We start from the raw sequence: 72089 nt of genomic DNA on the forward strand, positions 1-72089 counted from the left end.
TCTCTGATATTGACTGGTTCTCTGAAGGCGTTAATGGGAATTTGTTGGCCAGTATGGAGCACGGGGCTATTCTCTTCGCTATTATTTGTCACCAAATGTGGAAATGGAGGAATGAAGAGTTATTTGCTGAGAAGATTGTCTTTATTCCTGACCTCCGGTTTTACTTCTCGAAAAAACTCTCTGTTATTACAAAGAGTTTTGAAGGAGAGCCCCTGGTTCACCCCTCCCCGGTTAAAGAGGTCTAGTTAGTTGGTTGGAGGAAGCCCATGGAAGGGGTTGTCAAGTTGAATACGGATGGCTCCTGCCTTAGTAATGGCAGAATTGCTGCTGGTGGAGTTCTTCGGGATGCTGGTGGCGCCTGGCTGGCTGGGTTTACCCATAACTTAGGTACGGGCTCCTCCTTTACTGCAGAGCTCTGGGGGATCTTGTCTGGCATTAAACTCGCCATTCGCATGGGTGTTAAAAGACTTTCGGTGGAATCTGACAATTTGGAGGCTATCAAGTTCGGATAGACAGGCTGTTTGTCTAAAGAGTCAGAATCTCATTAAAGCCATCTTGAGGCTTCGTCCTGCCTTCGATTCTCTTACCTTCTCCCATATTTATAGGGAGCAAAACCGTGGCGGATCGCTTGGCAGCTGCTGGGCATGGGGGGATGTTAGGTGTTTCTACCCTTTCCGTTCCTCCTTCTTTTCTGTTACATTCTCTTCTTGAGGATAGGATTGGGGTCAGTCTTCCTAGACTGATCCCGGGTTAGGTTTTTGTTTGTTTGTTTTTTTTCTTCCCTTCTTACCAAAAAAAAAATTAAAATTTATATAAAAACTAAAAAAAAAACTCTTAATATAAAAATGGGGTAATGGAAGGTACCAAAATGCTTATAAATGAGAAAAAAAGTACTTTTCTGCTGCTGTTCAAGTTTGGCATCTTTTTCTTTGTGGTTGTTTGAATAGAGCGCATAGAATTGAATTCAACTCTTTAATCCAAAAGCTTGCGTTTGTTTATCCTCGTATTTTGGGCAGCATTTTGATCACCACCGTATCTCTACACTTGGTGTATATTAGATGGTGGATTTTTGGTGGGATACCACTAAACAATATGATCTTAATTTGACTTTCAAACTTTGATTCATTTTTTTATTTATTTTCAATTTTATTTCTTTATTTTCTATATTCTTAGTGTTTCTAATTTAGATGTAGAATAACTATGTGATGATAGATTAATTTGTTCTTGCTCTGATATTGAAGAATTGAAGAATATTAAAGCAAGAATTAATGAATTTGTCATCTCATAGTCATTGTATATCCAAATACGAAACACTAGGAATAAGGAAAATATAGAAATGAAAGTGAAAAAAAGTAAAGAAATGAATTAAAGTTTGAGGGTTAAATCAATATCATATTGTTTAGTATTATCCCACTAAAATCTACCATCTAAACTCCAAAATCCATGTGCAGGGGTAGAGTGGTAATCAAAAAGCTGCCGGAAGCAATGGAAATAAATAAACGTGAGATTTTGGATGAAAGTGTTGAATTGAATTCCAAGTGGTCTATTCAAATAGTCACGCAAGGAAGAGAAGCCAAACTTGAATAGTTTGAGGCTGCAACCGAAGATATCATGCACTAAGCGATTGTTTTTTCTTGCTTATGAGCATTTTCGATAATAGTGGTTGAGAGCTGAAGAATTCTCTATGGCAATATTTGAACTTTTTAAAAAAGTATGTATTTCATTGTAAACTTCAAAAAATGTAGCTTTTGGTTAGGTTTATATAGCAGTAATGTTAAGCAATTTTTTATGGAAATTGTAATATTTGCACTAAGAGATAAAAAAAATTTATCTCAAGAGTTGTTCTTTCTCTTATTTTTTTGAAAAATTCACAACTGCCATAAGCGGCAATGTAGTTTAGATTTTTTTGAAATTTTATTTATTTTTCAGCTTGTATTTTATAATAAGAGAATTCAATGTGTGTGGACATAATATTTAGAAATCATATTAAAAATAAGAAACCCAGAATTTTAAATCATAAAAAGGAAAATTTAAAAATTCTATTAAGTATAAATATTTCACATTTCAAAAAAATATAAATCTTTGATATAATTAAGTGTTATTATGTGGAAATAGGAATTTCCATAAATAAGTATTTTTTAGTAAGAATTAATATCTTTTTTTCATAAAAATAATAATCATGTTTTATCCTTATCCAAAATTGTAATACAATAGCCATCAATTTATTAAATTTAAGAATGAAAGCTTTAATAGTCGTTATATATTATCTATGACGTCAAAGGGACGGGTCAACGCATTTGTACTAAGTATTGTTGAATGTTGGTGGAATATGCATCTGAATTCTTATGACAGAGTAGTTAGGGATAGTTTTTTTAGAGCGAGCAATGTATTGGTTTTGTTAACTGTTTCATATTCTTTTTCATTCTTTAATATGATTCGAGCTTGGGTCTTGTGGTAGCCGATGAGGTGTCAATTTCTCTATTGCAGACTTTGGCAACTAAAACTTGTACATGATGTATATAGATTTTGCAATTTTTTTGCAATTCCAATAGGGTATTAATAGGTAAGGTATAAAATACTTTTAACATTTACCGTCAGGAATAATTTTATCCCTAACATTGGCAACCAATAACAATTTTATTCCTAACGTTGTTAAGTTAGTCAATTTCAAACATTAATAAATCAAATTGTCCTCTCAGTAATGAATCTTGTCATCTAAACTTCACATGCAAATCATTTTATCATTCATTAGTACAGACCATAAACATATGATTAGACGTGAAAAAAATTTAAAAATATACTGTCTATTGTATAATTTGGAGAAAAAGAATTCAAAATATTTTATCGAATTTATAAATATTAATCTTCAATTCTATTATTAAATCACAGAAAAAATGAAATCTTTTTTTAAACCAATTAATATGGAATTGGTTTAGAATAAACAACAAAATATATATGTTTTATATTAATGTTTGAAATTGACCTAATATCATTTTAAATGTTAGGGATAAAATTGATTATAGCTATAAATGTTACAAATATTTTTACACTTTATCTCTAAATTTAAGGTATTAACAAAAAGCAACATTCATGATGGAATATTCTACTAATGTAACAAATCGGAAGAAGCATCTCTGCTCCCTTTAGCAACAACCTTATATGTTATTTCTAAAAAAATATAGCTAAGAAACGGTAATGGAAACAGAAACAACACAACAACACTGGTGACAAAGAGTTTATATGCAACATAGGTTACCATGATCAATGTTGTGCTTTATATTTTATTACAGGTTAAAAGCCACGGTCACTGAAGAAGGTATTTACACCGATTGTCACTAGTCATTTTTTAGAGGATGAAGTCACTACAGTGAAGGAAATTAAGGCTAAGGTATAGCAGCGGAAATATAAAAATTTTAGCCTACTTCCTTTTAACCATAGGATCCGTTAATCGTTATTTCATATAAATAGGGATAAGAAAAAACACCTTTCGATGATCAATCTACCGTTGCAAATGAAGTGCCCACAACTTCAAAGGAGATGTAAACTCTTTACCAATCTGCCCCTATCCGAAACAGACCTTCCAGACCTCCGAACGACAATCCCTTCGGTGGAAACGTGGAAGAATATGTCTAGAAGCTACTGTCCAAAAATCACGACGATCCGACGGTTCAATCTCCGAGAATCCTCGAAATAGTGAACTGACCTGATGTAGGCGAAGAAAAACGAATTTCTCCATTTTGATTGTTTTTCCTTCTTTCGTGAACACGGTGAGATTAAGTTAGAATCAACCCTTATGAGATGCAACCAAAATAGATTGCCTCTAACAAACCAACACAAGATCAAAGAGAAAGAGGGATGAATAAGATTAATCAATCGATGGAATGCCGTATGAATTCTTGTTCACGAACTTGGGAATAGAATTCTTTTCTCGCTCTAAAATAGCAATTTCGAAAATCACTTATAGGAGAGGGATAGGCTTAGCCGAAATTCATTAAGGGAAGGGGTATATATATTAGCTTGTATCTAAACCCTAGTTAGATAGGAATAGGTTACTTAATAGGAATCCAATTCGGAAAAGGATTCCTAATTATTATCTCAATATATATCTAATATATTTAGGATAATAATAAATAACCTAATTGGATAATAATAGGAGAATATTAATCTAATTAAAACTCCTAATTAAATTATCTCTTAATTAATTTAATTCATAATCCTAATCTAATTAGGATTAATGGAATAAAATTAATTCCTTACTAATACATATAAATTTCGGCCCCCCTCCTAGTATTTGGGTCTTACTGGGCTTAATTGGGCTTCCATCTATTAATCATATCCATCTCTCTTTTGGTTCCAAGTCTTATGTGTGATCCATTAGGTCCTTACTACTTCTGGCCGTATGCAACCTATTAAATTAATTTCTTCAAGAATTATATTTAATCCCTTGCATAACGGAATGATGTACAGAGTATGTTATTGGCAAGTCTGTAATCATTCCCCCAGAGTCCGTTAAAAAGACAGGTTGATTCTGTCGTTAACCCTTCCGTATTAGTTACGGTATAATACGATCATTTATCAACTACATCCTTGAACTGAATCTTATGACTATGGGTAATGTCAAGTCACATATAGCGAGACGTTCGTTTTACTTGTTATTGGCCGAGTCAACTCAAAAAGATAGGTTAAGTGAAATCCGAATTTCTACTCTTAAGCTATCACCTTGCAAGGGTTTAGAGTCGAGTCTTCCACAAGCGATCCTTGGATGTATCTCCCATTAATCGGGAGTGATAAATGCTCAATCAAATGTATAACTACCCTGAAATTACTTCCTGTGACACCCAACCTTTACAGTTCACACCCCAGAGTCATCTCTGTTAAGGATCGTGGGACCACAGGATCAAAGTCTCACATTCAGTAATTCAGGATGACCAATTAACATTCCTTTGAGTCTGAGAATTAGTTATACCTATTAATACCAATGAGATGAACAGTTGACAAGGATGAATCTACCCATCCTGTTATCTCAAGTCGGATCCCCAATCCTAATGAACAACGTTTCACCGGATCTATGTAACTGTCCAGATATCTATATATGTGAAGCTTGTGAGATCAGCTTTCTGTCGGACAGAAGACATTGTTACATACAAGTCTCAACTGTGATATATCAATCCTAAATATATCACTTAACTTGGGGTGGTTTTAAGTTTATTAGTTTATTATAAAGTTTTGTCTCACTTCATGCTTGTATGAACACTTTATAATCATTTTAAACAAACTTACGGATTTCCTTTTATTAGACTTTATTTAGTGCTTAAAAGGGATTGCCTTTATATAGTTATAAAACATATATCTCATTAAAACAAATGATATAAAGAACAATTCATTTACAGTAAGTTTGTATCCTGCAATAATTGACTATAGGACACAAAACCCCAACATACTCCCACTTGGACTAAAGCCAATTGTTTCTAAAACTTATCCCAATAGAAGTTAAATGACGATCATGTACTTTCTGGGTTAAAGGCTTTGTTAACGGATCTGCAACGTTGTCCTCTGTAGGTACTCTTTCTATTCTCACATCTTCTCTAGCCACAATCTCTCTAATGATGTGGTATCGCTTTAAGTAGTGCTTGGATGCATTATGAGACCGTGGTTCCTTTGCTTGCGCAATGGCTCCTTTGTTATCACAGTACAGAGTAATGGGATTGACAATGTCAGGCAGCACACCTAGTTCTGTAATGAACTTTCTAATCCAAACCGCTTCCTTTGCTGCTTCCGCAGCAGCGATGTACTCTGACTCGGTCGTACAGAAAGCTACGCTTCCCTGCTTGGAACTTTTCCAACTGACCGCGCCCCCATTTAGGATAAACAGGTATCCTGATTGGGATTTAAAATCATTCTCATCTGTGAGATGACTAGCGTCTGAAAATCCTTGTATTTTCAGATCTCCTTCTCCGTACACTAGAAACATATCTTTAGTTCTTCTCAAGTACTTAAGAATGTTCTTGACGGCAATCCAGTGCTCATCTCCCGAATTCCCTTGGTAATGACTCGTTACAGATAACGCGAACGCAACGTCGGGTCTAGTGCATAGCATAGCATACATAATCGAACCGATCGCGCTGGCGTACGGGACTACAGCCATGCGTCGTTTGTCATCATCAGTTTTAGGACATTGATGATTGTTTAACTTTACTCCATGTACCATGGGTAAGTTACCTCGTTTCGATTCAAGCATGCTAAACCGATTTAGCACCTTTTCAATGTATGTAGCCTGTGAAAGACCAAGCAGTCTACGTGATCTATCCCTGTAGATCTTTATACCAAGTATATAGGCTGCTTCACCGAGGTCTTTCATTGAGAAGTTACCGGATAACCATACTTTTACCGACTGTAATAGAGCAATGTCATTTCCCATTAACAGTATATCATCCACATATAGTATGAGAAATGCTATAGAGCTCCCACTTGCTTTCTTGTAAATGCAAGCTTCTTCGCAATTTTGTTCGAAACCAAATTGTTTTATGGTTTCGTCAAAACGCTTGTTCCAGCTTCTAGATGCTTGCTTGAGTCCATAAATGGATCTCTGAAGTTTGCAAACTTTATTTGCATCCTTTGATATGAAACCTTCAGGTTGCATCATGTATACATCCTCAAGCAGGTTTCCGTTTAGGAAATCTGTTTTCACATCCATTTGCCAAATCTCATAATCAAAGTGAGCGGCAATTGCAAGCATGATTCTGATTGATTTGGACATAGCAACGGGAGAGAAGGTTTCGTCATAATCAACACCTTGTTTTTGACGATATCCTTTCGCTACCAACCTAGCCTTGTAGGTGCTAACCTTTCCATCCATGTCAGTCTTCCATTTGAAGATCCATCTGCACCCTATGGGTTTTATCCCTTCGGGTGGATCAACCAAAGTCCAAACTTGGTTAGTATACATGGAATCCATTTCAGAATCCATGGCTTCAAGCCATGCTTTAGAATCTGGACTAGTAAGAGCCTCTTCGTAGTTTTCGGGTTCGTCGTCTAACACGGGAACCTCGTCATCATCTCCCACTAGAAAACCATATCTAACTGGGAGTTCATGAACTCTTCGTGATCTACGAATAGGTGCCACTGGAGTCTCATCTAATGGGACTTCTTCGGGTACCTCGACCGCCTCCGTTGTTTCAGTTGGTGTTTCTTCCTCTTGAACTTCATCGAGTTCAATCACGCTTCCCTTTTGTGTTTCTTCGAGAAACTCTTTCTCTAAGAAGGTTGCGTGTTTGGATACGATCACTTTCTGATCATCTGGATGATAGAAGTAATATCCCATAGTTTCCTTAGGGTATCCAATGAAGAAACATTTATCAGATTTAGAATCTAATTTGTTGGACGCAACGCGTTTGACATATGCTGAACAACCCCATACTCTCATGAAAGAGAACACGAGTTTCCTACCAACGAACAATTCATATGGTGTGGAACTAGCGGATTTAGTTGGTACTCGATTCAGGGTGAAGAGGGCAGTTTCTAAGGCATAGCCCCAGAACGTCTTTGGAAGTAAGGCCATGCTCATCATGGATCGTACCATATCTAATAGGGTACGGTTTCTCCTCTCGGATACACCATTGTGTTGTGGTGTATAGGGAGGTGTCCATTGTGAGCATATCCCACATTCAGTTAGATAATTCAGAAAATCATCAGAAAGATATTCGCCACCTCGATCAGATCGAAGTGTTTTTATTTTCTTTGCTAATTGATTTTCCACTTCATTCTTGAAGCATTTGAACTTGTCAAAAGCTTCTGATTTGTGCCTCATCAAGTAGATATAACCATAGCGAGTATGGTCATCTATGAAGCTAATGAAGTATCTGAATCCTCCTCTTGCTTGGACTGACATAGGGCCACATACATCTGAATGAATGAGTCCTAGAGTGTCTGATACACGCTCACCTTTATTGCTAAAGGGTGTCTTTGTCATTTTACCTTTTAAACATGATTCGCATGTTTCCAATGATTCAGAATCGATTGGATCTATAAGCCCATCTGAATGTAGCTTTAGCATGCGTCTCTTGTTTATATGGCCTAAACGACAATGCCACAAGTAAGTTGAATTATCTAGCTTATGTCTTTTGGTATCAATTGCAAAAACAGGAGTTTTATCATCTAACACATAAATCCCATTTTGTGATATTCCTGAAAAATAAAAGATCGAATCTTTATAAAAATTGCAACTATTGTTCTTTATTGAAATATGAAAACCGTCGTCAACGAGACGGCTAATAGAAATAATGTTACGAGACATCTCAGGAACGTATAAACAATTCCTTAATTCTATTACAAGCCCAGAGGGCAAAAGTAAAACATAATCTCCAATTGCGAGGGCGGCAACTCTTGCTCCATTTCCCACTCGCAAGTTTATGCTTCCTTTCTTTAGTTCCTTAGTCTGTTTTAGCTCCTGCATATTTGTACAAATATGTGATCCACATCCGGTATCAAGTACCTAAGATTCAGACAATGAAACCGTATTTATTTCAATATAGAACATACCAGATGAAGAAGCACCGCCTTTTCCCTTCTTGAGGGTGGCTAGATACTCCTTGCAGTTTCTCTTCCAATGCCCGTCTTTACCACAGAAGTGGCACTCTCCTTTGGGCTCTTTAACTTCCTTTCCCTTGGACACATCTTTCTTACCTTTCTTGGGATGTTTAGAATTGGGAAATTTCCCTTTTCTTTTCCTCGATCCCTCGATTACAAGAGCCGGTATGGCCTTGTCTTTCTTCATATTGGGCTCAACTGATTTGAGCATGTTTGCAAGCTCTTCAAGAGAGGTTTGCAAGTCATTCATTTGGTAGTTCATGATGAACTGTGAATAACTCTCTGGGAGGGACTGAAGAACCAAGTCGGTACTTAATTCGTTGTCCATCACAAATCCAATACTAGAAAGTTTGGTAATATAGCCTATCATCTTGACACAATATGTCATGACAGATGTGCCCTCTTGCATCCTGCAACGATATAACGGTTTTGATATCTCGTAGCGTTCGCACCTGGTTTGTTTCCCAAACAATTCCTTTAGGTGCATGATGATGGAATAGGCATTCATCTCCTCATGTTGCCTTTGTAATTCCGATGTCATCGATGCAAGTATGATGCAAGCGGCATGATCATCATCAGCCTTGTGCTTCTGATAAGCATTAATTTCCTCGATGGGAGCATCATCTTCAGGGACAGAGGGTATCGATGTATCAAGTACATACCCAATTTTCTCGAACTTCAAAACAATTTTGAGGTTACGAAACCAGTCGGTGAAGTTTGAACCATTCAATTTGTTATCGGTAAGGGTGTTTTGCAGATTGGTTTTAGTCATGATTTTAAGAGTGTGTGTTTAAACAAAACCCGAGAGTGAGAAAGAGTAAACGTATGTCATTCATTTGTTTTAAAGTTTAACAATCTAAAATTATAGGCCTTTTAATTTATTTCAGATTGCTCCCACTATTTTGCCAAATTAATAACCCTCCATATTAATTCGAAGAATTTCACAAATCCTTTAGTGAGCTAGGATCCTAACTCCTGAGATTTCGCCTTGAGTTTACTCAACAAGCTAGTCTCATTCATTAGGTAGATTCATATAATCAATCACATCTCTAATGTGATTCCTAGGTTATTAGGTTACTAACCACATTAGTAACTAATATGCTATTCATATTAATCCCAACCGTTTTGCCCATTAGTTTATGACAACATGAGTTTACTCATCCAATTATCATAATCTAATTCAAGTATTACCCCATATTCATGAAAAATAATTTTCGATAATTCAGGTGTTACCATAAGACCCTGAGCTTGAGTTTACTCAACAACCCAAAGGCCCCCAGTACTGCCGGCTGAATTATAATATTAGGGAGGGGCAACCGATTTTAATAACTTACTTATTTACTTAACTTTTTAATGAGGGATTTTATTTAAGTCTCATAATCTAACTTAGTCTTGATTTGCTTTAGCATACATCAGACATACATACATTCATATACATTGGCGTTATGGACATATCATCTAAATTATTCCGTCTAGCCAGAGACGGAATAAAAGGCCAAACCTAAGGAAATACTAACTATTACATATTTCTCTTTAGGTCATCCGTCTTCTCCTTGGCGCCTTGAAATTACATATTAATTTCTATACTACTATAAGAAAACTTCAATTGAATTGAAGGGAATCAGATAAGAGGAGAAATTACAATAGATAGTAGAAAGGCAGGACGCGCATGCCCTATTTCAAAAATACCAAAAGACTAAAAGAGGGTCCAAATATGTCCATAACTCCAAACATGCATAGACTCAATTAAATAAATTTAATTGGTTGATTACATAACCGACTTATGTAATATTTAGGTTAATCACATTAACTCGTCAAATTAACTTTCATCCAATTTTACTTCTAATCGTTTTGTATCTTTATATTAATCCTTAGATTAATATAACCATATAAAACGTTGATTATGCTCGTCCCATTTATTTTGATTTTAATTCATTTAACACTTTGATTTACATATTGGTAAAAACAAACATTTAAACGAATTATTCATTCGATAATCAAAACAGAAAACTATTAATTTCTGAAAACATTCTAAAACAATTTTAAAACGGTTTTCAGAAATAGAATAATCTACAATAGATTTCCGTTTTATCATTTAGAATTAATAAAACTAATTTTATCAATATAACTATAAAACTAATAGATTTTGTTATAATGATTATCAACTGAAATAATTAGGAACATAAGCATAATCAGTTTTAATTAACAATTAATCAAAACTTTATTTATCTTTAGAATTAATCAATCAATACTATTTGTCAATTAATCCTAACCATAAATATTTATTCAATCCTATTGAAAACTTCTATATTTTCATATATGAAATAACGGATTTAACGATGGCTCTGATACCACCGAAGGAAATTAAGGTTAAGGTATAGCAGCGGAAATATAAAATTTTTAGCCTACTTCCTTTTAACCATAGGATCCGTTAATCGTTATTTCATATAAAGAGGGATAAGAAGAAATACCTTTCGATGATCAATCTACCGTTGCAAACGAAGTGCCCACAACTTCAAAGGAGATGTAAACTGTTTACCAATCTGCCCCTATCCGAAACAGACCTTCCAGACCTCCGAACGACAATCCCTTCGGTGGAAACGTGGAAGAATATGTCTAGAAGCTACTGTCCAAATATCGCGACGATCCGACGGTTCAATCTCCGGGAATTCTCGAAATAGTGAACTGACCTGATGTAGGCGAAGAAAAACGAATTTCTCCATTTTGATTGTTTTTCCTTCTTTCGTGAACACGGTGAGATTAAGTTAGAATCAACCCTTATGAGATGCAACCAAAATAGATTGCCTCTAACAAACCAACACAAGATCAAAGAGAAAGAGGGATGAATAAGATTAATCAATCGATGGAATGCCGTATGAATTCTTGTTCACGAACTTGGGAATAGAATTCTTTTCTCGCTCTAAAATAGCAATTTCGAAAATCACTTATAGGGGAGGGATAGGCTTAGCCGAAATTCATTAAGGGAAGGGGTATATATATTAGCTTGTATCTAAACCCTAGTTAGATAGGAATAGGTTACTTAATAGGAATCAAATTCGGAAAAGGATTCCTAATTATTATCTCACTATATATCTAATATATTTAGGATAATAATAAATAACCTAATTGGATAATAATAGGAGAATATTAATCTAATTAAAACTTCTAATTAAATTATCTCTTAATTAATTTAATTCATAATCCTAATCTAATTAGGATTAATGGAATAAAATTAATTCCTTACTAATACATATAAATTTCGGCCCCCTTCCTAGTATTTGGGCCTTACTGGGCTTAATTGGGCTTCCATCTATTAATCATATCCATCTCTCTTTTGGTTCCAAGTCTTATGTGTGATCCATTAGGTCCTTACTACTTCTGGCCGTATGCAACCTATTAAATTAATTTCTTCAAGAATTATATTTAATCCCTTGCATAACGGAATGATGTACAGAGTATGTTATTGGCAAGTCCGTAATCATTCCCCCAGAGTCCGTTAAGAAGACATGTTGATTCTGTCGTTAACCCTTCCGTATTAGTTACGGTATAATACGATCCTTTATCAACTACATCCTTGAACTGAATCTTATGACTATGGGTAATGTCAAGTCACATATAGCGAGACGCTCGTTTTACTTGTTATTGGCCGAGTCAACTCAAAAAGATAGGTTAAGTGAAATCCGAATTTCTACTCTTAAGCTATCACCTTGCAAGGGTTTAGAGTCGAGTCTTCCACAAGCGATCCTTGGATGTATCTCCCATTAATCGGGAGTGATAAATGCTCAATCCAATGTATAACTACCCTGAAATTATTTCCTGTGACACCAAACCTTTGCAGTTCACACCCCAGAGTCATCTCTGTTAAGGATCGTGGGACCACAGGATCAAAGTCTCACATTCAGTAATTCAGGATGATCAATTAACATTCCTTTGAGTCTGAGAATTAGTTATACCTATTAATACCAATGAGATGAACAGTTGACAAGGATGAATCTACCCATCCTGTTATCTCAAGTCGGATCCCCAATCCTAATGAACAACGTTTCACCGGATCTATGTAACTGTCCAGATATCTATATATGTGAAGCTTGTGAGATCAGCTTTCTGTCGGACAGAAGACATTGTTACATACAAGTCTCAACTGTGATATATCAATCCTAAATATATCACTTGACTTGGGGTGGTTTTAAGTTTATTAGTTTATTATAAAGTTTTGTCTCACTTCATGCTTGTATGAACACTTTATAATCACTTTAAACAAACTTACGGATTTCCTTTTATTAGACTTTATTTAGTGCTTAAAAGGGATTGCCTTTATATAGTTATAAAACATATATCTCATTAAAACAAATGATATAAAGAACAATTCATTTACAATAAGTTTGTATCCTGCAACAATTGACTATAGGACACAAAACCCCAACATACAGTAGTGCATATTTGTCAATAAAGTCATTAAGCCAGATCTAGCAATTTGCTCCAGCAAAAAATTGGTGTCAGCAGCACGTTAGAAATTGTGGTAGCCATGTGTCATCCACGTGGCAATATAATTTGAAAAGTGAGTTTTTTTTATTAAGTTTTGGGATTGGTGCTTGAGTTTTTACATATTACACTAATAAGTCATTTTATTTAAAAAATACATTAAAGTCCCTCACTTTTTCAAAATTAACTATTTAATCCTTTCACATATAACTTTGTTAGTCAAAAGTTAAGTTTTATACAAAATGTCAAGTTTAGTAATCTATCATAGGTTATTTCAATGTTTTACGATTTTTGATAAACTTGTTATTTTGTATAAAATTTAGGGAAAATTACAAAAATAAATCTTGTGGTTTGACCCATTTTCGAACTGCACCCATGTGGTTTAAAAGTTTGCAAAGTGGTACCATGTACTTCATTCCGTTAGCAAACACATACCAAATTGACTAACGGTGTTAAAAGTCAAAGGGAAAAGAGTTAATTTGGTCCTTATATTTATTTATTTTTATAAATTGACCCCTTTATTATCTAATTATCACAAACAAACTCCAAAATAAAAAATAAAAATCAAATATACCATTTTCTTCATCTCTCTTTAATTTTTTTTCCTTCTTTCTCTCTCCTCTTTCTCTTAATTTCTCTCTCTAAAATAAAGCTACCACATGTGCGATCATCCAGATAAAGTCAAACAATACAAAGCTGGATTAACAATACAAACTCTCATTAAGATTTTGGATGTCTGCAAGAGAAGGATTAGCATTATACATATGCTGTTTATTTAGGCATTTTTTTTTCAGGATTAAAAATCATCCTGAGACCATAGTTTTTGTTATTTTACATTATTCTTTTGGGTACTCATTGAATTCCTAATCTTTTATTTTGATACAAGATCATTGAGTTATTGGTCTTATATTTACACTAAGCAAAAAAGACATAATGAAATTTGATTCGCAAAGCATCATGAACTACCACGATATATTACTGAAAGCTTTGAAAATTACATAATGAAAACTAGCCGGATAATTTACTGAACTATCAAGATGACTAGTTGCTTAACTCTACTTACATGTGGCCAAACGTGCATATGTATAATAACAGCATATGTATAATGCTAATCCTTCTCTCGCAGATCATCCAGAGTTTTCAAAGCTGGAGAAGCTTGGTCTGTAAGCCTGATCAACAGCATCCATTTTTGCTTAGGATAACGAATAAGAAACGGGATGGGAAGAAAATGACGAGTACTGAGAAAACACGGAGAAGTCAAACAATAATGACCTTTTCCATTCTCAATCCAACTATTATCTATTGTAAACGATTATGATAGCTTTATTTTAGACAGTGAAATTAAGAGAGAGATGAGAGAGAAAGAAGGAAAAAAAAAATTAAAGAGAGATGAAGAAGATGATATATTTGATTTTTATTTTTTATTTTGGGATTTGTTTGTAATAATTAGATAATAAGGGAGTTAATTTATAAAAATAAATAAATATAAGGACCAAATTAACTCTTTTCCCTTTTACTTTTAACACCGTTAGTCAATTTGGTATGTGTTTGCTAACGGAATGAAGTACATGGTACCACTTTGCAAACTTTTAAACCACATGAGTGCAGTTCGAAAATGGGCCAAACCACAAGGTTTATTTTTGTACTTTTCCCTAAAATTTAACTTTTGATTGACAATATTCAGGATGGAAGTTCTAATTATTTGATTTTGAAAAAGTTAGGAATCGTATAACGTATTTTTCTAAATAAAGTGAATGGTTAATTTAATATGTAGAAACTCGAAAAGTAATAAAGTTACTATAATCGGATCCACCTTTTTACTTCACCGAGAAGTGATATCAGAATCCAAATTTAACAGACATCATTATCCATGTAAAATAAAAAGCTTTACATAGCTTTTAACTTTTATTTTTCCACGTGGCAACCACATAGACGCCCTTTCAAATTGGATTCTAACGCGTCACCGAGGAGGTTTCCATGTCAACTTTCTGGTGGAGCAAGTCGTCGGTAGTGGCGAGTACAGAATTGCTCTGCAAGGGTCAAATTTACACTAACTACATTTTTTTTGTTCCAAGTTTTTTTTACCAATCTAATTTTATATTTGTCTAAGCCAGATTTTTTTAGTGGATACTTTTGAGAGCCATCTTGCATTCCAAACCTTCATTTCGGATTCAGCTTTGTTGACATAAATGTAATATTTTAGTGACTTTATCGTCCAAAAACGAATTTAAACCATTGGAATATTTTAAAAGTTAGGATGTCAATCAACTTTTTTGGACAAGTTCGAAGGCAAATGATTTAAAATTTTAAAGATGATAAAATTTTAAAAAAATAAATGTGCTTTCATTTTTTTTTATCAAACTAGTAACTGTAAATATTTTTTTATCTAAACGAGGTTTGAGGTTTTTGTTTTGCTAAAAATAAGGATTGTTTATTTTAACACTATAAAAATAATGAACATTAACGATTTCAAAATAAAAAATTCCAATAAATAAAGTTGTTTAATATCATATTTAATCAAATTTTTTTATTTTTCAAAATTATTATTTTCGATACTTTTTCTTTAGACATTCATTTTTTCTCTCCTCATTAAGACTTTAAATTTTTCAATTTGGAGACGGTCAATAATCATCATTTTAATTTGGGATAAGGTACCAATATAGGCCTAAAGTTTTTGGAAAAGTACCAATTTAGGCTCAACGTTCAAAATAGCACGGATATAAGCTTAACGTTTACAACATAATATCAATTTAGGCTTAACGTTTACAATATAGCATCAATTTAGGCCCCACGTACAAAATAACACCAATATAGGCTTAACGTTTACAAAATAATACGAATTTAAGCTTAACGTTTACAAAATATATCAAATTTAAGATAAACGTCATAATTAAATTAATCATATTATATTCTTTTCCTATTAACTTTATATGTTATCTTTTTATTTAGTTGTATTTTTTATTTATTATAATACAATTAATTAGTATTCTTGCCCATTAAAACCTTAAATTTGCTCATGGAATATATGCAAACTAAAAGTAATTGAATATCCACAATATTTTAAATACTAGTTAAAATAATATTGATACATGTTAGTGTTCGAAATATTGTGGATATTAAATTACTTTTAGTTTGCATGTATTACATGAGCGATGAGATTTAGTAGTCATGGAATCATTGATGAAAAACGAATATAAGATCTTAATGGGCAAGAATACTAATCAATTGTATTATAATAAATAAAAAGATAGAACTAAATAAAAAGATAATATATAAAGTTAATAGGAAAAGAATATAATATGATTAATTTAATTACGACGTTTAGCTTAAATTGTATATATTTTGTAAACGTTAAGCTTAAATTCATATTATTTTATAAACGTTAAGCCTATATTGGTGCTATTTTGTACGTGAGGCCTAAATTGATGCTATATTGTGAACGTTAAGCCTAAATTAGTATTATGTTGTAAACGTTTAGTCTATATTAGTGTTATTTTGAACGTTGAGCCTAAATTGATACTTCTCCAAAAATCTTAGACCTATTTTAATACCTCGTCCGTTTTAATTTTAAGTTCTTAATTTTTAGAAAAACGTACAAACGTCATGTCGTTTAGAAGAGGAAAAAGGAAAGTGACGAAGCTCTCAGTCTTCTATTCATCTTCCTCTTTGAAACCCTCCGAAGAATGCAAAGAGTCGATCCTTTTGCTTCATTAGAACAACTCTGTCATGTATCTTCCTCTCAAGAAGAACAATTGAGTAACTCCAGGTTCGCCGGTGAACCAGAGGATGAATTCTTTTCCGACTACGATCCCGGCGGTATTGCCGTTGCCTCCACCGGAATCGAGATGATTTCCCTTCCGGATTCTCCCAACGAGAAGGAATATGACGTTTTCCATACCCCAGCGGAAGAGTTCTCTCTCTCTTTCTCTCAGGAGCAGCAACAGAAGAATGTTGCCGTCGACCCGGCGGTTGAGGCGGTTGCAGGCGATGGAACTATGGATGATTCGAGAGCAGTCGATTTGGGGAAGAATACGGATTTAGGATTTTCTGCAGAGGTGGAGGTAACAGAGAGGATTGCGATCGATTCAGGCGCAAAATCATCCCCTGGTAGGAATCGACTTAATCATAACAAGGTAATTCACTTTGAATCTATGAATTTTAGGGTTAAAGAGGGAGAAGTAAATGCAATTGATAGTTATGGCAAAACTCCAGCTAATAAATTGAAAATCATGGACAAAAATTTGGATAGGAATTCTCCAGAACCTTGTTTAGCCTCTAATGCTGCGAAAACCTTAGAAAGAGTAGTCAAATCTATTGAGAAATTGAAATCCCCATCTAAAAATTCAAAGAAATTGGATCAAAATGTGGTGTCGGATAGTTCAAGGAATATCCCTGGCACTAGAACATCGAATTTCTTACAAACTGCTAAGAAGTTGAGCATAGAGGGGGCAAGTCTACGCAACTGCTTAAATTCACGTCAAAATCATCAAAATGAAAATGTTAATGCCCTGGATAAGGAATTCCAGGGAGATGGATCTGCAAAGAGAAAGCTAGATGAGACATTAGAATCAGAAATAGAAGAGAATGTAGCAGTTTCAGGAGTTAATTTAGATAGCATTTATGATATGGACAAGCTCAGAAATGTCCGTCCTTCTAGTGAGAATTCGTTCAGAAATGTTCGTCCTTGTAGCGAGAATTCATCTGGGAAGCGTAAAAGTTTCGGAGGAAAGCGTGTACTGCCAGTGTCATTGTTGGGAAACATTAGCAATGCACAAGAACAAGTAGTGTCAAAAAAAGAGATTACAGTATTAGATGTGCTAAGAGAGCTTGCTAAGGAGCATACCTTTGATCATAGTCTTGCAAAATTGAGTGCCTTAGAGGCTGCCAAGAGGGGTGGCATGAATTTTCCTTAGATGTTGACAACGGAAGTCGAAGTTTTTTTTGGTTACAAAAAGTTTTGAGGTAGGAGGGGTATCTCCAACCAGGGTCGGGAAAAGCCTCAAGGTGAAAGGACTTGTATATATGGGGACCCTGAAAGCGGAAATCGAACCCAAATGGAAGTGTCACAAGAGTCGCTTTCTTATCCACTCTCTAAGTAACAGAGAGGAAAATGGTACACGGGGATCAAATGCTGAATTTAGCAATTTGTTACCTAAGCTCAATCTTACTCATCCTTACTTAGAGCATCCCTAACAGAGCTCGGCAAATCCCTGTTCCATCAAACTCAACGATTCAAACAGCGAGGACCCAACTCCAATGCAGTGACATGGTTGGCTAATTTTTTGGCGAGACTTGTGACGCTCGTTTCTTTTGCCGAGCTCTGGAGGCAACCAGTTCCATCATCGGTGCTTCTCCAAATTGGAGAAGGAGTCGATGGAGCTTGGACACAGCAGCTCGAAATTGAAAAGGTTTGTTCTTTTTCCTGGATTTGCACTCTATTTTTGGGATTTGGTTTGTTTTTCTTGGATTTGAAACTATTATGCTGGGTCCTCAAGTTGTTTTTGTATCAAGTTTGCTAGATGGTTCAGAATATGAAATGGGTTGAAATTTCTTTGATTGTTCGATCTTATATTATTTGCTTTGCCTTGCTTTTCATTGAAGTAAAAATGAGTTTGGAATTTATGGTAGGATGGGTATCTCCAACCGGGGGTTCGGGAAAGCCTCAAGGTGAAAGGGCTTGTCTATTACTTTATCTATGTGGACCCCAATGATGACAGCGGAAAGCGAAAATCGATCCCAAATGGAAGTGTCACAAGAGTCGCTTTCTTATCCACCTAGGAAGTAAGTGGAAGATGAGAAAGAGAGCAAATTGGTACAGGGGGATCAAAAGCTGAATTTAGCAATTTGTTACTTTGGCTCAATCAAACTCATCCTTACTTAGAGCATATCCAACAGAGCTCGGTAAATCCCTGTTCTATCAAATTTAGCGATTCAAATAGCGACGATCCAACTCCATTACAGTGACATGGTTGTCTAATTTCTTTTTCCGAGCTCTGAAGGCAACCAGCGCTCCTCAACCGGTTCAATCGTGGATGAGGTCCAAATTGGAGAAGCAGTTGTCACAGCGTGGATACAGCAGCTCGAAATTGATAAGGTTTGGGTTCTTTTCCTGGATTTGTTTTCTTGGATTTCAAACTACTATGCTGAATTTTCAAATGTGTCCACAAAGTTGTTTTGTATCGAGTTTGCTTGACGGTTCAGAATATGAAATGGGTTCAATTTCTTTGATTGTTTGATCTTATATTATTTGCTCTGTCTTGCTTTTCAATTGAAGTAAAAATGAATTTGGAAGATGCGTTTCCTCGTTGATGAAGTTGAATAATTTTGGTGTTAGCAATGAGATGGCAATTTCATGTTATGTGTCAAATCGTGCTTCTGCAATTTTCTGACTTCTCTGGAAATTTTCTTTGCTGGTTTTCAAAGGGAAGTACAACATGAATTGAAAAGAAAATATATAATTTAAGGAAATATCATCATAAATACTGATTTTTCGTAAAAAAAAAAAGTATATATTCTAGTTCCAAAACAAATTAAACATATTTAATGGTCAATGGATTATTGGTTTGGTTTATATGTGCTAATTAGATGCTAAATTGAGTGTGACTCTGCTGAAGTTGATATAGAATACTTCTGGATGCTAATTTAGTTTTCTATTCCCTATGATTTTTATGGAATAAATATTGGCAAAAAGGATTATTAGGCGCTTGATCTTTCATTTTTTCGTTCATTAAGCTCTTGATCTTTTATTTGGATACATTAAGTCCCTGATCATTTATTTTTAGTCTCATTAAGCCCTTGATGACCAAATTGGTAAGTTATGAACATCTAATTCTGTTAAAAATACGTTATTAACTTCATATGTATTTAAAATTATTAATTTTCTTTTACAGTTTTTCTATAGACACGTTACACATCTAAAACTGCTTTCAAATAGTGAAAAAATACAAATTTCGAATGCAGATACAATGAGTAAAAGTCTGTTAACCGAATTTTATATTCAAAATTACTTTTTTTGGTCATCAAAGGTTCAATGAGATAAGAAAAATAAATGATGAGGTTTAATGTATCCAAATAAAAAATCAAGGGTTTAATGAACCAAAAAATGAAATATCAGGGTCTAATGATGCTTTTTGCCATTAATATTTAATTGAATTTAAGACATCAAACTTGTGGAATTCTGTTTTTCGTGGAACTTCTATGCTTATATGATTATGGGATAAGTTACCAAAATAGCCTTAAGGTTTCTGGGGAAGAGCCAATTTAGTCCTCACGTACAAAATAGCTCCATTTCAGTCCTACATTTGCTAAATAACACAACCAAAGCCTCCTGACACGAATTCGTGAAGGTCAAGACTTAAGAGACGAAATGGGATATTTGGTATCTTTGCTGATTAATTTCTGTTATTCTTTATATTTGTTTGCCTTTCCTTTCCGGTTGTTTGGTTATTTCCCTAAAGGCTCATATAAGCTAGGGTAGCCAATTGTTACAAGTTTGTTAGGGTTTTGGACTGTAGTGCCATATGTATACCCTAACAAACTTGTAACAATTAGCTACTCTTTAGGAAATAACGAAACAACCGGAAAGGAAAGGCAAACAAATATAAGGAATAACCGAAATTAATCCGCAAAAAATACCAAATATCCCATTTGGTCCCTTAAGTCTTAACCTTCACGCGTTCGTGACAATAATGTCAGAATTAAGAATTTTGAATTTTGACAGTAGAAGATTAGGGTAGGAATAGAATTAAGGGGTAAAGAAGAATAGCTAGGTTGTAAAAAACGCTAGGTGCTAGTTGGGCGGATAGGGCCCTCGAGGATTAGTCGGAGATTAATCGGATTTGTATTTTTTATTTATTAATCAATATATTATTATATAAATACAATTTAATATGTATTATACTATCTAAAAATAATAATATAAAATTATTTAATATAGAAAAATATGTATATTTATAATATATATCTTTAAAATTGTGCAATTATCAACATTTCAACAACAATATCATTGAAACAACTTAAAAGTGAATTATAATAAAGAAAAAAATAAAGTCACAATTAAAAATGTTTTTGTTCATTGTCGTTTAGGCGGTACCTAGACGGTTTAGGCGGTGTCGAGGCGGTCTAGGCAGAGCCTAAGCGGTTGAAAATCGCCTAGGAGTCAATAGAACGCCTAGAGAGACTAATCATAGAAAACCGGGGCGGATTCTCCATTTCGAGCGCCTAGGCGTATGAGAATTTAGGAAGAAGATAGAAATGATTTCATTAATTCATTTGATACTTTTCCTAGTGATATCATACATCTCACACTACAGTCCAAAACCCCAACAAACTTGTAACAATTAGCTACTTTCGCTCATAGGAGCTTTTAGGGAAATAACCAAACAACTATAGAAAGGGAAGATAAACAAATATAAGGAATAATGGAAATTAATCAGCAAAAGATACCAAATATCTCATTTGGTCCTTTAAGTCTTAACCTTTACGCATTCATGATAGTATCCCTCATTTCTTTATTGGCTCTGCCTTGCTTTTCAATTGAAGTAAAAATGAGTTTGGAAATTGTGTTTCCTCATTGATGAAGTTGAATAATTTTGGTGTTAGTAATGAGATGACAATTTCGTGTTTTGTGTCAAAATTGTGTTATCTTATATATATATATATATTCTATTTGGTTATATATTATATAAATGTTAGGAAAATGATTTTCGTGTCAATCGTTAAATAATGTTTTCGTGTCAGAAATTGTCATATAGACCTCTAAAAAAAGTGTGCTTGTGCAATTTTCTGACCTTCTCTCTGGAAATTTTCTTTCCTGTTTCAAAGGAAGTACAACATAAATAATTGGAGAATTGAAAAGAAAATATATAATTTAAGGAAATATCATCACAAATATAGATTTTTCATTAAAAAAAAGTATATATTCTAGTTCCAAAACAAATTAAACATATTTAATGGTCAATGGATTATTCTAGGAAGCACCGACACTTCTAGGAGGTTAATGTACGAGTGTTGAGCACTCTGGACACTCCAACACAGGGGACATTTGGGGATACGCACCCGACACTCTAAAATAAGAGTTTCTTCTTTTTCTTTTCTTTTTTAATGGGCCTAATACACAAATAACCCCCTGAACTTGTCCAAATGTTGCAACTGCCCCCCTCAACTTTCAATTGTAACAACTTACTCCTTAAACTTGTCCAATTGTAAAACATAACCCCAAATTGAGAATTTTTTTACTCCGTATTTGAAGCAACCGTAAGAAAGTTTTTCCGGATTCATATCACGCCAAAGATCTGATTATCATACTTCACGAGCGTTACAGATTTTGTATTTCACGTGTTTCTTCAATTGTAGTCCATGTCAGCAATTTGGGTTGTGTTTTACAATTGGACAAGTTTAAGGGGTAAGTTGTTACAATTGGACAAGTTTGAGGGGTAACTCGTTACAATTGAAAGGTGGAGGGGGCAGTTGCAACATTTGGACAAGTTCATGGGGTTATTTATGTATTAGGTCTTTTTAATGGGAACACTTCTGGGATACGGATTCTAAGTTGATTAAGTAGAATGTATGGGTACACTAACTAATGAATGTTATATATATATATATATATATATATATATATATATATATATATATATATATATTGTTCCTACCATATCTAGGGCTGTTAATTAGTTGAGAATTCTCTATCCCCGTTGGAGATCCGCCCCGTTTTAAATCTCCATTGGGTGAGGATGGTTTGTATATTGTCCCCGACAGTCGGAGACGGGGCGGGGATGGTTATAAGTGTCCCATCCCCGTCCCCGAATGTCCCTATTGGAGATCCTCAATGGATCCCCTACTAAATATCCGAATATAGAAAAAAAACTAAAAAAAAATATATATTATTAATTTATTTTGTACTTGTTTTTATTTTATGCTTTGAATCTTTGTTTGTAATTGTTTAGTTAATTTCCTATGTCTAGTTGTTTATGATTTTATATGTCCCTAGAATAGTAGTTTATGACTTTAATAACATTATACACTACAAATTGATGTTTTACAAGAAAAAAGTAGAAAAATTTAAAACTTAAACGGGGATAGGGATTTCCCGCAAGGATGGAGATTCCCCGCGGAGCGGGAATGATAGCCAAATTTTCCCCATTTGTAATTCGGGGACGGGGAATCCCCGATAGACCAATGGTTGGGAATGGTTAATGCAATCCCCGCTCCTCCCCATTTACAGGCCATATCTGTGTCTCATATTTTTTAAAATGTCATTTGTCGGCCCTTGTACCCATACGAGTACTCGTGTCGGTGCTCGTAGGGATTATTGGTTTTGTTCATATGTGCTAATTAGATGCTAATTTGAGTGTGACTAGTAGGGCTGCTCAAAACTAACCGAAAAACCGATTTCCGAAACCGAAACCGAACTGAAAAATAGGTTAACCGTAACCGATGGACTGGTTTTTATTTTAAAAAACGATGGTTAACCGAAATCGAAAAATAAACCGATTATGTATTAATACACATAAAACTAGTATAAATATATGTAGAAATTTAATTATCAATCTATAAATATACATATTTGTATTTAATTTTTAAGTTAAAAATATCAAAATAACTTAAAACTTATTTGTTTTGGCAATTTTGTTAATTAAATTTGAAGTTACATATTTTTATTTAATATTTAAATAATTATATATTTATTTTAAAGTGAATAATTATAGATGTAAAGTGATATTTGCTACGAAAAGTTACAAATGGTTAACTGACCGAAATATAGGTTAACCGATCGAAGTTTATATTAATTGAAATATAGTTAACCGAATTAAATGGATTGGTTAATGGTTTTTGTTAATTGACTGGTTAACCGATCATGTGCACCCCTAGTGACTAGGCTGAGGTTGATTTAGAATTCTTCTCGTTTTCTATTTTCTATGAATTTTGTGGAATAAATATTTAATTGAATTTAAGAGATCAAACTTATACAATTCTGTTTTCATGAAACTTCCTGGTTTTCTGTATTGTTTTTGTTGCAACAGATTGTAATACTCTTTTTTCTATTTGTTTCAATTTCCCGCTCTCAATTAATTGCAATTTCAAACACAATAGTCTACGTCATCATCGATCTCCAGTAATTTTCTGAAATTAAATCATGACCGTGTATCATAGAAAGGAACGTCCGGGATTAAACATCTCATGTGTCCTAGTTTTTTATTCTACAATACCATGTCAGCGATCCAAGTCTAAGATGATATCCGTTGTAAATAATTCCTAATTAGATATTTATTGCGTTACTAACATAATTACAAAAATACCTTACTAAAATGCTACTCCATCTGGTCCACAATATGTCTTTTACGTATATTTGGTAAAAGTAAATTAATGCACATAGATTGAAGCAAAATGACATGTATTACGGAACAATTTTTTTTTTAAGAAACACATCTATTGTGGACTGGAGAGAGTAATAATTAAGTCTGTCACGTATTAGTTAATAGATCACTTTAAGCAAATTTAAGGGACTAATAGATCACCTTAAGAAATTTTAGAGGGTTAATAGGTACATTTTAGAGAATCAATTAGACACTTTAAACAAGTTTAGAGGGTAAATAGAATCTTTTCAAAATATAAGGGTATTTGACTTTTTTTGGACAACCATAAAGGGTTAAAAATGTATTAAGCTTATAAAGGAAATGTTTAATATTTCACTATACCCAAATCAATCTCCTTTTAACCCTTTTGAACTTGTTTATAGGTCTCTAAACTTGCTTGCTTACGGGTAGAGATTAGCTATAATTGATATGCCGAAACGATCATTGCTCGGTATGGCAGAAAATGGATGATCTCAAAACTCGATTGAGCTTAACATTTTGTTCGAGTTTGTTTCATTAAGAAATTATCTGATCATGAGTTGTTCGCGAGGAGCTCGTTTATTTTTTATGTTCATAAATTTTGAATGCGAACGACTACGTAGTTTTGAAATATATAAAACTAATATTTATACAAAACTAAATACTTTTACACTTTACATTTATATTGCTCACGAGAACATTATAATCGAATTTGTTCATAAATATTATAATCGAACTTGTTAATTTTAGAGTGGTCGATGGAGATCTTTTGAGCCAAGATTTTGAGATTGGATCAATTCCGGGAACTAATTTTATGTGATGATTCTACATGAGCTCTGACCTTAGGTGGTGGTTGGAGCTGGTGTGTTTATATTCGCCTGATATCACTTGTTAAATTATATATCTATATTATTAATAAATGAGATAGTGGTCAAATTTTTAACCCTAATGTACGAAATTGTAGAAATTTAATCCTAATGTTTTAAAGAAACATCAATTTTAAACACGTATTAAGTCCTTCATTAAAGGTTTAGCTAACGACAATGTTATTGAAAAATCAATGTGCAAAAATTAAACTTTAAGAGATTAATATGAAAAAATAAATAATTAAATATTCAATCTTTAAAACTTTAAAATTATAAGGTATGTTTAATGTTATTCTAACAGGAAAACTTAAAGACATTGAGAATTCAAATGCATAGGTTAGATTTTCATATTTATGTTTCAATTTCCCACTCTTAATTAATTGAAGTTTGAAATAGAACTGTTTCTACGTCATCGATAACATCTCATATGTACCAGTTTTCCATTCCAGAATACACATTAATGATCCAAGCAAAGTAACCCTTAAATCTGCTCCGACAATAAACAGTGTTAATAAACCTCTCGACTGTCGCTCTTCATGAAATTCAAAACTACCAAAAAAGCACAGAGATCCTAATCAGAAAACTCCTTTTCCAACGCTATGAGAAATCCATCAAGATTTTAAGACGGATCTGAGATTCCAAAGCTTTACAGTATCTACTCTATATGAAGCTTCAGAGGCCGACCTGGTCGAAGAATCTCTATGCCATTCACACCAAAAGAGTTGCCATTATCCTCCAAGGATATGCAATTGGTAGAAAGAATTAGAGGTGAGCACTTAAAAGTTTGTTTTAGCATAATTTTACATGTAATGTGGTAATTTAATTTCAATAGAATCAATTAGTGTGACCATTAACTTCTATTTTGTCATTGTACAAATAATCAATATAAATGTGTAATATGTTATTTTAAAAATTCAAAATACAAATATACAAAGTTTATCAAGTTCAAGGGTGTAAACATGAATTAAATTTACTTAAAAATATGTGTTAAATTTATACAATTCCATGCATTAAAACTAAATCTGCAATTCTCGAAAAACAATCTTACTTTTTACTCTTTCTTTACACTTCAAAGTCTCTCATTAACCCGTTGAATATGCTTAACTCCTGAACTTGCTTAAAGTGATATTCATTCGAACTTGTCATAATCCCCTCTTGCTTAAAATGATATACATTCTAACTTGTCCTTATCATCTATCTAAACAAGGTTAACATGGAGTTCTTATATTAAGCATCCGATTTTCCATATCACTTGAAGGACCCCCAATTTACATTTAGACACATATTATGATCCCGCTTAATAATTAAAATAGTGAAATCTCTTATAATATATGTGGGTCCATGTTACATATGGTAAATTATATATAGAAGGTCCTCCAATTTGATATGGAGAACCGGGTACTTCTAATAATTTCCCGTCAACGTGCCACTTTGTAAGTTTAGAATCAGCTTTTTGGACGAGATTCAGGAGACCCGTGACGTACAATAAGAGATATAACTAACTACATTATACCCAAACTTGCACGGATTCTATTCCCTGTTGCCTGTACAAAACCAGCATTTTCTTCTCAGAATGATATATTTGCCCTTCTATCATGCAGTCCTCCTCAGGAGCAAAGCCAAAACATAGCACAGTATCGAATCAACCGACGCTAACGCGACAATGAGTAGTGCTACGATAACAAGGGTCAAGATCGCCGTCCTCAGCTACACAACATGAAATGCAAAAATTTAAATAGACTAAACATTACTCTTTTCAATTACAAAACTTAAGGTAAGACTAATATGAAGAACACGTTGATAGCGCGACAATAGCAAGGGTCAGGATCGCCGTCCTCAGCCAGACAACATCAAAAGCAAAATTTAAGACTCAAAACGGCTAAACATTAATCTTTTCGATTACAAAACCTAAAGTGAGAGTAACACGAAGAACACATTGTCGATAATGAGTAGCGCTACAATAACAAGGGCCTCAGCTACACAACATCAAATGCAAAAGTTAAAGACTCGAAACGACTAAACATTAATCTTTTCAATTACAAAACTTAAGGTAAGACTAATACGAAGAACACATTGTCTATAGCGCGACAATAGCAAGGGTGAGGATCGCTGTCCTCAGCTAGACAACATCACATGCAAAATTTAGGACTCAAAGCGGCTAAACATTAATCTTTTCGATTACAAAATCTAAAGTGAGAGTAACACGATGAACACGTTGTCGATAATGAGTAGCGCTACAATAAACATTGATCTTTTCGTTTACAAAACCTAAAGGGAGAGTAACACGAAAACACATTCTCGAAAATGAGCAGCGCTACAATAACAAGGGTCAGGATTGCCGTCCTTAGCTACACAACATCAAATGCAAAAATTTTAGACTCAAAACGGCTAAAGATTAATCTTTTCGATTACAAAACTTAAAGTAAGACTAATACGAAGAACACATTGTCGATAGCATGACAATGAGTAGCGCTACAATAACAAGGGTCAAGATCTCCATCCTCAACTACACAACATCAAATACAACATTTAAGACTCAAAACGACTAAACATTAATCTTTTCGATTACAAAACTTAAAGTAAGACTAACATGACACATTGTGGATAGTGCGACAATGAGTAGCACTAAAATAACAGTGGCCAGATCGCCTTCCTCGGCTACGTAACATCAAATGCAAAATTTAAGATTCAAAACGGCTAAACATTAATCTTTTCAATTACAAAACCTAAAGTAAGACTAAGACGAAGAACACATTGTTCACTCGAGCCAATCACGTCTCTTCGACATGAATTATGATTTTATATCTTGGAAATGGCATAAGAAGTTGTGCTACTTACCGTGGTTTGGAAGCCGGGCCATTCTATGTATTTCAATTGACTAGGTTGCTCAACCAGAAATGTAAATAAAGATTTCATAGACCTGTAGAGTAGTAAAGAAACTGAATTTTTCAGACATGATAAGCAAATTACATAACTTTGGTTATATGGTATGTTGCACAGAAAGAGAAACGGAAACGGACATGAAAACGGACACAGGGAAACATTAAAAAACATAGGAAATGAAAACTAGCGATATATTTTTAAATACTAAAAGTATAATAAAAAAAATTGGTATTAATACTCTATAAATTATGACAACAGTGAGCAGAAAATAGAAATAATTAGAAATTGTGGAATAGAATTTATATCAATGAAGAAGTTATAGCAAAAGAAAAAGTTTCAATTAGCTAGAAATCATAGTCAGAATTGGAATTAGATTGTGTTTGCCCGCAGAAACGGTTTCCTAAACCAGAAATGAGTTTCCTATTTTCAGTATTACTGAAACGTGTCCGGGAATGTGTCATACTGGTTTCCGAGAGTTCCCGTTTCCGAAACGGATACGAAAGGCGGAAACACTACTCAAGCTGAGTTTCCGTGCAATATAAGTTATATGTTATAGTCTATGTTGAACGGAAACTCTTCTTCATTAGCGTTTCCGCGTTTCCGCTTCCTAGCAATATTTTTCTAGAAATAATGTTTCCCGGCGTCCGTTTCAAATTCAGTTTCTGTTTCCTTGCAACATAGTTATTCAAAAAAGGAAGTTCATAAATATAGACCCGCCATACCATATAGCTTCCTTAACAACACTAAGCATAAAAGGTTCCGGAGGCAATTCTTCATAGCTCAACTGAGATTGATCTCCTCTTGTTGAGAATACATGAATATTGCTAAAAGGCTTTGCAGCAAAACCTTGTAATCTTCCTCCAATAATCTGTTAGAACAAAATTACCATGTTCAAAAACTTGCATTTAGCAAACAATTTTGAAAAGCAATCCAAAAACTAAAGCAGTAAGAAATTCACCGTCTCATTTTCATTACGAAATCTGATATCTTTACACTTCTGAATCCTTGAAGGTAATTTAGAATGATGAGGAGCAACCAAACCTATGCAAAACAAGTTAATGAATTTAAAATTAGAGGACCAATATACCTAACATTATCACAATTACTGTTAACAGAACCTTACATTTCAAATCAATCAGCTATATTTCGAGCTAGATCTATAGGGTGAGTCTAAATTATAACAGAATGTCACTATTCGCTATTCGATTCAACTCTATTTCGAGTTGGATCTATAGGCGAACCTAAATTATAACACAATCGAAAGTGAACTGTTGGAATTGGTGGTGAATCGGTCGAGTCGTCCTATTCCACCCATTCAGGAAATATGCTTTGTCGTGGTGGTGCAACAACACATGATCAGAAGCAAATTATCTTCATCATTCTTCATCAGTAACTTCAACAACACTAACTACTAAACCCACTCTCCTCTAGTCCGATTGTTATTTATCAAGTTATCAACTCAAACTAGTTCCATTCCATCACTATCAAGTTGACAACAAGGCAAAAAATCAGAGTCAGAAACTCAAACTCTCCACGAAGTTATTAAACAGAGTCCGCATTGTAAATTAGTTTTATGAGGATTGCATTTGCATATTAAGTATTTGGTTGATATGATTTCTTTTTGGACAATTAAAATTGCATTTCTAGACTAATATATCATGGTATTTCAATCGGAGTAGATTTTGAACAGTCGCATTTCGATTGACATATACGCAATGTGGGTTTTCCCTTCAAAAATATTTATCCATTCTTAGAGCATATTTAGCCTCTCTAAACTAATTGATGCTCTGAAATACTATCCTGAAAGGCCATATTGCAATTTTCTATAAAGGGGAAAGCCACATTGAATATGGAAAGTCAACCGAAAGGCGAGTGATCCTCACAGGCCAAAATCTTCTCCGATTGAGGAAAAATAAGAGGCACATTGGCACGTTATGTCACTTTCAGGGAGTTGGAGTGGCTAATGGGTTGTCCCTTAAGTTCGGGGGCAAAGTGACCAAAATGGACAACTTTACGGGGTTGTGAATGGTTTAGGCCTTTATAATATTATGAATTTGAATCTTTCAATTCGATTCACGAAATGAGGATTCGATTCATGAGTCGAATCTCAATTTGACAACTACGATCACAATTATATTTTAGGCTATGTGACTCATCCTAAAAACACTAGAGTGAAATGGAAATAGACAAAAAAGAACATTCATCTCATTTCACTTGAATTGTACTTCATGAAGAATCAGAATCCAGTAATCCAAAATAGTCATTAATTTCAAATCCTCTATCCGATAGACAAAATCTCCAGCTTTGTACTTGCAAGTAAAATTTAGTCACACCTTGGGCTTCCAGGAAAAAAAATCAATTTTCAGAGCAAACCAAATACTCACAAGTTTACAGACAACAATAAACACAAGAATGCAAGAGCAATACCTGAAAAGTATTGGGGAGATCCGGAGACCAAAACAAACATCATTCCACAAACTTCACGTGTTCATGAATATTTATCTTCTGAAGTAAGAACTTGTGTACTTCACATGAAACCTAACACTGAATATACCAAACGAGAAACTATTATCAATAAGTTTAGTTTAGCTAAAATATTAGAAGGGTCGCTAATAATATTGGTGTGTTCAAAATCATCATAGAAAAACCATCAAAATTTGGGAAATAGCAGAACATGGATAATATTTTCAGAGATAGCATACGAATTGAAAAGGCAAAATCGAATATTTCATATCCTCTATCCAATAAGCAAAATCTCTAGCTTCGTACCTACAAATAAAATCTGGTCTCACCTTATTAACCAGGCTTCTTATAAGAACAAACAAAAAATTCAGACCAAATGATAGCCTCACAAAGTTCAGAGACAATATAATTACAAGAGCAAGCACTGAAAAGTATAGGGGAGATCCAGAGACAACAATGTTTTCAAGAATATTTAGCTTCTTCAAAAACATGCTCAAAATCATCCTAGAAAATTATCAAAATTTGGGTATCGCAGAATATGGATAATATTTTCAGAGATAGCATACCATCTGAAAGGCAAAATCGAATAGTGAAAAGGTTCCAAATCGTGGGAAATGACCAGAATAATTACCGGAAATACCATAAAAAAAAGTATGTGTTGAACTGGGGAAGCTGCAAAGCCATCTAATAATTTTCTTTATCAAAAAAGAGAATGACAATATTTAGATTTTGCAATGGCACAATGTCTTCATCGTTTGAACCAAATCCGGTATAATCCAAAAGCTTATGGGAAAACAACATAATCCATTCTAAATAGACGTATTGATTGTGGCGGTGGGAAAATCGACTTATGCAAACAGTTCCAAAAAAAATCGGAAGATTTTAAAAACTTGCTCCAAAAACTTGAAGATAAAATAAACGACTTGATAAATAAGATTGGAATGACACAATGTCTCTCTCCAATCGTATTAGTCAAGTCAATTCGTTTATGTTCAAGCTTTTGGAACAAGTTTTCCAAACTCCATATTCTTTTGCAACTGATTGCTAAAGTTGGTTTTTACAATGCTACAATCAAGACATCTATTACAATATAGATTAAGTTGATTTTTTCCATAAGGTTCTGAATTATTTGATTCAACAAAAGATGTTATGTTACTGCAAATTCTAAATTCCGTTATATCATTTGGTTGTGCATTCCGATATACTTTTTTGATGTCATCTACGAGCACATCCTTCAAGTTGGAACCTCTTCACTATTCGATTTTGTCTATTCAGATGGTATGCTATCTTTGAAAATAAGCTCAATACATCTGTTGCCCCGTACTTGGCCTAAAACTTCAATTGCTCCCCTGAACTTTTAAAGGTTCCAAATGACCCCTTATTCTTATCCAATTGCATTCAATAACTCCTATTCTAGTCCAATTGCATTCAATAACTCCTATTCTAGTCCAATTGCATTCAATAACCCCTATTTTTGTCCAATTGGATTCAATAACCCCCAATTCTTAACCAATTGCATTCAATAACCCCACTACTTCAACTTCCCCTAAACTTTCAAAATTACTAATTATTTGTCTATTTGGATTTTTTTCAAATGGCGAGGCAGAGACTGTCACCCGTTTTATGCATTAAACAAATTCTATTGAGAAATAGTGGTTATTAAATGCAATTGGACAAGAATAGCTGTCATTTGTAACTTTCAAAAGTACAGGATGCAGTTGAAGTTTTGAACGAGTAAAGGGCATGGACAAGTAAAGGGGGCAACAGATGTAATAGGCCTTGAAAATATTATCCAAGTTATTCAATTTACCAATTTTTTTTATAGTTTTCTGCATTGATTTGAGCACAGTGACACTGGGTATTTATTTGGGATAGAGGAGGGTTTGAAATGAATGAACTATTGGGAATTTTGCAATACATAGGACTCATAATTACCATATGCAATTTCAAATCTACGATTGGAGTGAAATGCTCTTTCCTGACTAAATTATAATTAGGTATAGAAAAAAGAATCAAAAAGTGACACTCACATTCACTAGCTGAGGAAATAAAAACTATTGAGAAAGCAGAGAGATATTTCTTATTTGGTATATTCTGAGTATTTATTGGGGTTAGAGGCGGATTCAAAATGAATGAACTATTGGGGATTTTGCAATATATAAGACTCATCTAATTACCATATGCAATTTCAAATCTAGGCTTGGAATGAAATGCTCTTTTCTGTCTAAATTATAATTGCGATAACATTAGGTATACAAAAGCATCAAAAAGTGATACTTACATTCACTAGCTCAGGAAATAAAAAACTACTGAGAAAGCTGAGGTACATTTCTTATTTGGTATATTCTGAGTATCTGTTTGGGATAGATGAGGATTCAAAATGAACGGGGATTTTGCAATACATAAGACTCATGTAATTATCATATGCAATTCCAAATCTAAGCTTGGAATGAAATGCTCTTTTCTCTCTAAATTATAATTGCGATAACATTAGGTATACAAAAGCATCAAAAAGTGATACTTACATTCACTAGCCGGGGAAATAAAAACTATTGAGAAAGCTGAGATATATTTCTTACTTAGTATATTCTGAGTATTTATTTGGGATAGAGAAGGATTCAAAATGAACCAACTATTGGGGATTTTGCAATATATAAGGCTCATGTAATTTTCATATGCGATTTCAAATCTACGCTTGGATTGAAATGCTCTTTTCTGTCTAAATTATAATTGCGATAACATTAGATATACAAAAGCATCAAAAAGTGACACTTACATTCACTATTGAGAAATCTGAGATTACTCCATGTCAAGATTTTGAGGCAATCAAGAGCGCCGAAACACAACAGCAAGCTAATTTGAGGATAAAAGAGAGACGACAAAGAGCAGATCGGAGAAGATAAATAAGGGTTGGGGAAGGTGTCCGCGGAGAAGAAGAAGAAATTAGGAGACGAAACGCAGAGTTTTGAAGGGTTTGGATTGGGCTTCAATGAAAATAGCCGATTCCGAAAATTGTCTAACCTTGGGCTTTAACTTGGGGCCGGAATTTGAGTGGCTATTTGGGCTTTTACTATTCTTATCTTTGTTTAAGGGTTAATATCTAGGAAAATTTACATAGAATTACATTATAACGGTGGTTCGGGATTGCAATGGTTTGGTTTCAATGTCTGGTGGAGGTCCAATTGGCTCTACTATTTCTGCATTACACGCGAAATTAATAGCAATTCTCTTGTCTTTACGCGTGGTTCGGGATTGCGGGTATCAAACCATTTTGGTTGCTTCGGACTCAGCTTCAGCTATCAATTTACTTAAAGGAGCTCAAATTTTGCCAAATTGGCTGGGTCTAATCCTAGGGGATATTATAGAAGTTGCTCGTGCATTTTCCTCAATCGAGTTCGTATATGAGAAGCGTCAAGCGAATATTGTCGCTCATAATTTAGCTGCTTGGGCACAGACTCTCTCTCATATGGAAATTCTTATAGAAGATTAGCCTTCTTCTGTTTCTTCTTGTATTCAAAATGATGTTATGTTTCTTTCTTCGTGATACAAGTTTCCGGTTTATAAAAAAAATAGAGAACTAACCCAGTAAGAAATCAATCTGAAAAAATATAAATGAAGAGAAAAATCGTATTACACAGAGGAACAGGGGTAAGAGATTTTCTGGTAAAGGTGGAGGAGTCTGAACGAGGAAGGAAGGAGTTTGAGGGTGGAGATGAAGGGGATTAGGGTGAGAATTATAAGAGATGAAACTAATTTTTTTTTTTTTACAAAACACTCAGTTAAGGTCTGATTAGAAAAAGCAGGTGAGGAAGTAGTAGTAGTGATTGAGAGAGGGCGAAGATTGAGGATTATGGAGAAGCAGTTGTGTCTAATATGTGCCGAAGAAGAAAATAAAAAATTCTTAAAACTCTATAAAATTGACACGTCAGCACTAAGTATACTGCTTTAAGTATATAGATAGATTCTTTTTTTTTTTTGAATCGAAAAAATATTTCATTATCAAATAATCAAAGCATCATTACAAAGCAATGGCCGAATAATATCCGGACTATCATCATGTAGAATCATTGGTGTCAGAAAATCCCGAGCCCATCTAGCCAGTTGGTGTGCTACCCTATTTCCTTCTCTCCCCTGAAATTGGAACGTACAGCTATTGAATGTCTGGGCTAATTGCAGAACATCCAAGTATAGGAAATGAAGTGAGGAATCAGGAATAGGACCATGGGTAAGGGCATCTATTACAATCTTTGCGTCGGATTCAATCCAGATTTCAGATAGGTTGTTATCTCGTGCTAGATTTAGGGACTCCCATATGGCGTGAAGTTCTGTAGCTTCCACAGATATGCACGGTAATAGCGGGATTCCAGCTGAAAATACCACATGTGCGTGGAGATCGTGAGCAATTACCCCAATGCTTGCAGAGAGGCCATTATCCTCCCATGCAGTGTCACAATTAAGTTTTGTGATGCCATCGGGAGGAGGATACCAAACCTTGTAAGCATCAAGGGGCGTATTGCCCGGATCCGCTTGATCTCTCCCAATATTCCGTGTTCGCCAATCCGTATGAACGTTCTAACTTTATTTATCAGAACCGACACCTCCAGGCCGTGATCTTCATGTAGCAGCAAATTCCTGTTATACCAAATCCACCACAACAGTATTAATCCGTACTCGCCTTCCTTAATCGTCGATTTTGACCAACATTCGTGCAGCCATCCTTAGAAGTTTCCATCTCCCACACGATCCCAACGCATCGTTAATCCTGCGGCCTTCCATATTTCTCCTGCCATCGGACAATCGATGTAGACATGCTTTAGCGTTTCCTCCTCCGCACTGCACGCCTTACACCCTGCACTCGAATTAATTCCGCGTTGTCGAAGAGCTAAGAAACACGGAAGCAGATTTTTTAGAAGGCGCCAGGCGAAATGTTTCACTTTTGGTGGGACTTTAATTCTCCAGAATTTTTTCCATTGTGAGCTGCAGCTGATAGATGATGATGGAGAGCTTAATTGGGCTCGCCATCGCTGTTCAATGAGGACATAGCATGATTTGACCGTGAATCGCCTGTGTGTGGTTCCCCGCCAGTAGTATCCATCACTATAATGTGATTCGCTAATTCCAATTTTGCTAATTTCTGTAATATCACAAGGGACAAAACAAGAGTTTAGCATATTATGATCCCAGCCATTACCTACTGCATTAAGTAGTTCCTGCACCAAATTCGGGCGTGGTGTAATTAACGAGACCAGCGGTTTCCTGGCATTGAGAGAAGGAACCCAATTATCATCCCATATCCGAATCTTTGTGCCATCACCAACTCTCCACATTACTCCATCCCGCACCACCTCCCGAGCTTCCAAGAAACTTCGCCATAAATAGCTCGAATTATGACCGAGTCTGGCTTCCAGAACATCTGTACTTGGAAAATATTTAGCTTTTAGTACTTGTGAGCACAAAGAGTTAGGACATTGCATTAATCGCCACAGTTGTTTGGCTAGTAACGCCAAATTGAATTAGCGTAGCCATCGGAAACCCACACCCCCATCCTCCTTTGCTTGACACATCGCCTCCCATGCCATCCAGTAAATCAGCCTATGTGTGTCAGAGCCTCCCCACCAGAATCTACTGATTAAACCTTGAATTTCAGCACAAAAGGTATCAGGAAGGAGAAAACATGACATTACATATGTTGGTATCGATTGAATGATTGATTTTATCAAAATTTCCTTGCCCCCTGTTGACAAAAACCGCTCCTCCCACTCTTTAAGTGGTCGGTGAATACGATCCTTCAACATGGAGAAGACTTCTTTTTTACTCCTTCCGGTAAGGGTAGGCAATCCAAGGTAACGAGGAAAAGCCCCCGTTTCTTGAACCGTCATCATCTGTGTTATCAATTCCTGCCGATTCATTGGTACCCCTATGCTGAAAAATATTTCTGATTTGCCAAAATTGATTGCTTGTCCATAGCACCGTTCATATTCATTCAAAATATGTCAAAGAGCTGCAATCTCAGACAGCGTCGAACGCCCAAAAATAAGTGAATCATCAGCAAAGAACATGTGGGTTATGCTTGGGCTCCCTCTCACCACTTTCAGGCCATGTATAGTACCTGTTCGTTCCGCTTTACTGATATTTGCTGATAGAGCTTCAGCACAGACCACGAACAGATAAGGCGAAAGTGGATCCCCTTGTTTGAGCCCTCTTCACGGTCTTAGCCATCCTTTTGCCTGTCCATTTATAAGAAAAGACATAGAAACTGAGGAAACACACATCATTAGTAATTTGGTGAAATGTTCAGGGAAGTTCATCTTGATTAGCACATTTTCAAAGAATTTCCACTCTATGTGATCATACGCCTTGCTCATATCAAGTTTCAGAGATAAGTTCCCTCGGTTCTCTTTTATTCTAGTCTTCATACTGTGGAAAGCTTCGAAGGCAAGAATGGCATTGTCCGTGATCAACCTCCCCGGGACAAAAGCAGTATGTGTTTCACTAATAATACTAGAGAGCATAAGTTTCATTCTATTTGCAAGGACCTTGGAGATAATTTTATATAGAACGTTACATAGTGCTATGGGCCTGAGGTCTTTCATTGTGGTCGGGTTTTTGATCTTTGGGATAAGTCTAATGAAGGTATGATTTAACTGATCAGGAAGGATACTAGTCTGTAAGCAATTTAGTACAAGGTTTACAACATCATCACCAATTATAGCCCAATATTTTTGGTAAAAGATCAGGGACATACCATAAGGGCCCGAGGCCTTTGTAGGGTGCATTGTTTCAGCACATGGACAACCTCTTCCCTCTCAAAATTGGCAGATAGGGCCTCCTTCTGATCATTCCGGAGCCTTGTCTCAATTGCCTCAATGAATTCCTCCCCTGACCCTCTATCAGTGCTGCTAAATAATTCTGCAAAGTAATCTGTCACAACATCAGTTGGAGCCTCCATCCCTTCCTTCCATTCACCATTTTTATTCTGCAGCCGCTGTAACCTATTGTTTCTGCGACGGACTGAGCATCTCGAGTGGAAGTAGCCGGTATTGCAGTCGCCTGACTTCAGCCACTCGGCCTTAGCATGTTGCTTCCATTTTAATTCCTCCCACGCCTGTAGCTCAGTTATGCGCGCAGCGAGTGACGCGCCTCAGCGGCGTTCGGTTCCGCTGAGGCCGACTAAGGGATAAGTGTACCCCGTCGTTATCAAGTAATAAAATTCTGGAAAAGTCCAGGTATCGTCCACAGGATTTATTTCTGCAAGTATCAAGCTACTTGGTCTCAGGTGTTATCTAGGCTTTGGGGGTTTTGAGTTTGGTTTTGTTTAAGTTAATCTACTCCTAGTTGAATTATACTACTCCTAACTAAGTTATTCTAATTCTAGCTAAGTTATTCTACGCCTAATTAAATTACTCTACCCTTAATTAAGTTAAACTACTCCTAGGTGATCTTTCACTAGTGCAATTACCCGAAGGAACATGGTATGTACAATAATAATGAAGATAGATTATTAGGTCTATTGATTAAAAACCTAATCTAAGTCACTTGTATTCAAGGCGATTAACCCTACTTACCCTCCTGAAGTTCCTAGCGCGTGATTCCCTTGTAAGGCCGAAACTAGGTCTAAGGCTCAGCAATTTGGGCTTAATCAACTAAGAGGTCGTCAATCTCCTAGGCTCTGACTAGGTCAGATTCAGCTCGCAATATGTGCCTACTAGATTTTGGGGCTTTTGAATGAGTTAAACCAATTGAATAAAGCGTAAGAAAAAGATTAAACAAATAATCATAGAACAAAATAAGAGCTAAAATATTATTAGAGGCGAAGAACAATGTCACAGGATACAATTAGCCTAGGATTTATAGACTGTATCAAAGAGTACAAACAAGGAAAGATAAAAGGAGATACGAAAATCCCTTTCAGGGAACCTGTCTACTCTGCAGTCGGCTTCCTAGGTCTTAAGGACGGACCTTGAATATTCCTCGGTGAGCGGAGCTTCGAAGGTGCTTCAATGGAGGTTGAAGGAGATGGAGGAGGTGGAGAGGAATCTTCAAGGGTGAAGGCTAAGGTAAATTTACAATAATGAAAGATATCTAATTTACAATGGAAAAGTTCTATTTATAGATGTAGCTCGGGCCCTCTTTCTGACCTATTTCGTGTCCTTATGCAGGTAGGAAGTCGTGGGACCAGTCGTGGAGTCGTGGGGTAAAAATTAGGATTTTTGACCAATTCCCGCAGGTCAGCTCGCCGAGCAGGGCGCGCTGCTCGGTGAGCTGGCCCCCAGCTCGCCCGAGCGGGCCCCTGAGGGCCTGCTCGGCGAGCTGGCCTACAAAGGCCAACTCGCCCGAGCAGGCCTCTGAGGGCCAGCTCGGCGAGCTGGCCTAAAAAGGCCAGTCCGACGAGCGGTTTTGCCATGCACGCCTCCGCGCGGTTGCTCGATGTCCCACGATGTAACTTTCGCCCAAACTTATCCCTGCGCATGCACGAAAACTCCAAATAGCATTAGTCTCAAGGCTAAATTGACCCTCCAATCGCTCATTTTGAGCAAACGCTCCGTTTGGTTCGATTTTTGGCGGATCAATTAGCTATAAAAGATAACGGAATTATAACACACATGCCATTTTGGCCATATTTGCCTAAAATGATCAGAAAACGAGCCCAAACACCGAAAAGTTAATAAAACATTTCCAATTTCTAACTAACTCACACAAAAGCATATAAATGCGAGAATTGATCGCTTATTCACGAAATAACACTAAAAACCGTCCTAAAACCGTACCCAAAGATAGGGGTTTTTGACCCTTATCAAACCTCCTCGCACTTAAAACTTTACTTGTCCCCAAGTAAACTAAAAAACTAAACCCGCAATCACAAGCAAGCTAGAAAACCTCATGGTTTGACTAGGTGCTTGACACAATTTCGAGCATCTGTAATTACATGCATTCGGAAATACAAAGTAGAGACACGATATCCAAAAGCCGCATTTCAATTATCACATGTCATATGTTTAAGAAAAAGGACACATGTTCAATTAAACGAGCTTAAGGGGATAGCTAAGTAAAACACCTCACCATAGGTAGTTCACTCAATTCACACAATTTTGGTGGCTAAAGTGTTTTACTCTCGGCTTATGTTCTTGCTTAGGATTACGTTGATTTTGTATGTTCATCCGAGTTCCTCTACTATGCCATATGACTCCGATGATATCAAAAACAGCCTCGAATTAGGGTTGTAATGTGGTTAGGGGGTTTAAAGGTACAACAAGGGTTAGGAGTTCTAGTGCTAGAAAAACGAAGTTTAAAATGGCTTTAGCAAATTGTGAAGTGATTGAGCTTTTTATTCATTATTATTTTTTTTCTGAGACGTTCTAATTTTAGAACTGGGGAATAGAGTTCTCCCTCTTTTGTTCGTCTCTTTTTCTTTTTCTTTTCTGTTTTTTTTTTCTTTTGGGTAGTGATGCTCAGTCACTTCTTAGCCTTTTGGCTTGCTACTATGGTGCCATAAACAAGGATAAAGCGCTAGAAGAAAATAAAGGCTTGATACGGGCTTTGTAAAAAACTCGAGTCAAGCAACAAACCAAGTGATGGTTTGCGAAAATATGGGTTAGAACGAAAGAAAATCTATAAACTACAAAAATACAGGCTCAAAGGGGCTTCCTAGAGTAGATGAAAAAGAGAAAATAAGGTAAAGAAAAGGTTAATTCTAATGAGACTGATTCATCATTTAACATCTCAAATCAACGCATGTAGGTTCAACTCAGTATTAGGTGCAAAATCTGTAATCTTTCCACAAGTCAAAGCATTCACAGAAAAATGTCAAGAAAAAGAGCTTTTTGATGTTCGCTCTTGGGCTCAAATTCAACTCACAGTTCTTGGGTTTCAATTTTGTGCTTACTAGTTCTCCCTAAACTCAAGTTTAATATCACATGCCTTCAATTCTTAAGTTATCTACCTAAGTAATGATTTTGGCATTTCTTCAAAAGTAGGGTCTAAATGCAAACTTTAGCTCATGCTTTTACAGATACAAGGATTGTGTCCTACACCTAAACTAGTTGTCATGCAATCTTAGATTCGGTTCTCAGCCCTTAAAGACAAATAACGAAGTTTAGATTCGAAGGAGGTTCACGGTTTTAGGTCCTAAACATGCGAAAACATAAATAAAACCCGAAAACGCTAAACTAAACTAGACACGACGCAACAAAAATTTAAAAATATACAATTTTTGTAAATTTGTCTACCCCTCCTCCTCACACTAAAAATGTGCAATAAGTTCCAACATTGCATCACAAACCATAAAGTACAAGTGCAAAAAGTTAGGATGGAGAAGACAACTTACTGATCGGCCGGGGGGTATGTAGTTGTCTGCAGGCGCAGAACTTGCACGTCCGAATTATCTTTGCCAAGATAAATCTTAAGGCGGTGCCTGTTTACTTTTTGGGTGATCCCATCCTTCCCCTCGATTTCAACCATTCCGGAGGGATGCACGTTGATAACTGAGAACGGCCCGTACCATCTACTTTTGAGCTTGCCAGGGAAGAATCTCAATCGGGAGTTGTATAAGAGTACTTGATCGCCTATTTGAAAGGTTTTCTTTTGTACTTTCCTATCATGCACCCTTTTGGACCGCTCTTTGTATAGCTTGACGTTCTCGTAGGAATTGTACCGGAGCTCATCCAGTTCGTGCAACTGAGTTAACCGTAGTTCACTTGAAAGCTTAGGGTCAAAATTTAGATATTTCAGTGCCCAGTATGCCTTATGTTCTAATTCAACAGGTAGGTGACAAGATTTTCTGAAAACTAGACGATAGGGGGACATTCCTATGGGAGTCTTAAAAGCTGTCTGGTATGCCCAAAGAGCATCATCTAGCTTAAGGCTCCAGTCTTTTCTAGCATTCCCTACTGTTTTCTCAAGAATACGTTTCAGCTCTCTATTCGACACTTCTACCTGACCACTCGTTTGAGGGTGGTAGGGTGTTGCAACCCTATGAGCTACGCCATACTTTTGGAGCAACATGTCAAATTGTCTATTGCAGAAATGGGACCCCCCCATCACTGATGATGGCTCGGGGGGTGCCGAATCTGGTAAAAATATTCTTTTTCACAAATTTCATCACCATTCGAGCATCATTTGTGGGTAGAGCTTCTACTTCTACCCATTTGAAAACATAGTCAACCGCCACAAGAATGTATTGGTTGTTGTGTGACATGGGGAAGGGTCCCATGAAATCTATGCCCCAAACATCAAATAGCTCACACACGAGTATGCCTTGTTGAAGCATCTCATTCCTCATAGAGATATTCCCTACTCTCTGACATGCATCACAGTATTTAATATAGTTACTAACATCATTATGCATTTGTGGCCACCAAAACCCACTTTGGAGGATTTTTGCCACTGTCCTATATGACCCAAAGTGGCCACCTGGTTCCCTAGAATGACACATATTAATCACTGAATCTACCTCCTCTTCAGGTATACATCTCCTAATTATGCCATCAGTGCAGAATCGAAACAAATATGGTTCTTCCCAAAAATATTGTTTGTTTTCAAACATAAACTTACGTTTTTTGCTTGCATCTAAATTAGGAGGAAGAATGTTACCGACTTTGTAGTTCGCGATATCTGCAAACCAGGGGAGAGTTCGTACCGAATATAATGTTTCGTCCGGGAATACCTCCTTGATTGTCTCATGTTCTAAGGATTGCTGATCTGACTTTAACCTGGATAGGTGGTTTGCTATCACGTTTTCCACCCCTTTCTTGTCTCTGATCTCGATGTCAAATTCTTGGAGTAGTAAGATCCAACGGATCAGCCTAGGTTTTGCATCTTGCTTGCTCATCAAATATCTTAAAGCTTCATGGTCAGTAAAAACAATTACCTTAGATAGCACCAAATAAGATCTAAATTTGTCAAAGGCAAAAACCACGGCTAGCAATTCCTTTTCAGTTATTGAATAATTCTACTGTGCATCATTTAAGGTTTTGCTAGCATAGAAGATGGGCGAAAAAGTTTATCTACCCTCTGCCCAAGACAGGCTCCTACAGCTAAATCGCTGGCATCGTACATCAATTCAAAGGGAAGGGACCAATCCGGGCTTACCATAATAGGTGCTTCGATTAATTTCTTTTTCAATAATTTAAATGCAGACATACATTCTTCATTGAAATTAAAATCAGCATCTTTCAGTAATAATTGAGTGAGGGGTTTAGTGATTTTTGAAAAATCCTTTATGAATCGTCTATAAAACCCCGCATGTCCTAAAAAGCTCCTAACCAATTTTACACTGGTAGGAGGAGGCAGTTTTTCAATCACCTCAATTTTTGCCGGATCGACCTCGATCCCCTTTCCCGACACCTTGTGTCCTAACACTATGCAGTTTTGGACCATAAACTGGCACTTTTCCCAATTGAGTGCCAAGTTCTTGTCTTCACAATGTTCTAAGACTCGGTCCAGGTTTTCAAGACATTGATCAAAAGTAGGTCCTACAACATTAAAATCATCCATGAAAATTTCTAGGAACTCTTCGACCATGTCAGAAAACATAGCCATCATACAGCGTTGGAATGTGGCAGGGGCATTGCATAATCCGAAAGGCATCCGCCTATATGCGAAAGTTCCATAGGGACAAGTGAATGTGGGTTTCTCTTGGTCCAAAGGGTCCACAGGAATTTGCATATAACCGGATAGCCCATCTAAAGTACAGAAAAATTCATGTCCTGCCAATCGTTCCAACATTTCATCAATAAATGGTAAGGGAAAGTGGTCTTTACGGGTGGCCTCGTTCTATTTCCTATAATCTATGCATACACGCCAACCCGTAACCTTTCTAGTTGGGATTAATTCCCCTTTTTCATTTTCCATTACCGTTGTTCCCTCTTTTTTGGGCATGCATTGCACCGGGCTTACCCATTGGCTGTCAGAAATTGGAAAGATGATACCTGCGTCGAGGAGTTTTATAACCTCAGCTTTTACCACCTCTTTCATGTTAGGATTGAGCCGTCGTTGAGGTTGGGCAGATGGCTTAATCTCTTCCTCAAGGAAAATCCTATGCGTACAGATTTTGGGGTCGATGCCTTTGATATCGTGGATTGACCATCCAAAGGCCCATTTATGTTGCTTCAGCACCTCCACCAATCTTTCTTCATGTTCAACTATCAACAAAGAAGAAATAATAACGGGTAAATCTGTGGGAGGTTGAAGAAAAACATATTTAAGATTGTTGGGTAAGGGCTTAAGCTCCAATTCTGGAGGCTCCTCTAGCGAGGTTTTGGGTTTAGGTTTGATCTCACTATCAAGGTCCTCTTTTCTACCCTTGACCCAATAAAATTTTTCAGGTGGGAGGTCTTCGAACGGTTCATTCGAGTTTTCACATTTCTCGCCACCTAAACCGAGTTCTAAAGAGGCATTTCTTATGCTAAGGTCAACTTCCTCAACACATTCGTCTATTAGTGCATCCATAAAATTACAGCTTTTGGAACGCTCTTGAGGAAATTTTATAGACTCGTAAACGTTAAATGTTACCTCTTCATCCTGCACCCTTAGGACCAATTTACCTCCATGGAAGTCTATCAATGTCCTACCAGTTGCAAGGAACGGTCTCCCAAGAAGAATGGGGACGGAGTCATCTTCTTCCATGTCAAGGACCACAAAAATCGACCGGGAAGATCAGTTTATCCACCTTCACCAATACATCTTCAACTATGCCCCTAGGCCGTGCGATTGACCTGTCCGCTAGCTGCAGTGTCATGTTTGTTGGTTTAGGCTCTCCGAGTCCCAATTTCCTGAAAATTGATAAAGGCATAAGATTAATACTTGCTCCTAAATCGCATAATGCCCTATCTATGTGCATGTTGCCTATCCTACACGGGATGGTAAAGCTCCCTTGATCTTTAAGCTTGGGGGGTAATTTATGAGTGATTATGGCCGAGCATTGTTCTATTAAAGCCACTATCTCATTCTCCCCAAACTTTTTCTTTTTCGACAACATGTCTTTAAGAAATTTTGCATAGTTTGGCATTTCCTCTAGTGCCTCCATTAATGGAATATTGATTTCTAATCTACTAAGGATTTCCGAAAACTGAGCAAATTTCTTATCTAAGTTGGCCTTTTTCTGTTTCTGAGGGAATGGCAGTTTTGGTGCATAAGGCCTAACTACTCTTTCTATAGCTACTCCAGGAGCTGAAGTTTCAGATACGGGACCGGGGTTGCTTACCACTTTCGGTTCCCTACTTACCTGTGGTGACGGTTGTGTTTGTGATTGAGGTGCTACGAGTGTGTCCACTTCCTTGCCACTCCTTAGGGCGATGGATTGAACTGTTTCCTCTTGTGAAAGGAAAGCCTCTTGGCATTCCCTTTCATCTTGTCTGATCGCGACGAGTTGGTTGCTCAGGGTCCTACATGCCTCCTTGTTGGCTGCTAGTCGGACGGATATCTCTCTTAAGAGGGTCATTATTCCTTCTGAACGCTCTGTTTGCCTGTCATAAAAATCAGAATCAGAAGGGAGATATGGAAGGGTATCCGTGGGTGCCGCGTATGGCCCCGTCGGATATCGTGTGTGCTCCTGATCATAAAAGTTGTAAGTTGGGGGTTCAGAGTTATACCTTTGACGATTACCCAAATAACTTACATTCTCACCTCTAGGTACATAGTAGTTGACATGGCATACCTCACCGGGGTGATTCTGGCTACATCTTGCACAAAACGGTGTCCTTGTTTGGCTATCACGGCTGAGTAAGGCCACAAGGAAATCCATTTTTGTGTTGAGATCAGTCATGGACGGTTTTGGAGTTCTGTTGTCCATAATTGCTGGAAGAACGATTTTATAAGTACAAAAGTGTGATATTACAGAAATGAAGTAATAATATATCAACAAGTATTTGTATATGCAAGTATGAATATAAACAAGTATAAGTATGAACGATATAAACAAAGATATTCACAAGGAATGCCTAAACTAACAAATCCACCTTTGGTTCGATATTGCAGAAGAAATAAATCCCCGGCAACGGATAAGTGTACCCTGTCGTTATCAAGTAATAAAATTCTGGAAAAGTCCAGGTATCGTCCACAGGATTTATTTTTGCAAGTATCAAGCTACTTGGTCTCATGTGTTATCTAGGCTTTGGGGGTTTTGAGTTTGGTTTTGTTTAAGTTAATCTACTCCTAGTTGAATTATACTACTCCTAACTAAGTTATTCTAATTCTAGCTAAGTTATTCTACGCCTAATTAAATTACTCTACCCCTAATTAAGTTAAACTACTCCTAGGTGATCTTTCACTAGTGCAATTACCCAAAGGAACATGGTATGAACAATAATAATGAAGATAGATTATTAGGTCTATTGATTAAAAACCTAATCTAAGTCACTTGTATTCAAGGTGATTAACCCTACTTACCCTCCTGAAGTTCCTAGCGCGTGATTCCCTTGTAAGGCCGAAACTAGGTCTAAGGCTCAGCAATATGGGCTTAATCAACTAAGAGGTCGTCAATCTCCTAGGCTCTGACTAGGTCAGATTCAGCTCGCAATATGTGCCTACTAGATTTTGGGGCTTTTGAATGAGTTAAACCAATTGAATAAAGCGTAAGACAAAGATTAAACAAATAATCATAGAACAAAATAAGAGCTAAAATATTATTAGAGGCGAAGAACAATGTCACAGGATACAATTAGCCTAGGATTCATAGACTGTATCAAAGAGTACAAACAAGGAAAGATAAAAGGAGATACAAAAATCCCTTTCAGGGAACCTGTCTACTCTGCAGCCGGCTTCCTAGGTCTTAAGGACGGACCTTGAATATTCCTCGGTGAGCGGAGCTTCGAAGGTGCTTCAATGGAGGTTGAAGGAGATGGAGGAGGTGGAGAGGAATCTTCAAGGGTGAAGACAAATTTAAATTTACAATAATGAAAGTTATCTAATTTACAATGGAAAAGTTCTATTTATAGATGTAGCTCGGGCCCTCTTTCTGACCTATTTCGTGTCCTTATGCAGGTAGGAAGTCGTGGGGTCAAAATTGGGATTTTTGACCAATTCCCGCAGGTCAGCTCGCCGAGCAGGACGCGCTGCTCGGCGAGCTGGCCCTTGCAGGCCAGCTCGCGGCGAGCTGGCCCCCAGCTCGCCCGAGTAGGCCCCTGAGGGCCTGCTCGGCGAGCTGGCATGGCCAGCTCACCCGAGTGGGCCTCTGAGGGCCTGCTTGGCGAGCTGGCATAGCCAGCTCGGCGAGCTGGCCTAAAAAGGCCAGTCCGACGAGCGGTTTTGCCCTGCACACCTCCGCGCGGTTGCTCGATGTCCCATGATGTAATTTTCGCCCAAACTTATCCCTGCGCATGCACGAAAACTCCAAATAGCATTAGTCTCAAGGCTAAATTGACCCGCTAATCGCTCATTTTGAGCAAACGCTCCGTTTGGTGCGATTTTTGGCGGATCAATTAGCTATAAAAGATAACGGAATTATAACACACATGCCATTTTGGCCATATTTGCCTAAAATGATCAGAAAACGAGCCCAAACATCGAAAAGTTAATAAAACATTTCCAATTTCTAACTAACTCACACAAAAGCATATAAATGCGAGAATTGATCGCTTATTCACGAAATAACACTAAAAACCGTCCTAAAACCGTACCCAAAGATAGGGGTTTTTGACCCCTATCAGCGAGCATGTTTTCTGTAGCCCTCATTGTGGGATTCGTTCGTAGCTGTATAACTGATAACTCAGCAGAAAATTGTTTTAGTTCTGCTTGACAATTCCCAAAGATTCTCGAACTCCAACGGGCTAATTTCCGGGACACGGTTTCTAGCTTTTCCTATACTGTCTGACCAGCTCTTTGGTTCTTCCACTACGTCTCAATTACACTTCTGCAAGACCCCTCGCGTGTCCATATTTCTTCAAAACGAAAGATTTTCCTCCTTGGGTGCTTTATTCTCTCCTCTTCCTCGCCACAAACCAAAATCGGATTATGATCCGAGGAAATCCGTGTTAAAGTGTAGACTTTCATTGCCGAGAAAAGACCGATCCAATTTGGGTCAGCCACGGCTCTGTCAAGTCTCTCCCAGATGGCCCTTTCACCCTGCCTTCTATTATGCCATGTAAATTCTGAGCCGACATAGCCCAGATCGACTAGGTTGCAAGTATCCAGGCAATTATGGAACTCAGCCATCACAGAGCTCTCCCGCTCTCGGCCTCCTTTCTTCTCCGATAACCACAGAATCTCATTAAAGTCTCCAAATCCAATAAGGGGCAGATTATCCATACCGTTGATGTGTTTAATTAGCTCCCATGTCAAAGTTTTATTTGCACGTTCAAGCCAGCCATATATACTGACCCCTCTCCATAGCGGCACATTATTAATCCGAACCATAAAATAAATACAGTGGGCCGAATAACGAGCCACTAAAACATCAATATCTTTCTTCCAACCATAGATCAAGCCCCCACTTAAACCAACAACATCAATAATAAAGAAATTGTACTCTTGAAATGTTTGGTAAAAATGAGAACATTCGCTCTTCTAAATTTATCATTTCAATTGATCATTCATAGTATATTTTAGAGTATAATTTATAAATTAAAATCTATAATTTATATTTTAGAGTTTAGAATTTATAAATTAAGGTCTAAAATTTATTTTTTATAATATAAAATTATGTTTAGAATTTATCTATAATTTTAAAATTGAAGGTCTTGAACAGTTAAATTGGGATATTTTGGCAATTTTTTCCAATTGAACCCTCTGTATACAATATTTATGTTTAACAGCTAAGGTGCTTTTAAGTAATTGCTCACCTTCTCATTATAAATGCTTTTGCTTTCCTTATACCAAAACGATGACGTCTTTACTAAAGGATATTGTTGTCATTTTACTTCACAATTATAGGTAGACCCGGCAAAGCGACGACCCGATGACACGACACGACACACTTTTTTAGTGTTAGTGTTTAGGGTTTTATGACACGACACGAAAGTTGACATGACATGAAATGACACGTTAATTTTCATGTCGTGTTCGTGTCAACCCGAAAATACGAAACTGACCTGAAATTTAATTACAAATATACCCTTATAACACAAACCCAAAACCTGACATGACACGAACACGAAAATTGCCAGGTGTAGTCGTGTTAGACAGGTCGTGTTGAGCATGTTAGGTCGTGTTAGGAGATCAAATTGTGTCAATTTAATTGGTTGTGTAAAAAATTCGTGTCGTGTCGTGTTTACCGTGTCAAGAGCAGGTCGTGTTCGTGTTCTGATTTTGTGACACGAAAAGTTTTCATATCGTGTTCGTGTTTCAAGTATTGACATGAACCCGAAACCTAACACGACACGAACACGACACGAACATGAAAATTACCAGGTCTAATTATAGGGATGCATCTGGCTTCTTCCAGCCATCATTTCCTCATTCTCTTCCACACTTCTTTTTAACCTTTGTCGTTTGCTTCCGCTGACTCTTTTCGGTCATCCCTTCCAACCCCAAATTTTAGTTCCAGTGCCTCTTCAAAGTATTCCCGCTGTCCTAAGTTTAATCTCCTTCATTTGTTAGTTTTTACTTTACAATTTTAGTGGATTTAATGAATGTCCCTACTCAAAACCTTTCACTGGTTTGCCGACTCCCCTTCATCGATCTACACTCCTACGAAACTAGATCAGAGAGCGGCCTATTGTATACTTATGTAAGGAGGCGGCGAACCTTGACTGTCTGAGTTACAGATACACATGGATCTGTTATTTCTCACCGTTATTCATCTATCTTGACTCATGCGGCAATAGATCGGGAAAAACGTTTACTGCGGAAGTAGATCGGCACGCGGGGTGATCTATAATTAGGAGGTCGGCGGATTATCTTCATTTTCTGAGTTAGAAAAGCGTTTACTGCGGAAGTACATCGGCACGCGGACTGAGTCAGATCTTTTAGTTTTAGATTGAATGGTTCTGATAATTTTTCTTAACTTATGCGGCAATAGATCAGAAAAAAATTTACTACGGAAGTAGATCGGCACGCGGACTGATCTACAGTTAGGAGGTTGCTTATCTGAGTTTTAATTTGGTAAGGGTCTGTTACTTTTGTTTCATCCGATTTTGTTTAATGCGATTTTTTTAAATTTCAAGTAGAACCATTTTTTGATGTTTGAATTTTAATTATTTTTTCAGGTCTTCAAATTTCTCATTCTGAAGGTTGACAATCAGGAAAAAAAACCTTTAAAAGTCGTTTGAAGATAGATATTAGGACGATGCTGAGACTTCAGTTCTTTTAGTTTTAGATTGAATTGTTCTGATAATTTATGTTGCCGATAAATCTATGCCCCCTATCAGACGACACTAATACAATATTTAAAATTTACATTTTATGTATCTGTTATTTCATTACAATGATTTTGCAGGAGTTACGTAGTCATTTAATAGATGAGGGATGGAGGAGTAATTTTCGATGGAAAATACTGCTTAGGTTGATGCTGTGGATTTTCAGGTGTTTCTATTTGCCTCAATTAATCATTACACTTTTAAAAATTGTTTAAATGATTATTCTTTTTGTTTTTTTTTTATTTTCAGGTTGCTAATTCACTATATCGGCAACCATGCAATTGGGTGGGTCGCTGTTTTTTTTAGGATTTCTCATGCATAAATCTATACTGTGTTATTTCTGCAACTATGCAGGAGTCAATTAATTGAAAAACATAAACACCCTAGCAGTTTTTACATGGAATTTTTACATTAGAGAGGAATGAGAATCTAATAAATTTTTTGTAGTATTTCTATTGGTAATTAAGTATATATTAATCTTTTAGTTTAACATGTTTAACTGAATTATTTTATTTGATTTGGTTTTTTTTTCATGTAGCTGCCAAAAATAAAGTTATACATTCTGGAAAATCACGACGGATTGGAAGTTGGTAGAAATGCATATCAGACTTAGATAAGTTATTATGAAAAAGCCAATGAGGAAAGCAGTAGAAAAAGAGTAATAAGTAATTTTAATAGGTATTTTGAAATTGAAATATTAAAAATAAAACACATTCTTTTAACTTCTATTATTATTTTTATATAAATAGGATCATTACAATTAATATATATTTATCTTTCCACAAATGTAAAAAATATAGTGTTTCTCTCAAGTTTTTTAGATTTATATTAATTTTATGGAATACTAATAGTTTTTTCATCTTTATACACACAAGGGTTATTGGATTATGATATTCAACTATTTAATAACTAATTAATGTTAAAATTGTTTTTTCATTCTCTTCACAGTACATGCTAATAATTGTTTTTCAAGTTTATTATATAAAAGTTAATATTAAGTTTTTTAGAACTATTTTTCTTTGTTGTTTGACACTCTTTCTTACAAATTATAGTGTGTCTTAATAGTTTGAATAAAACAAAAACAATTAATTTGAATAGCCACCAAATGTCATATCGTGTATTTTGTTGTCCTTATTGAATGATATTTTTTTATCCATTTTTTTCAATTTTTCTTTTTATGTTGTTTTTGTTTTTTTTTTAAAAAATTTGACATTGTAATTAATTTATTTGTTTTTTTTACAACAAATAATTTTAAAATTTGTGGTTATTTGTTCTTACTATGTTATAGTATAAGTAAAAAATAATGAATCATATATATCACACTATTTAAAAAAATAAATAAATTCAATACACTTTATTTAGTCATATCATATTTATTTTTTATTAATTTTTTTTAAATTAAAACAATGATTACACTTCAAATTTGACTTTAACACATATATTAGCCTATGCTTTAATAACATGTCTTTTTTTATAGACATGCTACAAGAAAATTACTCTATAACCAGAGTAAATCCCATTGTTAATGATATAAATACCGTCGTTACTAACTTATAACGACCGTATATACCGTCGTGCACCCTCGTTAAAACCTTTGAGGTTAAAAGTATTAACGAGGGTATACGGTGCCCCGTCGTTGAAAACAATCAAGGACCGTACAGGCCTATCGTTGCTACTCAATAATTAGGACCGTAATGCTTGTCGTTATAAACTAATTCTACCGTCGTTATTATAACATTGTAACGAGAGAATAAATAGTCATTAGTTTCATAATTCACCGTCGTTATTATTAAATTTTAATGAGTGAATAAATGGTCGTTATTTTCATAATTCACCTTCGTTATTATAACATTTTAATAAAAAAAATAAATGTTCATTATTTTCATATTCTACTGTCGTTATTATAACATTTTAATAAGAGAATAGACGATTGTTATTTCCATTTAATACTGTCATTAGAAATTATATTTACAACTAGATTCTGACCGTTATTTCACGAATTTACAGACACTAAAAATTGTCTAAATATTTAATACAATAAAATAGTTCAATAATTGAAATTATATATATACTAAAACTGAAAATGATGAACAGTAAAATTAGAATAATTTGTCCAATTTTTCCAATTGAACCCTTCAAATTCAATGTTTTTATCTAAGGTAAGGTCCTTTTAAGCAGACCCTTCAATCTTATAACAAAACGACACCGTTTTATATGGGACAGTATAGTAATTTTGTTATTCAATTATAGGGTTACCTTCCACCCATTCCCTTTCTTATCTCATTGGAGATATCTCATTCTCTCTCCAGCTGCCTTCTAACCCTCAAATCCTTCAAATGCATCCCCTCCAATCCTTCTATTTTCAGGAACGCCGATCTACTGAACATCAGGTATGGTTTTCTGCAGATTTCATATTTTGTTGTTTTTAGCTCTTCTTTTTCCCAGATAAAAATCCTTCATTTTCCTATTCTCCACTATTTTGCCCATCGTCTTTCCTTTGCTATCATCCTCCATTTCCCATCCGTGGCTTCCCCTCTGTCAATCTCCAGCAATATCAAGTTCTCTTTATCAGTTCATCGCCTACCCGTCTAATACCGCGAAAGCCTCTGTCATTCGCCTGGTCGATTTGGAAAGCAATGATTTAGGGATTTATTCTTCACACCCATAGCCTCGTGCTCAGCAACTGATGTAAGATTTCTTTAATTTCTTTAATTTTTTTTTGTGTATCTTTGTTTAGTTTGAGTCTGTCGTAGTCTGAACATAGTTCTCCTACTCTTTCTTCTACAGAGATCTTTACCCTAACGTTCTCTTCCATGTCTATCCACCTACTGTTGCTTCGCCTGCTTTTCTCCTACTGGTCCTTTTTCACCGGCTGAAGAACACCGATCTATGGTTCAGGTACATTTTCTGCAGATTTTGAATAAAATAAAAAAATATGGGTTTTTATTCTCTACCAAACACTATTTTCTCAGCCGTTTAATAGTACAATTACAAAGATAGAGAAATAAACACCCTCATAATATGATATAAGACTAAAGAAATAACCATTTAAAATAAGCTTTAAAATGATACTTATTATTTCTCAATAAATTATTATGTTACTAAATTTCTTATATTTCTTCATTTTACAGTTACAACCATTTTTAAGATTCATCATATTGCTTCGCCTTTGTTCATCATGAATAAGTTTATTACTACACAAACGAGCTATATTACGTGAAATACATTATTCGATATTAATATATTCTCGAACTCTTTATTTTCTTATTTTTTATGTATCTTTTTAATAAATAGAAGTTTGTGGTATTTATTTCTCTTTTAGTATTATTATTTATTGATTTATGTATAATATAATTCCTATTTTATAACTAAAATTTTTCCATTCCCGAAGCAACGCGAGGGTATCTCCTAGTATATATATAAAATTCGATAAACTATAAAATAATTTGTCTTTTTAACAAAATTGAGAAAGAAAGTATATAATAATTATGAATCCAAATGTTGGTTCTTGTTCTTTTTAACATAACAAGATAAAACAACTTGTTCATATATAACATGATATCAAATAGAAGGCAAGGCATAGTCAATCTACATGACATCTCCAACGCTACTTCAACAAAATTATTCCAAATCTCATCTCAGAAGAACAATCTAGCTGAATGGTACAATTTCCTTTTCACTGTTACATGTGCAAACATAAAATAATTAGGACAATGTTATAAGAAGAAAAAGACTTCTATATATACAAATTAATTAAAGATGAATTTTTTTATAAGGATTAGCTTACACAACATTTTTGCTCACTAGGAAAAGGAAAGAAGATAGACTTCTCACATGAAATAACCTGTTGCCAAGATTACACACCAAAAATTAAGAAGAAAAATCCAAGTACCATAACCTTATGGCATAAGAATGATATAACCAAAAATAGTCATGTTAAACCAATTAACCAACCAAACACCTCTACTAGATCATTCTCAATGTAGAACATTACTGCACAAAAGATAAAGAAGAATACAAACAGAACAAGATTAAAACCAATGTAAATGATGTAAACAGTAGTCGAAACCATATATACAAGATATTGAAATGGGACTGACCAAACGAAAATATGTACGAGATATTGGACTAGAAAGTTACAGTTAGCCTATCAAAAAGAGGATTCGGTTAGTAGAGAACTAAATTGATTTTACTGAAAATCGGAGAATAAGAGTGGAGAAAGAAAAAATAATAGCTAAATCTGATGTAAATTACTGAGTTTGGGACTTCAATTGGTGAATCTTATTAACATTTCACATTGATCATCAATAAATTTATTGGTAATGCACATTGGCATATCCCTTTATATCCCTTTTGTAATTAAGTACCTATGAGCTCTTACTTTCACCAATTTATCTCAAATTCTGATAATATGATTGTCCAAATCATTAATGATCGGTCAACTAGGAAAAATTGGTTTTGATAGAGTTTTAGTGATTTGAACATAGTAACAATGTGGTTATTATGCTAATTGAGGCTAACTAAATTATGATTTGGACTTGGCAAAAATAAAATGCAGCAATTCTGTCAGAGCAGAGGCTTTACAAGCAGAACATCTAAAAATCGAAAAATCAGATTTTGGAGCAATGGATCAACCAAAGTTACATTGAAATATGACTTAAACTTCATGATGTAAGAGATGCCATAAGATTTTGCACAAAATTCAACTACACCGCTTAAACAGATGATTAAAATAATTGGGAAGATTAGATTTGCAAGACCTGAAGTCCGATTATCTCACCTCCTCAATCTAATTAGTTTGCACGATGTAGAGAATGAGTATATAACACAAGTAACACATTTGTGATGGATGAAACAACTAGATGTGCACAGTCAAAGTTAAATTCGGAGACGTTGACCAAAAACTCCAGGTAAAAGAAGTAAAATATCAAATACTTCTAACAATTAGGATACCACATTCTTTTTTTTTCCAGTTCATGCATGTGACAAGGACAGAAAATGCAGTGCAAGCAAGTATGGAAATTGAATTTCAGATTAAACTTTACCACACAAGTTTAAGCTTTGTTTGCTGCAGATTTCATGGCTTCAATCAACAACCACTAAGTTTCGCCAGGCTGAATCCCCAAAGGAATCTGAATATCTTACAAGCCATCAACTGTCTCTACCTGCGGTAACTCAACATTTCCAGAATAAACACTAAATCCATTCTTCCCCAGGTACTCATCAATTTCTTCTTTAGAGATCTTTCTCAAAGAGCTCTTCTTCCGTTCTTTGAGCTTGCTGGAACTAGAGCTCCTTCTCCGGGATGAATAGTGAGTTTCGGATTCATCCGAGCAGGAGTAGGAGTCAGATTCAGACATAGACTCAGGACTCGGACTCGGAATTGTCCGACTCTCTTCTCATTCGTTTCTAAGTGAAAATCCTTATTGTTACCCACCAGATTTCTAGCGCCAGTTCACAACAGCAATAACGGTGAGAAAAATGGGTCTTATGTATTTGTCGGCACTCTCTCCAACTTAATTTAGTATTAAATCACTGCTTTAGCTCTAAGGCCAATGCTCTCTTCAGATAATCGATTGGCGGCTCGCGCTGGTCCAGTCTTCTTTGCCGAATCGATTCCTTCAACAACGACAGACATGAAGTAGAGATTTTCTTTTACATAGTGTTATACAGAGAAGAAGAGGTGAGTTTAGGGTTTTTGAGTTTCAATTTTTTAGTGGCTTCGTGTTACAGAGAGAAGAAGAGGTGGGCTATAAGTTTTTGGTTTTCAAAGTTTTTGGAGGGAATGTGAAGCGCCTAAAAATAATTTTGAAAGGCTAACTTTATAAAAGTTCGAACGTGTTGATGTGAAATTTTGAAAATTTATTGTCGGAATAATTTAATAATAATGACCACAAAATACGTTTAATAAATGATAATATGTTATAACAAGGGTAATATAGGTTAATAACAACAATTTTTATTTACCGTCGTTAATAATATAATTTTTAGCGAGAGTAGATTTTTACCCACGTAGAAAACACTTTTAACGATGGTATCGGAGATACTGTCGTTAAATTTGGTCGTTATAAAATGAATTTCTTGTAGTGCAATAACACTATTTATTTTATTAAATATTTTGAATGATAAGTGTACATATTGACTCTCTTTCTATAATTAGTATTATGGATACTTCTATATAAACACTTTTTCCATTACATATCAAAACATATCTTTTTATTCTTCACTTAATATACTAAAGCTAAAGCTTTTGTTTCCTTATATATAATCTTATATTAAGGTAAAGTATACTCCTTTTATTTTATTTTATTATATAGTCTTCTATTATACACTCATTTTTTTTACTAAAGATTTCTTCATTTGTTAGTTTTTTATATATGCCAATCTTTATTCATGTACTTCTATTACTATGAAAAGGTATACCAATAATTATCAAAACAATGTTTTCCAAAGTGTATTATTTGTCTAAACAAAAAGTTAGACAAAGTTTATTGTCTAGATTTGTTATACAACAAATCTTTTTTTATATTCTTAAAACTCTTTATGCATATACATGTATATATTTTTCATTTTGCATACTTTTATAATTTTTTAAGTAATTATAACTACAATAATTGTTTGTATTTAATATGAATTGACAACTTTGAAAAAAAAACCTATAAATACACCCTCAACAAACAAGCCTTCTACATTCATTTTTCTCTCAACATATTTCTACACAATCATCTTAGTCTAAAGAATTCTTCATTTGTTAGTATATCTTCTTTATAGTTTAAGCTTTAGTTATATCCTTCCACTATAATTTAAAGTTATTTGTTCTTCTTAATCGTGACTTCTACATTCATTGTTTCTTCCAAAAACAAATCATACACATCCATCGTAGCCTATTTTTTTTATTAGTTAGTATACTTTTTTATATTTGAATTTTTATATAAAGTTATTAGAAATTCTTTATCTGCTTATACATTTCGGATTTCTAATGTTCAAGTTCTTCAACAAAATGAGACATGTGTCGTTTACACTCAAATATCTCAAATAATGTGTTATATATTCGAAAATTTTAAATACTGTATATGTTTTTTAAAGTTAAACAAGATTCTTTTTTTATTTTTTTAGTTTTGGAATGATCTCTCATACAAACATTCTTTCCGTTTATAATTCTTTAAAAAAAAAAATTAAACATAGTTAAAAATTTGATATCTCAAATGCATCCGATAATTGATAAATTAAATAGGTTAATTTAAATTTAGATGTTTATTATTTCTTCATACTTTTAATGTTTATAATAAAATAAGTGTTGCGCTTTTTAAAAGATCTTACTGACTTTATTTATTTCTTATAGACTAAATAATCTTCTATAAATAGTATCGTTCTCTCTATTGTTCGTATTTTTTAGTAGCAGTTGAATAGAAGCAAAGATGTCAAGAAGCAGTTCGAGTTCTTTGAAGAGAAAGAGGTATTCTTCTCCCGTTGAACAATCAGTACGTAAACTAGGGAGTGAAATTCCTAATGATCTTTTAAAGGTTATTGAAGATATGGAGGAAACTTTTATGGAAGGGGATGTTGACGACATCATAACGAAGCTGAAGGGCATAAAGGCTTTCATGTCTTTATTTTGTAACTCAGTGATGTCTTTCATTGAGAAAGGAGATGAGGAGAAAGCGGAGTTGAAGGAGGAGCTAGAGGAAGAGAAAAAGAAACTAAAGAACAAGATTCAGCAATATAACAATGATATTTTAGGTCCTGATAGTGATTTTATTTAATGTTTTTAATTATATTCATTATGTTTTTTTTATTATGAACAATTGTTTTTATGTTTATGTTTGTATTTTTTTTATATGTTTATGTTTTTATTTTTTTAATGATATATTTTGTTATGTTTTTACTTATTTCTTCCAGAAGTTGCTTTATTTTTTTTATTACATGATTAATCACAAGTACTTATAACAAATCATATATTAACTCGGAACAAATCATAAATTAACTCGGAATAAATCATACATTTATTTGGAACAAATTATATATTCAGTTGGAACAAATGATATAGTTATATGGAATATGTTGTACTACAGCCTTTTTGAGTAATTAGTCTAAGAAATCTATTATGAAGGCATAGATACATTTTATATGATATGTTGAAGTTATAGTTTTGATGCATGATTTTAATTGCGATATGTTTTTTAGTGGGATAAGGATCGAAGGAGGTCGGGATATAGTATAGATGTGATAAACGAATTACGTCGAGAGTTGGCACAAATTGTTTTGGAATGTGGTCTTGATAATGAAGATGGTGGAGGAGGGCGTGGAAAGAGGACCATTAAGGAATCTAAGTACCTCCGTTTTCCTTTTATTTCTCGGTATCCAAAGTTGCTGGAGAACATCGATAGTCGTAAAAGGAGAATTATTGAATTTGCACTTAGTCCTGTTGAAAGCAGGTAAGAAGTTGAAGTTATGCTGTTATATGAATTTATATGTTATTTTGGCATATACTGATAGTTTTTTTCTTTGTTTTGAAGTGATGTATTTTTTAGTGATGGATAAACGTTTATTAATAAACATGAGATTGTATCACTTTCTGGCAATGATCATCTTCATAATAATGGTGTGGATGCCTGGAGTTCAATTTTGAACAGTGAAGAATTGAAGAAATCTAATGGAAAAGTGAAAAGATTTTTTTTCAGTACCTATGCTTTTGTATGTTTCTTAACTTTGTAAGTTTGTTTTTTGTTTTCAATTTGTAAATAATTGTTATGCTAAATGTTGTTTTGATCATTTTGTAGAATCTTCTGTTTTCTTAAGTTAGTAGATCAAAAGAACTTGATTTTTTGATTTTGCCAATTTTAAGAACTTGGTTGACGTTGAATTGGTAAGTTTTATTTTAAAATAACTGATAATCTATTAGCAAGTAGGTTTATTTTTAGATGAACCATTTTTTACGCATGGTCAATTATATGTTGCTCTATCCCGTGTTACAAATAGCTCGAATCTGAAAATAATAATACATGCAAATTCGAACAAATCTGAAGTAATAGAAAATGAAGGGGCTGAACTACATAAAAGTTGTTTGACAAAAAATGTTGTCTACACTGAAATTTTTAAAAATTTAGTTTAATTGTTGATGACCTTTTAATTAACGGAAAAAATGCATTTTTAAATATGTGTTAGTACTAATAATGTTTTATTCATGAAGATACATTATGGCTTACATCGCACTATCAAACATTAACAAGGATAGTAAAAATATCAGGATTAAAGTTCGAATTGCTAGGTGTTGGGATTTAGTCAACCCTAGAAATTCTAAACAAAGTCTGGAACTTTGACCAATTGCTTATTGATGAACATGTACTGTGTACTTTGTGACATATATTTTCAGTTATCATTATTTATTAAAGCGTTTTATTCTAATAGGGGGACACAATTCAATCAACAATCTCAGTTGATATTGTTGAAAAGTTCAGACATCTTCTATTAGAAGGTAATACGTATCATATTTCAGGATTCACAGTCATTCCTTCACAAGCCAAGTATCGAATTTCAACACATCCTTTTCATTTACGTCTCCCCTACAACACATATGTTAAGAAAATCGAATCCCACACAACAGACATTCCCTATGATAAATTCAACTTCATATCATTCAAAGCTGTAAAGGAACGTATGGGTTTGTATGATTACTAATCGGTAAGTATTTTTAACATTAAATGAATAATTTTTTAATTTTTTTTAGATATAATTTAATTTAACAATTAACAAAATCAGATACATTTGGGTTAATTACAAAGATTGGAAATATCGAAGAAGTCCGAGTTGTGGACCAAATTAAAGAGAAACGCGACATTATTCTCAAAGACACATGGTATGTTTTAAATTATAAAGTTGATTATATGTTCAATTGGTTCAACGAAAGTGAAACTTTAAGTTTAACATTTCACATTTTAAATAAGTGGACAATGGATGAATGTCGTTTTATAGGACGAATCAGCCAGCAAATTCCCTGAGGATATGATATTTTCTTTTGCTCAAAACACACCAATTGTAGCTGCTTTCGTATCAATGATACCTAAGATTTTCAATGGTAATAAGTTGTGATCTATGTTGAATTATTATAAATGTTAAGATAAGTATTGATAATTGTATTATGTAGATGAAGTTAGTTTAAACAGTTCATCTGCAACAAGATTCTACATAAATCCTGAAATCCCAGAAATACAGTCTTTTCTAGAAAGATAAGATATTTATTATATTATTTTTGTTAAATATAAACATGTATATATGTATAATATTGTTTACTAACATTTAATACACGTATTATAGTGTTGAACCACCATACCCTTTGTTGGAAAAAAGCATCGTATACTCTTGTTAGGCATGAAATTGACTAAGTTTAACAAGATATTTATAAGGGATTTGGGTGTTATTTATGCTATATGGCAAAGAATAAGGACTGATTAGTGTCTTTATGCAGATTAGTAAAGATAAAATGCTAAACTCGCTGGAAACAGCTTGTTTCACTACAGCCAAAGAGGTGTGGAGCCTTTCTTATGTCCAGCGGTCAAACGCCGGATTATCCAATGACAGACAGCGACAGATCAGAGGTGGCAGAGGCAGAGACAGAGTAGCAGGTGGAGAAGTGTAGAGGCGGCATTACCTAAAGAAGCATGATGACATGAAGTATCAACCCCTTGAGTGTTCAAGGGTCAAATGATCTTTAATCATTTCAGTTACTTTGTCTTAGTTTTTAGTTGACTTATTTTCTGGAAAGGTACGAAGGTTGTACCATTTTTGCCCCTGTCTTTCTCCTTTAAGTAGGCGTAGAAAAAGAAAGATAGGGAGTTCGGGACTTTTATTAATTTTTAGAAGTAGAATAGTTAATTGTAGAAAGAAAGGAGGAGAGCTCTAATGGAGTCTCTTAACGTTTCAAGAACTACCGATTACTCACTTCTCAATATGAGTGAGTAGTCTATTTTGAATGGGCACGGCCAGGCCGAGCCGGTAATGTAAGTTTTACATTGTTTTTAATGAATATTTAGTATTTTGCCAATGCTGTGATTGATGAGGATTTAACTTTCGTGCCTCGGCATTTATGCATGTGTTAGATGGATGATAGGACACTGCTTACATCTTCACTGATATCTCTATTAATCTCCCAACCTCGAAGCTGACCATTTAGATGGTTGTGTCAAGAGTTTTCTTAATCAGAAATGCAGTTTTATTCTTAATGCAAGAAAGAATGTATCTTTAGGACGCTAAAGGTTCTAGTAATTCTTAGGAGCTTGAGAACACACGAAAGTTGACTCAAGCTCACGTCAAAACTGATACTTTGGCTTCATTGGCATTATCTTGTATTCATTGGAATGTTGTAAGGCATTAACACAACCTGTTCGACAGTGTCGAGCCTGTTCTACTTTCTAAATCATTACCAAGTTGTCTTATTTCTCACTGCATCAGCCCTCTTACATCTTACACAACCAACCTCACACAATCAAATTAAAAAGGAGAAAACTTGTTCGACACACACGTTGTTTAGCAAAAATTTCTGATATACATTTGAATCTCAATCCCTGTGGAGACGATACTTAACTTATCACTTTATTACTTGTATCTAGTGCACTTGCTAGAGTCTCATTTCAGGACAACAAGTTTTTGGCGCTGTTGCCGGGGATTGAAAGCAACAAAAATTTATCTGAAATTTCTGTGAAACAGGGTGTTTTTAATCCGTTTGCTAAGGCATGCAGGAAACATAGAAGTTCTTAACCTATTTATGCGTAGAACTGGACCTCCTGTTTTTCCTATCGATCTCGAGTTAGAGAGAACGTGTAGACGAAACAGAGCGGGAGCTCGACGTGCTAGACAGAGAGAAAGACAACGAGAGAGAAGAATGGCTGGAAGGGTACCACCCGAACAACCAGTTCAACCAAACCAAGAAGAAGAAGGAGAGAATAACAACCCTCCTGTTATGCGAATCAGAGATTATTCGAGGCCAACCACAGAGGGACATTCATTATGTATCGTGTTACCCAACGAGGGGAACAACATGTTCGAAGTGAAGGGGTCCATGATACAGATGATCCAGGCCTCCGTACAATTTAATGGGTTTCAATATGAAGATCCAAATGGGCATATTCAAGAATTCATCACGTTATGCAACACATTCAGATCGAACAGAGGTGTTTCTGATGATGTGATCAGATTGAAGCTGTTTCCTTTTTCCCTGAGGGATAAAGCGAAGAACTGGCTAAGAAATTTACAGCCAGGAACAATCACAAGTTGGGAAGAGATGGCGCGAGCTTTTCTGATGAAATATTTCCCACCCCGACAAGCCATAAAGCTGAGAAATGAAGTGTCTCGGTTCATACAATAAGAGGATGAGTCGCTGGCAGAAGCCTGGGAGAGATATAAAGAGTTGTTGAGAAGGGTGCCAAATCATGGTATCCCTATGTGGATGTAAGTGCAAAATTTCTACAATGGTGTGACCAACATTTACAAAATTCAAATCGAATCCATTGCTAACGGTAATCCAGAAGATCTTGAGCCGCAGGCTTTGTATGACCTTATTGAGAAGGTAGTCAGCATAAGTTACAACTGGCACTCAGACCAGAAGTGAAGGGAAGAAGATGGGAAATGATGATGTTGTGTCGAAACTAACAAGTCAGGTAGAACAGCTTACTCAACAGCTGGGAAAGATAAACGTGTCTTCAATCCACAATGTACCACCATTTAATGACATTTGTGATTTTTGCGGAGGAGCTGGAGGAGCTCATTTCAACATAAATTGTCCCGGAGTTAAGCCAGGAAAGGGCACACAGGCTGAATGTGACTATGCAGGGTATAATCAAAGGAACCAGCCTAACCGTTATTCTAACACGTACAACTCTGAAACCAGGAACCATCCAAATTTTGGATGGACAGGCCAACCAGACCAGTTGGGACAACTACAGTATCAAGACCAGCCAAAGTATCAACAACAGCAAGGAGGACAGTACCAACGACAACCTCAGCAGCAATACAAGCAACCTGTGCCACAAAAGAAAGATGTCGAACCAGATATGAAAATAATGATGATGCAGTTCATGAAACAGACACAGGCGTCAATCAAGAATTTGGAGACACAAGTTCACCAGATAGCTGCATCCACGTCAAAAGGAAAGGGAATAATGCCAAGCAACACAGAGCCAAATCCTAAAGGCGACATCATGGCAATCACCCTAAGGTCTGGTAAGGAAACTCAACCAATTGTTTTGACTGATAAGAATGCTGAGTGTGCAGGAACGTCCAAAGAAGCTGAAGGGAAACAGGAACAGGCTGTTCCTAGTAATGAAGAAACAAGGAAGGCTAACTACGCAAGTAAGCCAGACTAAGAGGAGGGCGAAAGAATGTATAAGCCACCATCGCCATATGTTCCACCTGTGCCATATCCAACGTGTCTAATCAACAAAAAGCTGGAAGAGCAGAATTCAAAAGTGTTGGATACCTTAAGGAAGTTACACATCAACATTCCTTTCGTGGAAGCACTGGCACAAATGCCGACATACGCCAAATTCCTCAAAGACATCCTGTCGAACAAAAAGAAACTGGAGAACATTTCCATGATACAACTCAACAGAGATTGTTCGTCAATACTCCAAAACAAGCAACAGCTGCCCAAGAAGCTAAAAGATCCAAGGAGTTTTTCGATTCCTTGTTCAATTGGAAAGCTAAATATTGAAAATGCACTATGTGATCTAGGAGCTAGCATAAACCTCATGCCGTACTCCGTATATGCAAAACTTGGATTAGGAGAACCCCAACCTACTCGCATGTCTATTCAATTAGCTGATCGTTCAGTATGCTATCCTAGGGGGGTTGTGGAAGACGTGCTAGTCAAAGTAGGGAAATTTATTTTGCCTGTTGATTTCATTATAATGGACATTGATGAAGACTTGCATGTTCCCATCATCCTAGGTAGACCATTTTTAGCCACATGGAAGGCATTGATAGACGTAGGCGAGGGAATTTTTAAGGATTAATGGGGAAGAAGTCATCTTTAAGATGAACGAGGCAATGAGACGTGCAAATAATAATGATGACACATGCTGTTTCTTGGATGATTTTCAAAGTCTTTCTACTTTGTAGGAACAGAACACTTTAGAAGCTTTATTGGGAGAAGAGGTGAACATATGCGAAGGAACAAGCTGTTTCATTGAATCCAGCTTATCGGCACCTCCTTTCGATCCTACTGTTCCTACTCATCAAGAACCACCGGAGATACCAACTGTGCCGGTGACTAAACCGGAATTGAAACCGTTGCTTGCACATCTCGAGTATGCATTCCTTGAACCACCCAGTGGAAGTCCGGTCATCATATCCTCAAAGTTAACTCCTGATCAAAAGGCGCAACTCATGGCGGTATTGCGAAGAAACAAGGATGCAATCGCATGGAAAATCGATGACATAAAAGGAATTAGTCCTGCAGTCTGTGTTCACAGAATCCTGATGGAAAAGGAGCACAAACCAACTGTCCAACCGCAACGAAGGCTAAATCCCCACGTGAAGGAGGTTGTGAGAAAAGAAGTGATCAAGCTTCTCGGTTTATGGAAACTTTTTTGATAGCTGTCTAAACAACCTCGAAGCTGTTCTTGTGCGATGCAAGGAAACTAACTTGGTCTTAAATTGGGAGAAGTGCCACTTCATGGTCACAGGAGGAATTGTCCTTGGGCATAAGATTTCTGAGAAAGGGATGGAAGTGGATAAAGCTAAGGTAGATGTGATAGAAAAGCTAGCTGTGCCTACCAATGTAAAAGATGTGCGAAGTTTTCTGAGGCACACAGGGTTTTATCGCAGGTTCATCAAGGACTTTTCAAAGATTGCGCTTCCTTTGTCGGCTTTACTTCATAAGGAAGTCGAATTCTCTTTCGATGCAAACTTTGTAAAGGCTTTTGAGCTCCTAAAGACCAAGCTGATCAACTCGCCTATACTGGCAGGACCGGACTGGGAGCAGCCTTTTGAAATGATGTGCGACGCAAGCGATACTTATGTGGGAGCTGTCCTTGGACAAAGGATTGAGAAGAAGTTCCGGCCCATTTACTATGCAAGCAAGACATTAAACAAGGCCCAACAGAATTACACAACTACCGAGAAGGAACTTCTTGCAGTTGTGTATGCCTTTGAAAAATTCAGACCTTACTTAGTGCTATCCAAGGTTGTTGTTCACACAGACCACAATGCGTTGTGATACTTGTTCGCTAAAAAGGATGCTAAGCCGAGGCTGATCCGATGGTTATTATTGCTTCAAGAGTTTGATCTAGAAATAAGGGATAAAAAGGGAACGGAGAATGTCGCAGCTGATCATTTGTCAAGGATTGATCACCAAGGCAGTCAGGAACAACCGGAGATTGTTGAAAGGTTTCCAGACGAACATCTATACACTGCACAGTCTGCGCCATGGTTTGCCGATATTGCCAATTACCTAGCAAGTTCGCTCAAGCCTCACAAACTGTCCACTAATCAGAGGAGAAATTTTTTTTGCTGAAATTAAATATTACTTTGGGATGACCCTTATCTTTTCAGGTTGTGCGTGGATCAAATTATTCGAAGATGTATATCGCAAGAAGAGGGACAGGATGTTCTAAGCCACTGTCATGACCGTGAAGCTGGAGGACACCATAGCGCTAGCAGGACTGCAGCTAAGGTTCTTCAATCAGGTTTTTTCTGGCCAACACTTTTCAAAGATGCCCATCTGTTCGTTAGCACTTGTAATGAGTGCCAGCGAACGTGCAACATCTCGGCTAGGAATGCTATGCCCCTCAACAACATAGTTGTGTGCGAAATTTTTGACATCTGGGGCATAGATTTTATGGGACCATTCCCTACATCCTTAGGAAATAAATACATCTTAGTGGCTGTAGATTATGTGAGCAAGTGGGTCGAAGCAATGGCTAGTCCCACCAATGACGCCCGTGTGGTAGTAAAATTCCTGAAAAGGCTGTTTGCCAGATTCGGTGTCCCACGAGCGCTCATTAGTGATCAAGGAACCCACTTTTGCAATGCCAAATTCGAGAAGCTGATGGGAAAGCTTGGAGTCTCTCACAGAATTGCCACGCCTTACCATCCACAAACAAGTGGACAGGTAGAGATTTCCAATCGAGAAATCAAAAGAATTTTAGAGAAAACTGTTGGCAATTCTAGGAGAGACTGGGCAAACAAGCTTGACGATGCTCTTTGGGCATATCGGACTGCCTATAAAACACCAATTGGAATGTCTCCATTTAGATTGTTATACGGAAAATCTTGTCACCTTCCTGTTGAAATGGAACACAGGGCCTTCTGGGCATTAACTTTCTTAAATTTTGAGCAACAGGCTGTTGGAGATCAGAGAAGACTTTAACTCTGCGACATGGAAGAGTTCAGGTTGTTCTCATATGAGAATGCTGTGAATTACAAAAACAAGACAAAGCTGTGGCATGATAGAAAGCTCCAGACAAAAACATTCCAAGAAGGTCAGAGAGTCCTCTTGTACAACTCAAGACTCAGGTTGTTTCCTGGGAAGCTAAAGTCAAGATGGACAGGACCTTATATGGTGCACAAGGTGTTTAATCATGGAGCAATTGAGATTGGCAGGGAAGGTCAGGAACCTTTCAAAGTGAACGAGCAGAGATTAAAACCATATCTAGAGAACGATCACACAAGGAAGATTGATACTGTTCATTTCCAGGACCCCCCAAGCCAGTAAAAGCACAAAAAGGGTGTTCGCTACAAACACCAATTGTAGCACAAGTAACTTTGCATTTTAATTATTTTAATTTGGTTAAATAGTGTCAATTGTAGTAGATTCATTTAACGTGGAACTGTGATTCGTAATAGGTATCTCATGAACAGGCACAGTGGTAAAACTCAAACCTTTTCCTAAAGGTGTAGTTTTACAAATGTACCTATTCCGTAGGGGAGCAGTCTCTTGGGAAAATTGGGCGGCAAAAACAAAAAGAAAAAAAAATAATAATAATATAAGTAAAAAAAAAAGTAGAGACGTCCAATCCTATCCCCATAGGCACTCATCTCGCATGTCTTCCTCGATGAAATCAAGCAGATAGGGAGCAATTAATTCGAAATTTAAATCATGACTGTTCGTCACCCTTGATCCTATTTCAAATGAACATGCCGTTTTGCCAATCTGTCCAGGTGGCGTCCTCTGAATCGACCTCATAATGACAGATTGGCAACAGGACGTTTCTGCTCTCCCTACTTAAGAGCTCTACTTCATTTACGGTCATTCGCTCACTATGTTTTTCTTTCTTTCTTTTCCTTTTCTTTTCTTCGTTTGATCTTTTCATTTAGACAGTCCATGCTCTGTGCCCTTTACCACTGGGAAACATTATTTAAACTCGAGCACATTATGAGAACCCGTGGTTCAGGAAAACACATAAAAGTTGAGGGCTCATCCAAGAAAGAAAAAGCAAAGGGGAAGATGATGGAGCCCAATACTGTAGCCTTCGTTCCAGACGAGAAACTGGTGAAGAAACTGTCCCAATTCAAAGACGCAACCGTATAGGCTTACTACGAAGAGCTGGCTAAGCTGGAGTTCAGACCCATCCGAACAGTTTGTTGGGAAACCCTAAAGCGGCTGAAGCTTGATACTCGCGTGCGCGCACTCATGGAGGCAGGCCACTTTGGATGCTTCTTTGAGATGAAGGAACCTGCCTATCGACAACTGACACTCGAGTTCTTGGCCACTTTTAAGCACAACATGGAGATAACCGATCCTGAGGAAGAGGGAAAGTTCAGCTTTCGACTCATGGGTCACTCACAGCGGCCGTCGCTCAACCTATTCAACCAGATGTTAGGTGCTGCCGATGACGATGACCTTGAATCGGAAAGCTACAAAGAGGCATTCACCAAGACGCCAGATGTCTTTGACCCTTCGGCTTTCTGGGAGTCAATTTCGGGACAGAAATACTATGACGGTAGCGTGTCTAAGGCTTCCAATGTTGATCACTATGCAATCCGCTATTTGCACAAGCTAATTTTCGGCACAATATTTGCCCGAGAAAATCAAGCCACCATGCCACATGCAGATCTCACCGCCTTGTGGAGTATGGCAGTTGGACCGAGAATGAATCTAGGCTACTGGTTCGGAGAATACATCAGCGCTTTCTGCAAGAAGAACTCTTCACTCATCTGTTGTGGGAGCATCTTCACCAGGATTGCTGAATCAATCGGAGTTTTTAAACCTGAAGACCACTCTCGTCTCACGATTGTGAACCACCCAGACCACATTGACCTCCGGAGCCTACAGAAGATGTTATTCGGAAAGATGGTAAATGGGAAGTGGGTATGGATGTCGGCCTTTATCACATCAAGGCAAACAGAAAGCCGTAAAAGGAAAAACGAACCAACAGTGTCGGTCTCATCAGATTCTGAACAGGTCGAGAAACCAAAGGACCTGCCATTCTACCAAAAGTGTGCAAAGCTTTCCAGCGAGGATATAATGGATCGATTCAACGCCCTGTTTGCCCAAAATCAGGAGAACCGCGAAATGATTTTCGCCCTGGAGCAGAAATACGATTCTCAACAGGGGTCGATCGATATGCTCAAAACCATTTGTATTGAGGAGCATGGAAAGGAAAGTCCTTCTGGTTTTTCTGAAAAGAGTCCGGTAAGAAAAGTGCCTGAAACACCTGCTAGTGCTCATGTTAATGCTAATGCTGGTACGCCCTCGAAAGAGGATGGCATTCCTGCCACTGTGGATAGAGAGGTTAACTCCTCTCTCTCCCAACCCGCCTGATCTGTCCAAATTGTCGCTGTCCTAACATCTGGTAACCTCTAAACACCCTTACTCTATCCTGTTTTGCTCTGCATGAATATTTATGCTTTCATTTGTCTACAATCTACTGACGTGTTAATAACATTGAGGACAATGTTTGGTTTTCATTTGGGGGTGGGGATTGTGTATCACAATTTATGCGGGCATGACATGATAAATGCTTTAAATTTTGTTTGTTTAATTAGTAATTTGATGTAGAACAAATATCCCTTGAGAATCTCTGTTGCATATGTCCTTAGGTAGTTATTGTGATGCTTGTGTTCATTTTCTCTTCTGTCTATTTATTCACCATCTAGTAAATTGTTTTGTGTTCAGCGGGAATAAAAGAACAGACTATGCATGTTTTGATGTAGTAGTTTAGTATTACTTGCTTGTTTGCATTTTGTGTCCCCAAATCAGGAAGTTCCAAAAATTTTTAAATTTTTAAATTTTTAATTCCTCTTTCAAAATTAGTAACCCTTGCCTTAGTGCATTTCCCCAAATATAGTGAGAACTTGAGCCTAAGAATGCATCTATGGTATGCATTGTTTCTTTTCTGAGTGGGCCAGAGCTCACTATCTTTAGGGAGAATTTGCCTTGGTGCCCTGTTGAAATGGTGATTGGTTTTGACTCTCATAGGAGGAAAAAGGCATTTAGTTACCCACTCTGCTACACAAAAGACACCTGTGCTTTGCACCCCAATGACTAGGATAACCAAGTCGAGCCATGACCTGATCTTTCTGAAGAACCACGAATGATAGCCCTCTCCCTTCACTTAAAACTCCAAAACACCCCGAATTCTGTCTTATGATTCGAAAAGCCAATCGTTTAAAATAGAATCACTTGCTTAAGTTATACAGAAATAAGCGGTTGAGCAAATATTGCTTAGAAAAAGACTGAAAGAACTTGGAAATATAATGTGGGAACCTGAATGACTGTTCAAAAATGAAAAAAAAAGAGTACTGGGTCATGAGGAAACAGAATGAGATCTAGATTAGAGTATGAAAATGTTAGAAAATATTCTGATTTAAGAATGAATATGCAAAACAGGAGCGTTTAGTACTTTTTAGAAAAGTAAACTAATGTATTCGTTTGCATTAAGCAAAGAAACAACTTTAAACTTTGTATGAATTATAAAGATGAAATAAATGACGGAACCTCTAATTAATTGGCTTTGAACGCGACAAAACCCTTTCGGGATAGTTGCCCTTAATCAAATTAAAACTCTTTCGAGATGATAATTTGCCTAAGTGTTCAACAAAGTTTCCTTGTAAAGATTTGAATTAAATACGTTTTAATGAAAACACCAGTAGTCACTTTAGTGGATTGGTTACCATAAGTGCTGCATAACGATCTATCGAATAGAACAGACTTTATTAGATGAAATGTAAATTGATACAAGTTTACAGAGAACATGGAGCATTGAATTCTTCGACGGCGTGCAAGTGAATGGGTTGATCAATCCTTTCCTTGGGTTTCGTTAGAGTTTGTCAGGCTCAGGGGCGAATCCTCTCCTCAATCTTCTCGCTGTAACTTCGTAATAGGGATACGGTCGGCCTCTACCAAAATGAAAACTAAACTGGAACAATGTCTAAACATTACTGAATTTTGTTATTAATTTGTAAACAATGTGTGTACATCATATTGTTTTGAACAGAAATGAACTTCTAATCTCTGACTCATTTCTGAGTCAGAGTTTCTGCATAACTCTTGCACTAATCTAACTCTCTCAACATTCTTTCAACTCTCAATCAACTCTTTATTTATAGATGTTGAAGGGTCTTGATTGAAGTGTCGTGTCCGTTGTGGAGAGTCATGTCCGCTGTGGAAGGACGTCTTTATCCACTCGAACAGTCGTGTTTTGTTGAAAACGAAAGTGTGTAAAATGGCTTCCAAATCTCCTTCTCGTACCGAGATTTATCAAATTCACTATCGTGAATAGGGAAGCATCAAGTTGAGCTTCAGACGAAGGAAAGAAGTGGCTGAAGGCGCGTGTCACGACCGTGAAAGGGGGGGGCCGCGGTCGCGGAACGGAGCTTTTTCTGAATTTCTGCTCTCGTTCGTGTCCTTGACTTGGCGTTATTAATTTTCGTCGTCTTCGACTCCTTTTGTAAGGTTTTTCTTCTATTTTTGAGCTCTTTTTACTCCTATTTGGATTTTACCAAATATTTATGTACCTTGCATGAAAGAAACATATTCGAAAGTAAAAGCTTTCTAAACAGTTATAAATAGCATAAATTCGTAGCAATATTGATGTAATTAATGATGATATTTTAGGTATATTTTGGGCTTAACAAATCTCCACACTTAATATTTTGTTAGTCCCGAGCAAAATTTCACTGAATTTATTCTTTAACTAATCTCTTTATGAAAATAAAACATATATCTTTGTATTACCTTTTGAATTAGTTAAGCCGAAAAGACTAACTTCGCATGGCAAATTTATACGCAAAACATTAAACTAACTGAGTATAATATACGATATATCATTCGTCTTGTATTTCCAATTTTGAATTGAAGCATTCGGGACAATGTATAAGCACGCATGTTATTGAGTCTTTCATCTCAAGGCATTTCAAAGCACTAAATTTTCTTTCCCAAACCTAAACTAATATATAAGATATATTAAAATGAATAAGTACTTGTTTTTATTTGCTTGGTTACGCCCGAAATAAGGGTGGTTTCAACCGTAACCTTATACGTATTTATTATTACTTTTTTTTCTTTTTGTGTTTGCTTAAGAGGTACCGACCATGCCATGGGTGGACGCAATCGTTACTTTAAACTTATACACGCTTGTTTTTTTCAAACGTTCCTTCCATACCTCGATTGTGATAAGGGTGGTCTCAATCGTGGCTAAAAGTTAATGGTACTTTAATTTTCTTCCCTTTCATACCTCGATTGTGATAAGGTTGGTCTCAATCGTGGCCAAAAGTTAAGAATTCAACTAATTGATTAATTAACATGAATTATAAAATTGTAATTTGGGAAAAAGAAGATAGCACATTCATCCTATATTGATTTAAAATTCAACATGTATTATGGCTAAAGTTTCCTTAAAAACTCCAATTGGTGTTAATGTAAGATGAAATCAAACCGAGCTAAAAAATTTGTTAGTTCAATTTAATGCCTATAAACCTAATTGAAAATTTAAAATAAGATTTATTGTATCATGAATTGCATGATATAAAATAGAGATTGAAATAAAGAATTTATTAACTTAATTATATTCACTCGAGACAATTTTTATACTTAAAATCGTATCGGAGATTTATGATAAATTTGAAAAATATTGCCCGTATAGAAATATTATTTCTATCGATAATGATAACCTAAAAATTTTCATAAGTTAAAATATATTAAACATATAAAAATGTTATATAAAAATGTTATTGAAAATGTGTTGCAA

At 35.8% G+C, this 72089-nt stretch overlaps 2 protein-coding genes across 4 annotated transcripts; one reads left to right on the forward strand and one right to left on the reverse strand.

The window, feature by feature from the left end:
- Window positions 1-16693: 16693 nt before the first annotated feature.
- LOC136202407 (uncharacterized) lies at window positions 16694-19361 on the forward strand. Its single transcript, XM_065993006.1, has 2 exons — window positions 16694-18476; window positions 18697-19361. Exon 1 carries the CDS (start codon window positions 16752-16754, stop codon window positions 17979-17981), a length of 1230 nt encoding a protein of 409 aa, XP_065849078.1. The 5' UTR covers window positions 16694-16751; the 3' UTR covers window positions 17982-18476; window positions 18697-19361.
- A 6861-nt stretch (window positions 19362-26222) lies between these two features.
- On the reverse strand, window positions 26223-33553 carry LOC136202408 (uncharacterized). Of its 3 annotated transcripts, none has more exons than XM_065993008.1 (6): window positions 33393-33550; window positions 30581-30697; window positions 29112-29194; window positions 28876-29021; window positions 28109-28190; window positions 26223-26977 (listed from the first exon to the last, which is right to left on the reverse strand). In XM_065993008.1, exons 2-6 carry the CDS (start codon window positions 30621-30623, stop codon window positions 26864-26866), a joined length of 468 nt encoding a protein of 155 aa, XP_065849080.1. In that variant the 5' UTR covers window positions 30624-30697; window positions 33393-33550; the 3' UTR covers window positions 26223-26863. The 3 variants fall into 3 exon arrangements, with proteins under 3 accessions (XP_065849080.1, XP_065849081.1, XP_065849082.1); XM_065993009.1 differs by having other exon boundaries at window positions 30581-30691; window positions 33389-33546; XM_065993010.1 differs by lacking the exon at window positions 26223-26977 and adding an exon at window positions 27195-27618 and having other exon boundaries at window positions 33393-33553.
- Window positions 33554-72089: the final 38536 nt, after the last annotated feature.

Source organism: Euphorbia lathyris, chromosome 8 (assembly GCF_963576675.1).
Source record: "Euphorbia lathyris chromosome 8, ddEupLath1.1, whole genome shotgun sequence".
NCBI classification, from domain to species: domain Eukaryota; kingdom Viridiplantae; phylum Streptophyta; class Magnoliopsida; order Malpighiales; family Euphorbiaceae; genus Euphorbia; species Euphorbia lathyris.

Excerpts from the sequence above, each read along its gene's own strand:
- LOC136202407 (XM_065993006.1), top strand. The coding sequence starts at position 16,752 with ATGCAAAGAGTCGATCCTTTTGCTTCATTAGAACAACTCTGTCATGTA.
- LOC136202408 (XM_065993008.1), bottom strand. The coding sequence starts at position 30,623 with ATGATGTTTGTTTTGGTCTCCGGATCTCCCCAATACTTTTCAG. Across the intron at positions 29,195-30,580 it reads ATCTCCCCAATACTTTTCAG|GTTTGGTTGCTCCTCATCAT; the intron begins GTATTGCTCTTG and ends TGTTTTGCATAG. Across the intron at positions 26,978-28,108 it reads GGCCCGGCTTCCAAACCACG|CTGAGGACGGCGATCTTGAC; the intron begins GTAAGTAGCACA and ends CATGTTGTGTAG.